Genomic DNA, 72,089 nt, shown 5'->3' on the forward strand with positions numbered 1-72,089 from the left:
GCTGCATAAATTAAAAATAAATGAAATTCTTCCTGGCATGGAACCACTCTCTCCATTCATAACCCCAGTGTCTCCCCCCACTTCCCGCCCTTCTACTCAATCTCATGTACTTTAAGGAAAAAGACAATCATTAGTGAGGTTGGGATCTCTTTGTCCCCAAGAGAGACCAAGATCATATGCAACATATCCTAAGTATCTTAGAAAAATTAAAGAAAGAGCAGAACTGATAATTTATGGTTATTGGGTTCCACCATATCTGCTCTGGTGGGAAGAGGGCTTAGGGTGAGCTGAAGCACCAAAGACTTCAGGGCAGAGGCATGAATTCATCCTGAGTCATTTTAAAGAGTACTTCTGAGTCTGAACATTCACTGAACACCAGGCAGTACACGAGGGAGTGACCTTCAATCTCAAAACTGGAATAAAGGGAGGAAATATGCCTGCCATTCTCCACTCCTCCCTGTCAGACTACCTTCACTTTCTTGCTCAGCCTGTGCTGTCCAGGTTCCAGGCTAGAAAATGATGTCATCTCCTGGCAGTTATGGCTGTGGGACACATGTTAAGCTCCTTGCTCTGTATTTTCACAGGGGAAAAGCACCCAAAATCAACTGATGTTTTTGAAAGGAAAGCTAAAGTGTCCTAGTGGCATCCCTCCCAACATTGCATTGTCCAAATCTCATCATAAGAAAACAGACAAACCCAAATCTAAGGACATTCTGCAATATAACAAATCTGTATTCTCCAAAGCTGTCAAGGACATGAAAGACAAGGCAGACTGAGCAGCTATCAGAGACATTGGGGGACTCAGAATATACAAAATGTAAATGGAGTGCAGGCTCTAGGATTGGATCCTGGAGTAGAAAAAGGAATATTTGTGGGAAAATCTAGTGAAATATAAATCAGTGCTTTACTTCAGTTAATAGTATAACAGCAAGGTTAATTTCTACTTTTGACAAATGTTTTGAAATGATATAGGTTATTAATATAAGGGGAATTTGGGTAGATAACATATGGAGACAGAGTTTGCATCATTTCATGTCTTATAAAAATAATTTTAAAAAGCATAATTTTATAAGTGCAAAATTTAAAAAACTAAAAAAACACACATAAAAATGAGCAAACAAAAATAACAATAATTTAGAACCAAGGAAATGTGTTAAATAGCATATAAGTTTCTACTGTTATGTAAGATAGTTACCAACACAAAAACAAACAAACAAACAAACAGAATGTAGCAGTGAAAGATAAAATGATGCAAAATAGAAAGGAGAAGGTAAGAGACATGGATACAATAATAAAAGTTAAGAGGAAATTATTTGCAACCCTAGAAGAGTGGAAGATAGAATGTGGAATAGACACAATATTTGTGGAATTAATGCACATGAATTTTCAAAGACAATTGAAAATTACCAGTTTACAGATTCAAGAAGACATATAAACACTGATACAGGTTAAATTCCAAAAGAAAAAATTCATGTTGGGAAATATGTAGTAAAACGATAGAGAGAGGGAAGAGGGGAGAAAGAACAAGAATATTAAAGCAGTTGAAGCAAAAGAGGTGATCTTCAAAGAACCAAAATAAGCCATACAGCTAATCACACAACAGAAACAGAAGTCAGAGACAAATGATCAAAAAACATTAATAAATTAACTTCCAACTTATAATTCAATACTTAGCAAGATTTTCTTTTTAAGAAGAAAAGAAAAATTACTTTAGGCAAAGGAGAAATGAGAGAATTTACCCCCAGTAGGTATACATACTAAGAGGGAAAACAGGTGTGTTTTTCTTAGGTAGAAGAAAAATCACTTAAGATTAAATTTTAGAGATGCAGATAAAAGTAGAGTGAACTGAAATTGAAAAATGTGTTTATAAAGCTAATTGAATATGATCTGCTAAAATAATAATAATTCTTTATGAGTTTTTAAATCTTATAAAGAATAAAATACAGAACAATAATAAAACTATCTGGAGACAAGGACAAATATATTTGTTCTGGTAAGATTTTCATAAAATCTGTGAAGATAACAAACTTAAAAATCACATTATCTTCTGATAATATTAGAAACATATTCTTACCTCTACTAATAAAATAGTAAACGTGTGTGTGCTGTGTGCACAAAGAGAAAAAAAATGCTGATGAAACAATAGTCATCAAGTAGAAATCTGTCAGAAATAAATTCATATATACAAGTTTTATACTTAAAATATATGGATGAAATGCTATAGTTTTTAAGGGACTAAATGCAGATTAAATTAAATTTTAAAAATACAGGTTATTTACAAGAAACATCTAAACAAAATGATGTAGAAATATTGCAAATAAAATTATAGAAAAAGTAGTATAGACACACTGATAAAATTGTTGAAGTTATGTTAATATCAAAACAATTAATGTCTAAATAATTGCTATATATAGATAAAGGGAGTCATTTGATACATTAAAAACTAATTTACCAAAGAAATAAAGTTCTCAATTCATATGTATCAGAATATATTAACTAAAATGGTAGCTGTGATTTAAGCAATCATATTGGGTGATTTTAACTCATCTCTAATTGAACATACCAGGATAAGTAGTCAAAAATTTAGTACAGATACAAGAGGACCCCAGTTTAATTTGTTACTTCTAAGCCACACGTGTCTATTACAAATTAAATTTAAATATAATAAATATAAAAAGTCTAAGTTATACTACCATACTTCAAACTCTCATTAACACATTACCATATTAGTTTATAGAAAATTCACATCATTACAGAAATAGTATTAGACAGTGCTGAGAAATAATTTCAAATAAAAGTTTCTAAAAGTCTGATACGGTTATTATCTAATAAACACTATACCCAACAACCTAAGAATATACATTCTTTTCAAGATTACACTTTACATTTTCAAAAATTGGTGATAGGATACCCACAAATCACATCTGAAGAACTCACACCATGTAAACAATTAGGAATATATTTTCTTTTTTTTGTTGTTGATAATGTTTATTTTAAAAACATATTTAGATGAATGCTAGTGGCCTGAAGTGTACTACATACACTTTAATATTCATTTCTTGACCATCAAGTTTGTGCAAATTAAGTCACTAGATTTTATACTACAGTTCATTTCTCTCCTTTCTTATAATCATCTTAATCTCTTTAAACCCTTATTAATATTGGTTCATTTGCAGTTGACAGTGAGATTGCAGGGGGCTGTTATTTTTGTGGATGTGGGTTTGTTTCCTGGGTTCTGTGGTTTCGCTCTGGCAGCACAGGCACAACAACACACAAGGTGGGGTGGGTAAAGTGACCCTCAGCCAACCAACTAGAGGGAAGGACCCACCAAAGAATGAACAAATAGTCAAAGCCCAATTACTTCTAGAGAGCCAACATAGACAGCACAACATATATCCCAAGAGCATCAAGTTCAGGAGATCAAAGAGACTGCATCACTGAATCTCACAGGTGTCCTACTACAGAAGTTCACACCACAAAGTCAGGAAGTTGAAACAGATCAATTTAAGAAACAGAAGCAAAAAAGAAGAGTCTCACAAATAATAGGAATACAACCCTACCTAAAAAAGATAGAAACATTTCAAATAAACAACCTAACTCTACATATACAACAACTGGAGGAACAACAACAAAACAAGCCCAGAGTAAGAAGAAGGAAGGAAACAATCAAGACCAGAACAAAATTTAATTATATAAAGACTAAAAGAGCAGCTCAAAGTATCAATAAATCCAGGAGCTGGTTCTTTGAATATATAAACAAAATCAACAAGCCTTTAACTAGGTTCATCAAGAAAAACAGGGAGAGGAAGGCAAATAAATAAAATCAGAAACAAAGGAGGAGAAATTATAACTGATACCACAAAAATACAAAGGATTGTAAGAAATTACCATGAACAACTATATGGCAATAAATTTGAAAACCTGGGTGAAATGTATTAATTTTTAGAAACATATAATCTTCCAAACCTGAATGAAGAAGCAGAAAGCCTGAACAGAATGATAACAGCTGGTGAAATTGAAGCAGTAATCAAAAAGTTCCCAGCACACAAAGCCCTAGACCAGACTGTTTCACAGGAGAATTTTCCAAAACATTTAAGGAAGAGCTCACTCCTGTTCTTCTCAGACTATTCCAAAAAATCCAAGAAGAGGGAAGACTCCCAAACTCTTTTTATGAGGCCAGCATCATCTCAATCCCAAAACCAGATAAAGATACAACAAAGAAAAAAAAAACCTAGAGACCAATATCACTGATGGACGTAGATCCTAAAATCCTCAACAAAATATTGGCAAACCGCATCCAGCAATACATCAAAAAGATCATCAAACATGATCAAGTGGGATTCATTCCAGGGATGCAAGGATGGTACGATATTTACAAATCAATTAACGTAATACATCACATAAACAAAAGGGAAGACAAAAATCACATTATCATATCAATAGATGTGGAAAAAGCATTTGATAAAATCCAACATCCATTTATGACAAAACATTCAGCAAGGTGGGAATTGAAGGAGCATACCTCAACATAATAAAAGCCATATATACAATAAACCTACAGCCAACAATCCACTGATCAGGCAATAACTAAAAAGTTTCCCACTAAGATTGGGAACAAGATAAGGATATCCACTTTCACCATTCTTATTCAACATAGTACTGGAAGTTCTAGCCACAGTGATCAGACAAGAAAAAGAAATAAAAGGCATCCTAATAGGAATGTCTTTGTGGGATGGACTTCTGTGGTAAGAGTTCTGTTGGGCTCCGTGACACAGTCTCTTTGGTCTCCTGACCTGGATACTCTAAGGTTGCTCTTTATTAAGTTTATGTGGGCTCTCTTTTTGTATATAGGCTTTGATCATTGGTAGCTCATTCACTGACTGGGAGTCACAACTTCCACCACGTCTTGTAAGCTGTCGTATAGGTGCTGGTTAACAAAGTAATGTTACCAGAAAACCAAACCCATGCCAGCAAAAATACTCCCCTACCACATTAGCAATATCAACAGCAATTGAGCAAAGATTAATAAGGGTGGAGAGAGATTAAAAATACTGTAAGATAAGAAAAAGGAATATGAGATGACTAACGGAAAGAAAAATGATTTTGAGTGGGAAGAGAGAGCACAAATGATAACTGTAGGGGATAAAAACAGGCAAAGAAAGTGAAAGAATAAAATTTAAAACATATGTAAATCAGGGAAGGACAATGGCAAAATGGAGTAAGAAAAGGGAAGGGTACACTATGAAATCAGAAATAAAATTAAAATGCTACTGAACCAAAGGTAAAAAAAATGAATAAAAATGACAGCAGGGTCAATATAAATGACAGCTGAGCAAAGATTAATAAAAGTGGAAAAGGAATAAGAACCTTATACAAAAATGCAAGGAGAATATGAGATGCCTACAAATAAAGAAAAATAATTTTGAGAGGATAATGGGAGAAAAAAATGAGTAAGGAAAGAATGCAGGCTAAGGAAGGGAAAAAAATCCTAACTCAAATAAACCAGGGAAGGGGGAAGGCAAAGTGGAGTAAGATGGGAGATTTGAAGTACAAAAAATATTGAACAAGTAAGAATATTGTTGAAGAAGAACAGCAAGAACCATAATATCCATGCACAATAAGCCACAATTTATAAAGGTGGAAAGGAAATAAGACTGGGAAAAGAATGTGAGCTGACTAAAGGAAGGAAGAATGCTTTTGAGAGGACAAAGAGAGGAAAAATATTAAGAGTAAGGAATAGGAACAAGGCATAGGGAGGAAAAAAATAAAATTTACAATGAAAATCAGTAAGGGCAGGAACAAGGCAAATTTGAGTAACTTAGAGAAGGGTGCAATGTGAGATATGAAATAACGATAAAATAAAAAGTAATATAAAATCTGAATAAAATAATAAAAAATAAAAAAGTAGTAAATTAGCTGGAATACAATTAAAGCAAAGGAAGAAATATTAAAAGGTTATATGAAAGGAAGAAAAAATGCAAATTCTGAAGAAGAGTGAGGTGACATTTGTCTTAGCAGTTTGGTGTTTACCTTCTAACTTCTCCTTTTGGATCTGCCACTGTTTTTTTTTTAATCAGCTAACGGTCCCGTGGTAGGTCATCCAGCTTCTGGCAATGGCATCTTCACCTGCCTCTAGAGGGAGCTTCTGTTGCGATCTGGAGGGTGGGACTCAATGTCTCCCCTGGGAGGCACTGTTCGGTCTTCTTGGAAACTTGTGAGTGTATTCCCCCTACCCCTACATCATTTTCAGTAATGGATAGTTCCTTATTAATTAACTCTCCATTTCACGGGAGTGGGGGTAATCTGTGTAAGACGGTCTGCTGTCTCCTGCTTGGTGCTGATAGCATCTCCTTGTGAGTGAGGCTAGGTGGGGCTCTGATTCCCCCTTGCTTCACCACTTTCTGACCTCCCTGCTTTGCTGGCCTCAGTAAAATAAGGCCCTAGGCAACAGTGTATTTTGTCTCCCTGATGGAAGTTCAAAATGGGTCCTTTAGGCATTCCTCTTGTTGTCTTTATCTTATGGAAATACACGCTGCAGGATTCTTGAGCCTGCCCTGCCTGTTTTGTAGGTCTTTCTGCTGCTGCAGGACGTGGGGCCTGGGTGCGACCTTCCTGGAGCTTTCACCAGAGAAGGAGACTTTGTCTGGTTTTAAGTAATCTCAGGTGCACAGTTCCCAGCCCACTGCCCTCACAGAAGCCTTCACTCTCCACTATGTGTATCACCCGCCCTGCCAGCCATGCTAGGCTGGAGCCAAGAAATCCGCTCACTTTGTACCTTTCTGATCAATTTTGCCAGCTGCACTGAGTAGGAACACACCCTCAATCCGTTACCCGTTGTTGGCAGGGCAGATGCATGCAGGATCCCTGCACAGCTGCCTCAGCTCCCCCTTTAAAAAGTCTCTCTGGGCACTCCCACTGCAGGACTGAGTCCCCTCTTCCAAAATTCAAGAGTCTCACAGTCAGGGTTGGCTAGCCAGCCCCCTCCTCCCGACCCAGGTGCAGATAGTGTCCCCTTCCTCTCTCTGGCACTACCCCGCAGCTATGGGGCAAGTATGGGTGTGCTGCTGGAGGGGGGGTGTGTGTGTGTGTGTGTGTGTGTGTGTGTGTGTGTGTGTGTGTGTGTGTGTGTGTGTGTGTGTGAACTATGGGTGTGTTGCTGGGGGGGAAGGGGTGTGTGTGTGTGTCCCTGTGTGTGTCACCTATGGGTGTGCTGCGGGGGAAGGGGGGTGTGTGTATGTGTGTGCTGCTGGAGGGGAAGGGGTGTGTGTGTGTGTGTGTGTGTGTGTGTGAACTATGGGTGTGCTGCTGGGTGTGTGTGTGTGTGTGTGTGTGTGTGTGTGTGTGTATGTCCGTCCCTCCTGGATATCCCCAACTATGTGTGTCCAGTTTGCTCCCAAAGCGGGTCTGGAGATTCCAGTTTGCTCTCAACCAGGGTCTGGAGATTCCCAGGAAGGGGGAGAGCTGCAAAGCTGCACCAGGCTCTGACCAGACTCTCTGCAGCTACAGGTGCTACACATGGGTTATTTCCCCTTCCACCTACAAAAATCTCCTTACTGTCTATTGTAAAGTGTCTTCTGTATTCCTTGGCTTCCAAGCTTCATATCAGCTGAGATTTCATTGATTGTTCAGCTTACTTTTTGTCACGTCAGCCAAGTGTTCAAGTTGAATGCAAGAGCAAGTGGACTTAGCTTCCACCTACTTGGCTGCCATCTTCATTCCTTCGTTATTTCTGACTTCTTGGTGGAATTGTTAAGAAAACAATTAACAAAACAAAATAAGTTAAATTTTAAAATTTTATAAATTAATATAAACACATTTTGTGTGCATATTCATAAATTACATATTAAGAAAAGGTAAAAGTCAAAACTCAAATTAGAAAATATTTTGAACTGAATAGTTATATAAATACCATGATCAAACATTAAGGGTGGAATTAATTCAACTCTAGAGGATAACTATGATGTCATTGCATAGATTTTTTAAAAAAGACTAAAAACTAATGGACTAAACATCCACTTTAAAAAGTTATCAAAAGAAAACCACAAAATCAAAAAGAAATTATTGTGTGAGCATAAATTTATGAATGAGAAAGTAATTACACAGTTGAAAATATCAAGAGACCAAAGTATATTTTTTGAAAAGATAAACGTCATTATTAAATTCCCAGGGAAGGCAATGAAACAAAGAAGGAAAGCCCAAAATAACTTAGGTAACAAATAAAACATGGGCAATCATCACAGAAATTGCCAAAATCACAAGGTTAGTAAGAACATTTAAGAACAACTTCATGGCAATACGTAAATAAATAGGCAAATAATAAAAATAAACTGGAAACATAAAACATAAAATTTTCAAAAGTCAGATAAGTAGGAAACAGATAATCTAACTAGTCACAAAATTATTTGAGAAAATGAAAATATAATTATATTAACCTCATATTTAGAGAGTTTTACTAAAAAACTACCAAATATAGATAAAAAATAACTAGGAAGCATCTGATTTCTTTCAGAAACTGAAAAATGAGGGATCAAACTTAATTTTTAAGAAAGGTCAAAATAACTGTTATTGAAAAACTTGATAAAAATATCAAGATAAAGAAATTTTATTTATGAATAAAATTGAAAAAATAAAGAAAATATCAACAATCTAATTTCTAAAAGATTTAATGAAAGTAACCCATTGTGGCAAAGTACCCCTAACCAAAAATTCAACGGTAGTTTAATTTTCAAAAATCTATCAATTGAATTTTTCATTATTAAAAGTAAAAAAATCATATGGTTTTCTTAGTATATGAAAGTGAAAAATTTAACATATATATCCTAAGGAATATTTTAGCAAATGGGGGTAAAAGAAGCTTCTTAGTTTCATAAAAAAGAAGTTAAAAACAATAATGAAAGTATAATACTTGATAATGAATAGCAAATGTACTCATTTTATATAGTAGATGTAATGAGTATATCCACTATAAATTGGTCCTGGTCAATGTAGAAGGCAAGTAAAAGAAATAGAAAATACGAGGATTTAAAAAGAAATTATAAAACCATAATTATTCTTATGATATAATTTGCTACCTAAAAATCCAAACACAACTACAGAAAATTATTAGAAATAATAAGGGACTTTAATAAGGTTATTAGAAACAAGATTAATATCTGAAATACACATGAATTTCTTTTCATTTTAAAGATTTTATTTATTTATTTATTTATTTATTTATTTAACTTGAGAGAGGAGAAGCGAGGGAGAGAGGAAGAGAAACCTCAATGTGTGGTGGCCTCTTGCATGCCCCCTACTGGGGACCTGGCCTGAAACTCAGGTATGTGCCCTGACTGGGGACCCTTTGATTCACAGGCCAGCGCTCGTTCACTGAGCCACAGCAGCTGAGGCTGAAATGCACATGCGTTTCCCTGTGTCAACACTAAGAGTTAGCAACTGGAAAATTCTCAACAAACTATTCATACTACCAACAAAAATATAAATGGCTAAGAATAAAGCTAATAAGAGTTGTGTAATATTACTAATCAGAAAAAGTGTTTGCCCTGGCTGGTGTGTCTCAGTGGATTGAGTGCTGGCCTGTGAATCGAAAGATCGCCACTCGATTCCAGGTTAGGGCACATTCCTGAGTTGTGGTCCAAGTCCCTAGGTGGGGGCTTGCAAGAGGCAAAGAATGGATGTTTCTCTCTCACATCGATGTTTCTCTCCCTCTTTTCTTTCTAAAAAAAGGAGGATTAATCATTATTAACAGTAATTACTGATAACCAAAATAAATAACATAACATGCCAGGTTCATGGAAAAAAAAGGTGATTTTGTAAAGACATAAATTATGACTAATATGTTATATAAATTAAAATCCCAGCTAGTATTTTAATGAGCCATGATGTTACTCAAAAATGTATATGGAGTTCAATAGATGAAATTAAGTAATTATTGAATATGAATATTTATTATAATATTATAATAGTTAAAAAGAGAGTATGGTATTAATATGAAGATAAACAACTGAACCAGTAGAGCAAACTAAAAATCTATATATATCACTGCATATTGACTTATGACAAATATGCATTGCAAGGAAGTGAGGTAAAGAATGTTCAGTATATGGTATTAAGGAAGAATTCATTACCCATATAGAAAAATAAAACAAAATATCATCTTGTTTTATACCATATTAAAAATATTAAAAAATCTAGTCTGGTATATTGCAGTTCCAAATTTGGGATATTATATTCCTGATGTCAGGGCAAATGAGATTTATTTAAAAGAAGAGGAAAAAAGTAAAGCACCAATCTAAAGGATAACATTGATAAACTTCCTTACTTTAAAATTAAGAACTCCTTTTTATTGTTGTTCAGATACAGTTGTTTCCATTTTCCCACTGACACTCGCCCCTGCCCCACCCACCCCCACCTCCCATCCTCAGTCCTACCCCGCTTTGTCTTTGTCCACAGGTCCTTTAAGACACCATTAGAAAAATAAAAACTAAATTCAGAGTGAAAGAAGATATCACAGAACATAAAGGAAAGAAGCAGCCCATATTCATAATATAAAAAGAACACCTGAAAACAATAAAATAGACAATCCAATGAAAATTGTATAAACAATTTTTTCCAAAGCCATTTTTAATATATTATATATTTTTTGTTTTCTTTTTTATCGTTCAAATACATTTATCTCCATTTTCCTGCCACCACTTTCCCCTGCCCCCACCCATACCCACACCCCGCCCTCAATCCTTCCTCAGTTTGGTTTTGTCCATGGGTCCTTCATACATGCTCTTTGATTGGACCCTTTCCCTTCTTTTTCCCATTACTCGCTCTCTCCTTGCCTCTCCTTACTGTAGGTTTGTTTTTTTCTTTCACTATTGCTGGTAATATTTTTCTTGCTTGTTTGTTTCATTAAGTTCCACTTATAGGTGAGATCATATGGCATTTTTCTTTCACCCCCTGGCTTATTTCGCTTAGTATAATAATGCTCTCCAGTTCCATCCATGCTGTTGCGAAGGGTAGTAGCTCTTTCTTTCTTTCTGCTGCCTAGTGTTCTATTGTGTAAATGTACCACAGTTTTTGACCCACTCATTTCCTGATGGACACTTAGGTTGCTTCTAGCACTTGGCTATTGTAAGTTGTGCTGCTATGAACATTGGGGTGCATAGGTTCTTTTGAATTGGTGTTTTGGGGTTCTTAGTGTATAATCCCAGCAGTGGCATTGCTGGGTCAAAAGGCAGTTCCTTTTTAGCTTTTTGAGGAAATTCCAAACTGCTTTCCACAGTGACAACACCAATCTGCATTCTCACCAATAGTGTAATAGGCTTTCCTTTTCTCCACAACCTCACCAGCACTTGTTTGCTGATTTGTTTATGATGGCCATTCTGACTGGTGTGAAGTGGTATCTCATTGCGGTTTTAATTTGCATTTCTCTAATAAACAATTTAAAACAGCATGTCATAAACAGGAAACCTAATTTGTCAACAGACATAGAAAAAAGCTGTTCATCCACAATTGTTACTAGAACCACTTAATTAAAACCACAATGAAATAATACTACACATCTATCAGTATGTTTAAAACATTATAGTCTGACATTTAGTGAGAATGTTGCAGAAATGGAATTTTAGTTCTGATAAACTGCTGGTGAAAACAAATCAGTACAATCAGTTTAGAGTATTGTATGACATTAACCTCTGAGTTAAAATAAGCTTACCCTGTTATCTAATAATTATATTTACTAGTGTATACCTACAAAGAAATGCATGCATATGTGAAAAAAGTCACAAACAAAATAAACATTATTTGAAATAACAAAAAAAAGATGATAAAAACCTAGCAAAGTAAAATGAATAATTATCGATATAGTCATAAAATAAGAAACTGTATATGGAATGCAGTATAACTAGATGCACAAATATAAACATGGTTCAATCTCACAAAAAATGCTGAACAAAATTAGTCAGATAGAAGGATACATACTGTATATTATTATACTATATTATTTCATTCATATAAAGTACAAAACAGAAACAGAAAACTATAGTGCTTAGAAATATACACTTGAACAGTAGTATCAAATAGACAAGGAACAATGTGTGTTCCCTTCAAGGGGAGTATAATTATCTCTAGGACATCAGGCATTTGGGTTTGGGCATTACTAAGGCAGTGATAATATTCTGATGACAGAGGTGTCACTTAGCAATTCATCACACAGCTCTCTTCTTTCATGGACTTCTAAAGAAAACAGAAGTAATGTGGAACTAATGACAGAAGAAATAATTTTATTCTACGTGGAGTGCTCATAAAATTATACCCCCATTTAAGTATGATTTCAAGGAGATGATTTGGGGGAGGTTATGACTGAGTGCCCAGTTTTCAGTGTTGGAATGAAGAAAAGACAGAGACTGATTCTGGAAGAATGGCCATTCTCTGCTAAAGTAAATTAAGAGGGAATACAGCATTGGATAAGGCTATTAGGCCATCTGGCTCAGCTATTTTAGCTCAATAGCATGATCTGAGAAATAGGGCTACAGATATAACTAACAGCATTCTAATAACTAATTACCAACATCTAGCCTTTATTTGGATGGAGCTAATTAGTTAGCACTGGCCTGGGTGCTCACAGGTGCTGGAGAATTTTGCCAGAGCCCAGTGTGACAAATGCTAAACAAATGCCTCAAGATAAACACTGGAGCACGCCTTGTCCAACACTTGGACTGAGTTAATCTCATGGGTTCATAGGGTGGTGGTATAATTTTTAAATTAATAAGTAGATAAGGATCTCCTGCTCAAAAAGGCACAAACAACTTGAGCAAGTAATTGAGTAAAAAAGCTATGATGACATTTATACTTCATGTTGTGAATCTATGTTCTCAGTTATAGCTAATTTTCTATTATGTGACAATCAAATTTAATTCCCTTTAATTTCTGTCACCTTTAGGTGCTATCCTGATTTGTGACTTATCACTGTTTTCCAAGAGTAGTTTTCTGACCCCCTACATTGTTGAAACTATTGATATTTGCTGTCTCTAATACAAACTTTAGGGCTGACATGCTCAACACTCAGCAATATGGGAAGCATATTTGCATCGCACATCCATATCAGGCTTACACTTTATTCTGCCAATTCCTTGATAATCCAAGCTTTGCCGAGTGATTGCTAACCCAGGCCAAAAGACCACAAGAATAGTTCCTTTCTAATATCTGTATCTATAGATATAAATATAGACATATAATAAACAGTCAGGGTAATAAGTCTGTATGTATTGATTATAAATTAATATACCTAACATACAAGTATCATTTTTAATATTTAAAATGAAATATAATAATTGCTTAATCAAAGATTGCACACAGAAATAGTCAGAGCTTATACCTTTAATTTTAATGTGAACTGATTTCCACAAAGATATGTAAAGGTCATAATTAATTTAATTTGAATGAGAAGAACAATTCAAACTTGCTGTGATCTGTAATTATCAATGTCACTAAATCTGTTCTTGTGCCCTACTGAGCCATATATCCATGAACTCATAAAAACTTATACAGATCAACATAGCTCATATTATATGACTCAAGGTCACACATTGTCTTTACTCAGGAGATGAGAAGATGTGTATACACATGCACATGTTGAGCTCAGTGGAAGCTCTATTATAATTATACTCAATAGTTCCCAGGTGTTCCCAAGAGAAGACTTCCTAAAAATACTCATAGAAATCTACCCTAAAAGTTTATTTTAGCACTTTAGAAAATGAAACACCTTTAAACACTTTTTCCCTTGCCTGTTCACATAAGTTCATTGAAAACATAAAACATGAAGTTTATGCATTGATGAGGAAACATGATGATCGTTTTATCCATGAAAATAATTTATTCAACAATGTAGAATTAAAAAATGTATATACATTTCTTCGAAATGGGGAGAGAGAAAAAACTTGGTCATGTATTTTTTTCTCTTTACATTTTTCTATCAGATTTTAACCTTTTATATATTGCAATTCATCAAAGTAAATAATATAATTATGTCATACAAATTCTATCTCCATTACAACGTAACTCTACTTGGAAAAACATAAGATGCAGATACTTTTTTCAAGCTCTAAAATATTCCAAGCGAATAGAAATTAATATGAAACAATTAAAAATTATGCATTTACTTATATGTCCTGCCATCCTGCCATATTCTAACTTCTTATGCAAATTCATGTGGTTTATGGTTAAAAGTAAATTGAGCAAATTGGGGAAAATAGTTATGAAAATAAGTTAAAGCTAGGGAAAAATTATATATAAATTGCTGGGTATGGACTTGTTAGGTGTGGGCTGAAATCTTGGCTCCCTCCTTCAAAAAGATTAAAGCCAAAAGAAAGACATAAATACATGATTCATAGTATCCAATGGAGGCAAAACAAACAAACAGGTTTCTCTGGAAAAGAAAAGCTATGGCCAATTTTTTTAAATGTAAAAAGTCTGTCTTGTGACCTTTCTTCATAAAAAAGGGAAATCTACATATTGATATGAGTGTAGATGTAGTAATATGTATATATAAACTATAACAAATATTCACAAAAATATTAGTCATAAAAACAGTAGAAGTAAGAATGTAAAATGGTAAAATAGATGTGGAAAACTTTATGGTAATTCCTCAAAAGATTAAACATAGAATTTACTATATGAGCCAGCAGTTCCACATCTGGATATATACCCAAAAGAAGTCAAGTAGGGACTCAAAAAATATTTGCGCACTTATCTTCATAACAGTATTATTCACAATAGAAAAAAGATGAAAACAATCTAAACACCCATCATAGATGAATAGACAAAATCTGTTGCATATATACCATAGAATATTATCAAGCCTTAAAAAAGGAAGGAAATGTGTCACATATTGTAATGTGGATAAACTTTGAAGAAGCCATGATAAGTAAAATAAGCCAGACAAGAAAGATACACTGTGTGATTGTATTTACATGAGGTACCTAAAAGAGTCAAATTTATTAAGACAGAAGGAAGAAAGGTAGTTGTCAGGGACTGGAGAAGGGGGTGAATAAGTTAGGGTGTAATGGTGTAGAGATCCAGTTAGAGAAGATGAAAAATTTCTGGGGATGGGTGGCAGTGATACTTGCACAACAATGTCAATGTACTTAATGCCACTGAATTGTACACTTAAAAATAATTTAAATGATAAATTTTATGTTGGGTATATTTTACCACAATAAAAGTAACAATATGGGTTTTGCAATGTTATTTTTATAACATTTCTAGATTTAAACTACTAGTATAATATAATATTCAAAATACCATTCACTAGAAACATTTCTACAAAGGCAAATATAACATGATCTAGCTGTGTTCTATCGGCTGCTCTGACTTAATAAAATGGTATAATTTAAAGATATCAGAGTAATGGTTTTCAAGAGTGTGCATGAGTATATATGTGCTTATTCATTGCTTGGTGAGAGAGTATAATAGGGAATGAGTCTCAGAATTCTCTTGTGTTCACTTCGTAGCAAATTAGCAGAAATGCCTCTCTTGGAACATCATGCACTAACAGTCATTCAAAATTAATTTTAGAGCTTTGAGTGTTATTTTTTAAGCAGCATTGCAAAGCTAAACACCCTTTACATATTCAGGGAGCTTTTTATGAAGACAAGGGGCTATGCAAGTTACTGAATCATTCATGACCTATATAACCCCTTGCTTGAGGCCAAAGGAGGCCATTTCTCTCTTGAAACCACTAAAACTGTCAATGATTTCAAAGTGATGATGTCATTTATTACTTGGAGATGTCTTCAAAATGGTGGTAACATCTACTAAATAACAATTAAAAAAACTGTTCGTCCTACCATAAAAAAAACAAAACAATATACTTTTTAACATGTAAGCTTTCATGTTCCTAAAATGAAGGAAATCCAATAATATCTTCTCAAGGACTAATTTATAATTTTAGTCTTTATGCATATGTTTCGTTAAATCCTGTTGTGAGAGTTGTCCAGAATGTTAGGTAAATCACTTTCCTTCTCCAACAACATGTAGTTATTCCTCTCAGTGACAACAGAACTTAAGGCTCTGTGGTTTTGGAGCTCTATATTTCTCCTGACCCCTTTCTCTTGGGACTCTGGGGTATCTGCCATATGACCAGCCCAGAAATCCTGATATTAAAACTATATTGCATGACTCTTGTTAATACTTAAGTGAAAATTCTACATTAAAATACTATTTTTTAATAATTTTTCCTTGGATCCTAAAATAGATTTTAAATAACCCCTTATTAGATTGTTCCTAGGAACAGTTCCTGATCCACACCTCCATTACATGTACATGATTCACATAACCAATAGGTCTATATAGTTGAGAGTAGAGCTAAATTTTCCATCCATACCTAGAGCTCAATTTGAGGTACCTGCCATGAGAGGAAAATAACTTTTGTGGTCTAGTAGAAATGACTGACTTATTAGAAGTACCGGTGTCCACTGTCCTGGTTCCAGGCTCATGGAAGCTTATATAGCTGAGATGGAGGATTTCCCTTGAAGGGACAGGAGCCAATGTAGGGTCTCTGAGTTTGGTAATATATTATTATATGTGCTTTAACAATCCTTTGTAAAATAGTGAGCTATTAAGACCCTCAGTATACATATTAAAAAAGTTAAAGAACAAGTAATAGAATAGGAAAGTATTTGCAACACATCTAAAAAAGAGTCATTGTATAGTCTTAAATGTTTAATATAGACAATATGTTAAGGATACAAAATATTGTCAATATTTTACTTTATAGCTTCTGGGTTTGAACATTTTTCTTCAGGGTAAGAAAAATATTAGTTTGTATTTTCTCCTAAAACTCTTTAGATTTTACATATTGAATTTTAACTCACCTGAATATTCTTTTGTATAATTTTTGTATAAAAATTTGTTTTACATTAAAACAAATATAGTTTTGTTTTATTTCAAGCAATATTTGTCCATGCATCTTATTTGTTGAATTAGCCTTATGTCCCCCATTGATTTGAAATATCAATTTAATCATCTATTACATTGTTGGACAGATAGATATATGTTTGTTTCTAGAATGCTCATTTTATTTCATTGATCTACTTGATCATTTCTATGCTGGTGTCATGTTCACCAAAATAAGAAGCTTCTGCATGGCTAAAGAGAGCATCAGCAAAATGAAAAGGGAACCAAAAATATGGGAAAATATATTTGCCAATGAAACCTCGGACAAGGGTTTGATCTCCAAAATATATAAAGAACTCACAGGACTTCACTCCAGGAATGCAAACAATCCGATTAAAAAATGGGCAAGGGACCTGAACAGACACTTCTCCAAGGAGGACATAAACAGGGCTCGGAGACATATGAAAGGATGTTCTGCATCACTAGCCATCAGAGAAATGCATATGTAAACCACAATGAAATACCACTTCACACCTGTTGGAATAGCCATCATAAACAAATCAGCAAACAACAAGTGCTGGTGAGGTTGTGGAGAAAAGGAAAGCCTATTACACTATTGGTGAGAATGTTGACTGGTGCTGCCCATGTGGAAAACAGTTTGGAATTTCCTCACAAAGGTAAAAATGGAAATGCTTTTTGACCCAGCAATGCCACTGCTGGGATTATACACTAAGAACTCCAAAAACACCAATTCAAAAGAACCTATGCACCCCAATGTTCACAGCAGCACAATTTACAATAGCCAAGTGCTAGAAGCAACCTAAGTGTCCATCAGAAAATGAGTGGGTCAAAAACTGTGGTACATTTACACAATGGAACACTAGGCATCAGAAAGAAAGAAAGAAAGAGCTACTACCCTTCGCAACAGCATGGATGGAACTGGAGAGCATTATTATACTAAGTGAAATAAGCCAGGGGGTGAAAGACAAATGCCATATGATCTCACCTATAAGTGGAACCTAATCAATGAAACAAACAAGCAAGGAAAATACAACCAGCCAACACTGAATGAAAAGACAAACTTACAGTAACAAGAGGGAAGGAGGGAGGAAGGTAATGGGGAGAAAGAAGGGAAAGTGTCAAATCAAGGAACATGTATGAAGGACCCATGGACAAAGCCAAGGTAGGGAAGGATTGAGGGTGAGAAGTCGGTGTAGGTGGAGCAGGGGAACATGATGATAGGACAATGGAGACAAATGTATTTGAACAATAAAAAAAGAAAAGACCATTATTGTGTCTGTGTTGTTCTTGGTTAGCACAGGAATTTAATCAGTGGAGTTGAATATATACATATATATATATATATATATATATATGTATGTATATAAAATAACCTCATGAATGCTCTTCTTTAATGTAAAGCTTTCCACTTGTGAATACCTTGCCTATGATACTCATATATAGTGCCACTCCCTTATGTGTTCATCCAGGGTGTGGTGTTCCCTTTGTGAAATTTAGAATAAAACTCTGGAATGAGAAGTATGCCTTTGTACTGAGTAATAGTCTTATTTTACCAAAATAATACTAACATTTATTAGTCTCAGTGGCCAACAGGCAATGTCAATATTTTTAGTGGTGTAAACAAACTTTCTATTAGTGCATCAAATTACCTGAGAGTGCCACACCCCACTTACTAAATATTTGGTTACAATTATTACTCCAAAGTTGGACTAGCTTTTCATATTACAAATGTACTTATTCTCAGATGCAGGCTGATTGTATAAAATATTTCTCCAAATTTTATTACAGCCAAATAATATGTCCATTTGGTCACAGTATAAGCCACTAGATTCTCATATCTTCCACTGATAAAATTTTGGTACTGGAGCCATAAGTTTGCGAAGAGGAGAGAATAGATAAAATCTTCCCTGTTTTTATCTCCAAGCTATCAGGTAAGGTCATCTCCAGATAATTCATTGTCCTTGAAATGCAAGGCCATAACTAGTCAGGGTTCATTACCTTTACAGGATGCAGGGGAGACAATTCTGACTGCATTTTCTGCCTGGGCAGCGAACAACTCTAAGGGTAAGACACACCCAATATCCTAGAATGAATTGGACATGTTTCTTATTGTTTCTTATTTAATATTACTAACATTCTTACCAATTTTACCAGTGTTCTAAGATTTGTTTCTGGAGAGCTGGAACAACATAGTGACTGTGTTGTTGTTCTCGATTAGCACAGGAATTTAATTAGTGGAGAAATAAAGTCAGAAAGAGAAGGAAGCTTCCCTAAGCCAGCTTGATTGCCTCTGGTTCCTTCAGCACTTGAGTAATTCTGAGTAATACATGGTTGGCTAAACTTAAATGTGGCTTGATGTAAACTTATCTCAATGCACAATGACAGACTTATGCTTTTCCATACCTATTCAGTGCCCCAGTATCTCACCAAGACAAGACAGCTCAGATTCTATACATAGCACTGACTCCCTGGGATCTCTGTTAGCATCACACCTGTCACAAGAATGTGGCTGCTGTCTCTCACTGCTTGCTACTATTAGAGGTAGTCCACTACTCTGTTGGTGAACTAGAACTTCTGTTATTCTTTTTAATCCTGGATTGTAAGTGGAGCACTTGTTACCACAGGGGTCTCAAAAGGCCAGGTAACTAACTGTTTATTTGTTGTCAGTTCCTTAATTTGGGTGAGCTAGCATTGATTTCATTCTGGTTATACCACTGAGCACTAGTTATTCCTGAGCTTGTCCAATTTTATTTTAAGCTCTGCTTAGAATACTCTTAAGCACAGCTTGATTTGAAATAGCTCCCAAAGTCAGTGAATTGCTTTACACATCAACCACTAACTCAAAAGTCAAGTGTGATCAATGGATCTTTCCTCTTCCATGAAGACTACCATAGATTCTAGGTTACCATTAGCTGATTATGTTACTGGATTCTGAGGGTTAAATTCCCCAAGGAGAAGATCTGTTGAAATGTCCTTTTAATCTTTGTGTCAGAGTCATATTGTGACTCCTACTAATATTGTATAGTTGTTAGATCATTTTATAAGTAGGACTAGGTCCCTAGCATCTTCTATATGTTTTCAGAATTTGAGCCCCTGGTCATTGGGCTTATATAACCAGGGTGGGGTTAGAACCATACCAGGAATCTTACTCGCCTTGACTTCAAGCTTTTGTCTTTTATTAATGCCTGCATATGTGTCATTGGCATTGCTGCCCCAATCATGACTTAAAAATAAGTCTCACTCTCCTGTGATTGATATATGAACCAGGATTATGGACTAGATTGCAAGAATAAGATTATATCTGTGCTTCAGAATTCAAAGAGTTTCAATTTAGCACAGAGGATTTCTGCTATGGGATTGTCTCCCCAAAATTCACATGTTGAAGTCCTAACCCCCACTACCTCTGAATATGACCTTACTTGGAAATAGGATTGTTGCAGATATAATTAGTTAGGATAACATCATATTGAAGTAGGTTGGGTATTTAAACCAATATGACCAGTGTCCTTACAAAAGAAGGAAATACAGACACAGGTAGATGAGAAGAATGCTAGGCAAAAACAAAGGCACAGATTGAGGTGATGCATCCAAAGGACAATAACACCAAAGATTGCTGGCAAACACCAAAAGCTAAGAAAAGAAGCATAAAATGAATTCTCCCTTACAGACTTCAGAAGAAACCAACTATTCCAATACCTTGATCTTGGACTTAGAGCCTGCAGCAAGTATGAGACAATACAGTTTTAGTGTTTAAACCACTCAGTTTATGGCAGCCCCAATAAGCTAACACAGTCTCCATTACATATAATCCCAGCTATGTGATTTCCAAGTGATACAATTATCTATGGTCTACCACATTCTCATATAGAGATGTAATAGTCAGAACCCAACTCTAATTTATATTATTTATATTATTATTTTATTAGTTATTATATTCTCCAAGAAACTTATCTTTTAATGACCTACTATGGTCCCATAATGTTTGTCTGTGATAGAAAAATGCACATTTCAAAGTAAAATTGAAGAAACAGTATTTGGGCTTCACTGAATAACATTTACCTACTTTTATAAGAAAACAACAACACTGGTTTAGATATTAAATCTTTTTTTGAGAAGAATTATGAAAAGCTGCCCAATTGTGTTTGCTGTTGAAGTAATAAGAACACACGCTACTTTAAAGATTAGATTTTTCCATGCTTTTTACCCATGATGGATTTACATTTTTATGTTCTTGACATTGTATAAACTTCTTTATGAGAAAAATATAAAATTTAAGTTAATTCTGATGCATGTGTTCTCCTTAAATTGTCCAGCTTTTTCTTCTGGCTAGCAACATTATTCAGTTAGCAAAGTATTCTGTAATGTGAGGTTACATAATTGTTCTGCACTCAAAAAGTAGTCAATGTAGAACCATGATACATCTGTTAATTCATTTTTATGGATTATCCCCATGCCTAAATAACATAAGGAAACTATTAAAATGAATCACAATCTCAGAATTTAATTTAATATTTATTATGTAAAGTGCAACAAAGAATTATTGGTTGAAGCCCACACTAACTAAAAGAAATGTATATATGTGTAGATTTACACTCAAGTATACACACAATGACTTATGTTATAATATTTTAAATAATTCATTATCTATATGTTTTATTTTCCTATATTAGTTGTACCTTTGCTTATGTGCATTCATGATATACCAATGCTTGGAATAGAATTTTTTTGAAATACAGAACTTTCTAAATTAGAGTTTGTTAAGGGATTTAGGCCTGGATATTTAGGCAAGGGAGTATTCTCTTATTAAATAGAAAAGTTATTATAATAACCAGAGTGAATATAGTTCTCTAAACAATATCATTTACATATCAAAAATTTCTTTTTAAATTTTTTTTGGCTTTCTTATTAAAAATCTCATTGCCATTACCAATATAAATTTACACACACACACACGTTTAAGTTTTAAATTTGAATGATTATACTGTTGAGTTCTATATGGCTTAATTGCAGATATGACATGCTCTGGATGTACTTCTAATGATTTATTTTACTAAACTATTTTTTTCAGAAAATTATATGCTTATTTTATTTATCAAAACAGTTCAATTATGTTTTCCCACAAGATATTTGTTAAATTTTATTTACATTTTCTAAAACAATTTTTTGTGTGTATGTATGTAAAACAATCATACTCAACATAAAGAATTTAAGCAATGTGAAATGTACTAGAAGATATTGGGAGGAAAATGTTTCTACAATCTCTCCACCAAAATACAGAGATTAATATTACATACACATCATCCCAACAATCTGTATAAATAAAAATTGATGAAAATATAAAGAAATACATATTTGGGATTAAGAAGTATAAGTTGCCAGTTATAAAACCAGTCATAGATATAAAGTAGAATACAGGGAATATAGCCAGTAATATTGTAATAACTATGCATGGGGCCAAATGGGTACTAGACTTACCCCACTGATTACTTTATGTTACAACAGTGTCTAACCACTATGCCATATACCTGAGATTAATATAATATTGTAGGTAAACTGTAATTGAAAAATTTTTAAAAATCTGAAAGTAAAAAACATTTAGAAGTTGACAGTAATGTAAAAAAGATAGTTAAAAGTATATTTTAAATGTAATATATATTATTTTAAAATAAGGCATTATGGTATGTTTTTATATTAAGTTGACTTGAAATTAACATAAGGATGAATACTGAAAGTGGAATTACTAAACATAAGATTTATCATATGAGATATTTTCTAATATTAACAAGGTAATTTGCAAAATACATTAAAGATTTAGGATCATTGTGTTTTTATTTATCATCATATCTCAATATTAGCCTACCAACTAGGAAAAACAATGGCCTTAATACATTTTCACTTTCTTCTCATACCATGTGGAGTGGAGGGTAGCTTTTTACCAAAATTGACAATTAAGTTAGTAAAATCTAGAATTCATTACTAGTTTTATTTTATCATCTAAATAATCAGCTTGGCATCTTCATTGATTAAACTAATTTTATATTGTCCAAGTTATAATTTTTACTATATAAAAATTGATTTTGCTTTACAGTCTGAATGAAACATAAAATTATAGAAAATAGGTGCATAAAAGGAAATTTAATCTGAAATATTTTAAGGAAAAATATGTAATTATCACACAGCTATCTTCAAATTGAATTTTGAATTACAATGGTCTATCATCCCATTCTAGAACCACCCTTTTTCTTTCAACAGGCAATGTACAAAATATTGATATACTAAAGAATCATATCTATTTTATTTGAAAGTTCTTTGGATACATAGTCACTGAAATCAGAAATTTTTAATTTTCCAGGTGACACCATAATGTGTTTAGGAGTCTGGCAATTCATTCAAAGTAATAAGCAATTAGTATGTATTCTATTTGTTCAAGTTTTACACATATTTTCCACAATTGCTCCTAATATAAATGGAATCTTTACATTCAATTAAAATCTTTCCTTTATGATGAACTTTATTTTGTTTTATGTTTAAGAAACAGTGTAAACAGCCTTTTCAAGTTTTTTTATCTTTCCCCTGACTTGTTTTCATTATTGTTAAAGTTCACTAGGCATTGTTTCCTGCAATTTTTAATGATTATTTTAGTCAGTAGTCAACAGTATTATACCACTCTTGTGTACAAAGAACAGTAAAACCGGTATGTTTTTAACTTGCAATAAAATAATGTATGTGGGTTTATTGTGACAAAAATATGATACTAAATATCTACATGTAAATTTAAATAAATATATTCCCTTTTATTTTTAAATATCTTCCCAGCAGCTAGAAAGCTGTTGGGTCATCTTGATCTTCCCAAAGTTAGGTTTTGTTGTCTATTATCACAAATGCATCTAGCATGTTCTGCATGGTGCCAATATATATTTGGTTCTGTATCTAATGGTTTCAAAACTTACATGTTTTTAATCTGATTACATACAACCATTTTTCATTGAACTTTTACATTTTTCTCATGGTGGCTTTTTTATTCCAATTGTGCTTACCCTTTTTGAAACTTTATTGTGGAATTTTTAGTTTTATCAGGACTGGTTAATTTAGGTTTTGCTTTTACTCTAAGACCATAGTTGATCCCTATGTATAGCTCTCCCTCATAGTCCCTGACCCACTGGCACTTCAACTGAAAGCCTAGAGTACTGACCAAAGACACCTTCTCCTTGGCTGACATTTAACTTCAAGAGTGATTAACAACTGAAGTCTTTAGCTTTCTAGCTATTGATTTCTGCTGTATTTCTTGGAGTTCTGGTTTGTACATTTGCAGCTTAGGGGTGAACCAACTATTTGGGAAATATTTACATGCAGGTTTCTAGATTTCTTCTTTTACATTTTCTACTCTTCATTTTAAGACATTTTGTCAGACTTGAAATATTTCTGTCTCTTTGCCTGGTAAGATAGCGTATCTCACTGAGGTTCTATTTATCCATGTCATCATTTGGAAAACTCCTTAGGGAACAAGCCAGCTGAATATGTCACTAGTGAAAACCAAACCTGTGTCCATTGTTTCATCATGAATTAAGAGATAAATCTTCCCTTAGTGTTTGCAAGTTAATGCTTTAAAACACAGCAGTGGTCTTTCCCATACACACCTTAGTGACCAGAAACCATGCACTAAGCTTGACAGACAATAGATATAGTGAGTCCTCTCATTCCTTTTTTTTTTTGAACTTACTGATTTTTACATTTTAATTTTTTAAAATTTTTCTGTGTCTTGCTTATTTCACTTAGCATAATATCATCAAGGTTCATTCCTATTGCCTCATATTGCAGAATTTCTTTCTCTTTAAAGTCTGCATAACATCCTATTATATGTCTATTTCACCTTTTCCTTGGCCTAGTAGTCCCCAAACTTTTTGGCACCAGGGGCCAGTTTCATGGTAGACAATTTTTCCACAGATGGGGAAAAACAGGCTGGTTTCTGGATGATTCAGGTGCATTACACACAAGCTCACCTTGTGCTGTGCAATCCAGTTCCTAATAGGTCATGGACTGGTACCGGTCCTTGGACAGGAGGTTGGAGACCCCTGAACCATTCATGAGTTCATTGAGGTGGTTTCTACATCTTGGCTGTTGTATCTAGTGCTGCAATGAACATGGAGATGTTAATATCTCTTCAGTATTGATTTCAGTTCTTCTGGGTAAATATCTAGATGTCAGATTGTTAGATCATATGGTAATTCTATGTTTACATTTTGAGGAACCACCATACTATATTGGGCAGACTCTACTGGGCATTATTTCATAGCACCTTACTGTGAAAAAATATATCCTTATGCATTTATTTGGGTACAACTCCTTCAGGGGTGTCCAACTTGTGACTTGCAGGCTGCATGCAATTTAGGATGGCTATGAATGTTGCCCAACACAAAATCATAAATTTACTTAAAACATTATGATATTTTTTTGTGATTGCATGTCACAATGTATTTAATGTGTGGCCCAAGGCAACTCCTCTTCTTCCAGGGTGGCCCAGAGATGCCAAAAAGTTGGACACCCCTTTAATATGTTCTTGTAGCTTTGGGTGTCATGACTAGTCTGGTCATTGGTTACAAAAGCAAAGTTTTGTACTTTTGTGAGAGAGTAGGTATTTCTCAGTCCCTTTCTGCTGGCTTCTATAGTCAAATGGCTCAAATTCCATCACCACCTCCAACCATAAGATCATCTTACGAATAAAAATTATGCATAACAGAGTAATAAGTTTAGAGAAAGCAAAGTTCTCTCCCACTGGTAGTGCCTCAGTATCTTTGGTTTATTCTCTCTGAACTCGGCTAATGTGACAAAGAAGAAAACTTCTACCTTGTTTAAACCCAGTGTTGATTTTTATGTCATTTATACATTCATCTAGTCTTAAATTATGCATTTTTTAATTGGGTGATATATATGATTTATTTTAAGCCTTGCATTATATATTTATGTATATATGAGAACATAGATATAGATCAAATATAAAGAAAAAAACAAAATTAATAATAACTGATTCTTTGTCTTAAAGCAATTGGTATTTATACATGTGATCCTAGAAACCAAAGCAGTAAAAAATCTTTAATAATTTCAGTATTTTAAATGAAGGAAAAATCAATGTCAAAATTATTGAGACAATGCTAACATCTAGGTCAAAATAGACATATAACAAATGAACATATAAAAGTTTTCATAACAGACAGTGATGATTTTAAGCGTCTTTGTAAAGACGTTAAAATGTAGCATTGTTGGTACAGACCTCATTAAAAAATAAAACAAGAAATTAAAAAATGTCCTCTTGTTTTAATTTGCTATCTCAGTATATTTGTCTTGCATTTTAAAGCATTTAATCAGATATCTCCTAATCCACTTTAAATGTTCATAAATTAAACGATTTGCAATCCCCAAATGGTGGTAACAATTTAGTGAATTGACAAGACAATGGACTATTTTGTCACGTTGCAAATTGATTAGATTTGAGGATACCTCTTTTGCATAGGTAAAGTAACTTTCTCCTGTTTGTGTAAACAGCAAGCCCTCTAAGAAAGATAAAGACATCAGCCACATGAAATTATCTTTATGGATTATTTGATTTCAAGTGAAATCTCTTCAACCATTTGTGTGTGTGTGTGTCTGTGTGTGTATGTGTGTATACACATATGTGTGTATATATAATTTTCTACAATATTTTTGAAAGGTATTGAGATATTGAGATGCATACTTTTCAGATGTCTCATGTTGCATTGCAGCAAGCATCTGCTCAAACTACCAGGAGGACATTAAACAAAAAGGAACCATGTGCGCGTCTTTAAGATATTAGTCATGACCAGATGTTTTATATTCTCAGAGCCTTTTCAATAATAAAAAGCTCCCATGCAGCTCCCAGGTAAAGGTGTTTAGGGAGGCAGAAGGAAGAGGGAGGTTGGGCTTACAGACAGGGAGATGGAATAGCATTGCTCAGCAGTCTTGCATTTTTATGGCATGCTGGTGATTGCGGCCCCAGCAGGCGGGCATGCCTTAGGCTAAAATCCATGTCTAGGAAGACAAAATAATCTACAGTTCCTGTTCAAATACCTCTTTAGAATATGATATTTTTAGGTGCTCACCTTAATACAATTCTAAATAGAGAAAAAGTGGGCTCCTCTTTCTGTTCAGACTTTATTTTAAATCATCTTGAATAAGCATAAAAAGAATTCCACTGTACCACAAAGAAAAGCTTTTACATTTTTCTCCTTTTGTAGCTGGTAATTAGCACAATTAATTAAACTCTTTTAATATGATGCTCTTCCCAACATTACTTGCTAAATCTTACTTTAAAAAGTTTACTTACTCTTTCAACCCCAAAGTATTCAAGACCAATACTGTCCAGTATTTGTTTAAAAAAAAAAAAAGCTTACACCAAATACCAACTAGTGTGGTAGACTCAGTCAGTGTATTTCTAAATGAAGTGGGTACAAGCAGGTACAAATGGTGCTAGAGACAATGTCCTCTGCTCCCGGGCACTGCTGAGTGGACTGAGTTATCTGATCTGCGGTAGACACTGGTCCTAGGGATGACAATTATGTTCTCCTCCCCAGTTGCCTGAAATTTAGAATGCAGAGACACAAAGCCTGAGTCACTTATGCTAAACCTTACCAAAGCAGAATTCTCAAGGCAAAATCCACAAACTACTTATTAGATTTTCTAGTGCAATACTGATTTCTTCCTGAACTCTGTGGCTTCACTGTTAACCTCTTATTCTAATTGTGAGAGATACTACAATGGCCCACTCAGCATCCCCCTCCATTTAGTAAAAGTCCAATTTTGTTGCTGACAATCAATAAAACATTAATGTATAAACTAGTATATACTCATCATTGTTTGTGCTGCTATCTCTATATCTCTAGTGCCTAGGGTGTTATAGATATCCAATTTTATAAACTTCTTTATAATTTAAATCTATATAATCTATGTTGTTAAAACATATTACCTAGTTAAACTTTTTAATTGTTTAAAATTTTCTCCTTTTAAATGTCAAGAGAATTCCTTCTTTAAATAAAAAGAATAAAGGAAAACTAGAATTGATGGTATATGAATTATAAGAGGAAATTTGGCAGAAAAGTTGCGCATCTCAATGAGTCATATAAAGCATTTAAGCCCTGAGATATTGAAAATGATTTAAAGCATTTAAAGGTAGAGTTAAACATTATCAGGTATATATTTATCCCTGGGGAACTGAGAGGAGGAGAGCAATGGACAAAGTGAAACAAGGTAGAGATTTGTGGCTGTTGCCAAGATGAGAATTGATGGTAGCAGAGAAGACTGGATATTGGTAGTGTGAAGTAATCAGTTTTGAGAGAGATGTTCAGGTAGAATTTAAGGAACTTACTTGATGCTTGATTACATAGTGAGGATGTGAGGTTTACCTTATAGATCTTTTGCTTGTGCAGGTACAAATTACCTCAATGAGAAATGAGGGAAATAGTAATTTGGGGAGGGAGTGGAGAAGTGCAAATATAAGTTCAAATTTCAGTTTGAAGGATTTGCAAGATTCATAGGTGAAGGTAGTTAGTATGTTGCTGGAAAGTTAGGAATTAAAAAATATTGGATCAAGGATATCAATTTACAAGTGATCTGCATAGAGATAGTAATTTAAGGTTTCCGCATGTACGGGACTACCTATGGAGGAAAATTCAGAAACTGAGAAGACATGACCTTAAATGCAACATTGAAAAGTATAATATTTAAGAAATATGAAGAAGATGACAGTGTAATCTGCTAGACTGCCACACAAAATACCACAGACTGGGTGGCTTAAACAAAAAAAAAAATTATTTTCTCACAATATTGGAGGTTGTAAGTCCAAAGTTAAGATATTGTCAGGTTGTCTCTCTCCCCTCCCTCTCCTCCCCTCTCTCCTTTTCTTTTAAAAAAAAATTATTGTTCAAATACATTTGTTTCCATTTTCCCACCACCACTTTCCCCTGCCCCACCCACCCCCACCTCCTACCTCTCTCCTTAAAAGAACACTAGTTCTATTGAATTCCTGACCTCATTTAACTTTAATTCTTTCTATAGGTGGCCTGTCTCCAAATAAAGCAACACTAGGAGTTGGGCTTCCACGTATAAATTTAGAAGAGACACAATTTACTTCATGACAATGATCTTGGGAAGGGTGACTGTGAAGGGATATTTGAATATGAAAATACAAGAAATATCATGAAAACAGAAATAGAAGTCAAGGGAAATTTAGACTGAAGACTAAAGCTTAACAGAATAAAGTTCAGGGTAAGAATAACTATAGCCAGGTCATTATAGATGAGGAAATAGAAACATGAAGTTTAGAAAATTCTTTTTAAAAGTTTGTCTGTGAAAGGAAGAGAAAGCTGCAGTTCACTGTTGAAAAAGAATGCAATATTGAGGAAAGCATAATTAAATGCTGATATAATATAGGAAGAAAAGCAGCCTGTTTACCATGAAAGAGAAGTGAGGGCAGAGGCTTGAATAATGAGGACCATTGTAAACAGCCACTGCAAACACTGTGAGAGAGTAAGTAGGTAGACTGGAGAGGTTTGAGGATTCACATGCAGTTGGTGATCATAATTCTATATTGATCACTCTCTACCTAGTTATATGATTGTTCCCAGGGATGCTCATAGGCCCTGGCTTAGATAGCAAGATAACAATGCAATATACACTTTTTGTCTTTCCAAACTCTAAATTTCTTTCAAGTGTGTGTGATAAAATAAAATGTGGGGAAAAAAGTTTAGGAACTTGGCAAAGGCATTATCAGAGTCCATGGACAGTGAACTCTAAGTTGATGGGGAAGAAGGGAATTTTATTTATTTAATAAAATCTACACAAACTCTCAAAATACCAGGCAATGTTCTAAGCACATTGCAAAAACTGATTAGAACAGAATTGGACATATGAGACTACAGATGGTCAAATGGAAGCCCTATGGCAATTGAACAACTAATTGTTGAAACCAACTGAGAAAATGTATTACACACTGTTTAATGCATAGTCTCATATTTTATTCTTTAATTATGATATTGGAAACAATATTTAAACCCACAGACAAAGGTAAGGTGACCGTAAAGGCCTTTTGTACTCAAGTATTATGTGTTTTTCTAAGAGTTAATGATCTTGCACTCTTCAGTATACCTACCTTTTAACAAAGGTAGCAATTCTCCGTTTTCTTATTTGACAGCTTATTATGTATATGAGCTTCGGTTTGTATCCCTCAATCTATTGGAGAAAACTAAACGGACATTTCATTAGACATATTAAGCCTGCTGAGATTTGCAGTCTTTCCTATAAGCTCTTCAGTCGGTCTTCTGACAATGAACACTAAGGTCTACTCTTGAGTCAGCTCTTCTCTATCACACTTGGTACCCATCCATGGCATTTTTTTTCTTTTTGCCAGAGAGGAAAGAAGACATTAGGCCAGTCTGTATGAATTTGAAAATGTTTCTTCTGATGCTTATTATTTTTTTTGCTTGTTCAATTTATTTATTCTCATTTTTATCCATCCTCACTTAATGCCCTCTCTAAGTCCCATGAATGAAATGTGCAGTATGGTGAGTAAAGTTAATAATGCTGTATTGCATATTTCAAAATTGCTAAGAGAGTAGATATTAAACATTATTATTACAAGAAAAAAGTTATAACTATGGTGACAAATGGTAACTAGATTTATTGTGATAATCATTTAATTATACATAAATATATCAATATGTGTATATTTGAAACAATATAGTTATGTTAATTATATCTCAAAGTATATATAATTAAAAATGCAAAAATATCTCATAATGGACTAGAAAAATATAATTTTTAAATACCTATAATGGAGAAGTTTTATTTCAAAATATTTTGAAATGTTTAAGAATGTTGAAACAACATGCAAAGACTTCTGGTTCCAAACTTTGAGAACCACTCCATAAATCATGAGGGCAGAATTATGGAGAGGATGTTGAAAAACAAATTCAATGTATACACTGCTAATTTACTTATTGCTTATATCTAAATGACAAATAACACTACAAGACTGTGTGTAAAATCCAGAAATGGAAAGCTTCTTTCAAGTGACATTATTTTTGTGTGGTACCTGTCTTGAAGCCATACTCAAAACTGTTGCCTCCACCAAACAGATGATATCTATATGCTTTCTTAAAGATTAAAAAGTAAGCAATTTTTGTGCATTTGTTGGTTGTTTGCTTATTTGTTTTCATATTCCGGAGAAGAATTACGGGCACATTTCTATGATCTCTTCCATCAAAATTTCATTCTTTTGTCTAATTTTTGTCTCTCCTCCTTCTTGGTCAGTACATAGACTTTAAAGCCCCCTGTTACTTGGAATAATTAAACCCTTGTTTTCAATTTTTATTTCCACTTTGCTAAAGAAATTCAGTACCTTAATATGCCAACTGTGGGGCTCATCTTCCCCCACCCCACCTTTATGCAGTGATTTTTAAATTGGCTCTCTTAGAGGTTAGTGGGCTACACTCACAACCTCTACAGATCTCAGTATTTCTTCTGTTTCAGAAATCCTGTGTAAAGTTTCTGTACTTAAAAAAAAAACAATTAAAATGTGTAAGAAAAAAAGATATCTTTACTGAACATGCTAATATTTTACAGAGTTCGAGGAATTATTTTCTGGTGAAATAATTAGAGTATAAATATAAACAGAGGGGGCCAAGTTATTAAAAAGAAAACAAAACTGCCTATGTGTACCTCACATGGAACACCTGAATTGCAGTAGGCAATTTAGAAAAAAAAATACAGATATAAAATCACATGCTCCTGTCAAACTGCCTGTCATTTCTTACATTATGGGATTAGATCCATCAATTGAACATCTAGATTTCAGTCCCTTGGACATTATAGTTCACACTTGGAACATGAATGCTCTTGTGTTAGTTGTTAAGATTACTTGACTTTCCACTGCTCCTTTTTTCTTTACTGTTACCTAACACAATATCCGTAAGTGAACAATAATGTGCAGTCTTAAAATTTCAATTCCAGTACCAAGCTCTGCCCTTGGATAAAACATGGTTTTTATTAGTAATTTAGAGCTAATGTACTTCACAGAAAGTCTCCCTGTTTTGAGGTTGTTCGCATGTGGAATAAAATTCTGAAATATCCAAAGAGGGACATTAATTGTACCCAGCCATAAAACGCCTAGACTTCGATATTTGACTCCTAATGATGTAAAAGCTCTTCCCTTTCTTTCTTTTTTTTTCTTGCTTTCGTTCTCTTCCTTGATTTCTCCTTTTCTCCCTCCCTCCCTCAATCTTTTTCTTTCTTTTCTTTTTCTTCTCTCTTATCTTTGCAGCTGAGGATCTCATTTTGTTTAAGAGCACTGCCCAAACTATTTGTACATTCTTGAATAATATTTTATCCATCAATAAATTCATAATTGGGCTAAGATCTGTTTTTAATGGAGGTATATACATATAAACACACACACACACACACACACACTCTTGGACAAGTTAAACATAGTTAGAATGACTTTCAGAAAATAGATGTGTTGCCAGTGGAAATCAGGCAATCAGGCTCTTCCATGGGATTACAAGGAAAGCATTCTGAGGACCCACACACAGTGGATTGTGATGTGGCAATGTTTATTTGGGTGGAAATACAAGCTTCCTCTTAGGTTTCCAATTTCCCATCTCCCTCCTTCCTGCCATGGAAAAAGTCTAACCATATCTTCAGCAAGGTCAAAACAAAAGCCAGTGTCCAGAACTTCATATTAAATCTTAGTTTTTGGAGCCCATGCTGTCTGCTGCAGGCCCCAGCAGCTGCTAGAGCCACATGGTCACGTGGTTCCAGATGAGAGAATGGGCAAATGTATAGGATAAGTGCATTGCCAATCCATAAGGGGATTGGGGGGAGAGAGAGAGAAGAGAGAGAGATTCTTTGTTCCCCTGCAATTATATTAGCTTCGATTTGGGTTGGGCCACGTGTTTTTTCAAAATTGCCAATCACCTTTTCAAGGTTTCATGGTCTTTTTGATGGGTCTGACCTCTAGTATGACTGATAGGCCTCTATGGTCAAACACCTCCACCTGTGTCCCCCAACAATCTGGCAGTAAAGGGGGGAAAGGGAGGAATGTTGGACTTTTTCATGGATCCTTTATACATGTTCTTTGACTTGACCCTTCTCCTTTTTCTCTCTGTTATCCACCTTCTTCTTTCCCTCTCATTACTATTGGTTTCTTTTTTTTCTTTCAATGATGCTGGTTATATTTTTCTTGCTTGTTTGTTTTGTTGATTAGGTTCCACTTATAGGTGAGACAATTTGGTATTTGTCTTTCACTCCCTGGCTTATTTCACTTAGCATAATGCTCTCCAGTTCCATCCATACTGCTGCAAAGGGTAGTAGCTCTTTCTTTCTGCTGCGTAGTATTCCATTGTGTAAAAGTACCATAGTTTTTTGATCCACTCATTTACTGAGGGACACTTAGGTTGCTTCCAGCACTTGGCTGTTGTAAATTGTGCTGCAATGAACATTGGGGTACATAGTTTCTTCTGAATTGGTGTTTCAGGGTTCTTCTTAGGGTATAATCCCAGCAGTGGAATTGCTGGGTCAAAAGGCAGTTCCATTTTTAGCTTTTTGAGGAAATTCCAAACAGTTTTCCACAATGGCTGCACCAGTCTGCATTCCCACCAACAGTGTACGAGGGTTCCCTTTTCTCCACAATCTTGCCAGCACTTGTTTGTTGATTTGTTAATGATGGCTATTGTGACTGGAGTGAAGTGATATCTCACTGTGGTTTTAATTTTCATCTCTCTGATGGCTAGTGATGATGAACATCCTTTCATATGTCTCTGGGCCCTGTTTCTGTCCTCCTTGGAGAGGTGTCTGTTCAGGTCCTTTTTTATGAGACTATATAAAGCTGATATTTCAGATCTTTGATTGTTGTTTCACTGATTAGGGAGAAGGACAAAAACAAAACAAAACAGCAGCAAGTAGAATCTATATACCAAGAAATACAATAAAAATTCTGACACTTTGTAAGAAACAAGGTCTCCTTAGTTGTGTAATATAAATATTACAGGTAAGGACTGAGACTTTTAATATAAACATTACTTCTGGAGCTTGTAAAACTTTTAGGGAAATTGTAAAACTTTCAGGGGAAAATCTTTGCTATTTTTATTCTTCGAAACCAAAAAACATATTTTACTGATTAATAATTCAGGAAGTGTGTCATAGAATATTTTCTTATTAAAATTTGCTTGTAAGTTTGGAATATGAATCTTGTGGTTTCATAGGCTTGGTTTCAAGGAAGCACTATAATTACTGAGAGGTCTAATATTTTAAAAAACCATGCCCTTTATTAAACTAAGACTTTTACCCATGCACTGAGTCTTCCAAAAAGAGTTTGCAAGTTGTTAAAGAAAAAAAAAAAAACCCTTGGTATGCTTTGGTTGAGAAGCATTACCAGTTAGTGAAAAGAAATGTTATTTAACAAAAACAAATGCGAATTTTGCTCTTTATTTTTTTATTGTTGCTCAAGTAAAGTTGTCTCCATTTTCCTACCTTCAATTTACCTCGCCCCACCCACCACAACCCCCCACCTCCCACCCTCATACCTACCCCCCCCAGCTTTGTCCATGGGTCCTTTATACAACTTCCTCGACGTCCCTTTCCCTTCTTTCCCCTGTTATCCTCTTCCACCCTCCCCTCTGGTTACTGTCAGTTTGTTCTTTATTTCATTGTCTCTGGTTTATATTTTCCTTGCTTTTTTGTTTTGTTGATTAGGTTCCACTTACAGGTAAAATCATATGGTATCTGTCTTTCACCACCTGGCTTATTTCACTTAGCATAACGCTCTCCAGTTCCTTCCATGCTGCCACGAAGGGTAGTAGCTCTTTCTTTCTTTCTGCTGCGTAGTATTCCATTGTGTAAATGGACCATAGTTTTTTGAACCACTCATTTACTGATGACCACATAGGTTGCTTCCAAAACATGGCTATTGTAAATTGTGCTGCGATGAACATTGGGGTGCATAGGTCCTTTTGAACTGGTGTTTCAGGATTCTTCTTAGGGTATAATCCAGCAGTGGATTGTTGGGTCAAAAGGCAGTTCCATTTTTAGTTTTGGGGGGAAATTCCATACTGTGTTCCACAGTGGCTGCACCAGTCTGCATTCCCACCAACAGTGCACTAGGGTTTCCTTTTCTCCACAATCTCGCCAGCACATGTTGTTTATTGATTTGTTTATGACAGCCGTTGTGACTGGTGTGAAGTGGTATCTCACTGCAGTTTTAACTTGCATCTCTCTGATGGCTAGTGATGATGAACACCCTTTCATATGACTCTGGGCCCTATTTATGTCCTCCTTGGAGAAGTGTCTGTTCAGTTCCCTTGCCCATTTTTTAACTGGGTTGTTTGTCTTCCTGGAGTGGAATTGTGTGAGTTCTTTATATATTTTGGAGGTTAAACCCTTGTCCGAGGTATTATTAGCAAATCTATTTGCCCATATAGTTGGTTCTCTTTTAATTTTGCTGACATTTTCTTTAACCATGTATAAGCTTTTTATGTTGATGAAGTCCCATTTGTTTATTCTTTCCTTTATACCCCTTGCTCTAGAAGACATATCGGTGAAAATATTGCTACATGGAAAATCTGAAGTTTTCCTGCCTATGTTCTCCTCCAGGACTTTCATAGTGTCATGACTTATATGTAAGTCTATTATCCATCTTGAGTTTATTTTTGTGTATGGTGTAAGATGGTAGTTGAGTTTCATTTTTTTGCATGTAGCTGTCCAGATCTCCCAGCACCATTTATTGAAGAGGCTATTTTTACTGCATTTTATGATTCTGCCCCTTTTTTTAATATTAATTGACCACAGAGATAGCAGTTTATTTCTGGGCTTTCTTAAATTTTGCTCTTTAACACACCAAAATTTTGGGGAAACAATAGAAGAGTATATTGCAATATTCAGATATTAAACATGAGATCCATCTGCAACAATGTGATTTATATGAATTGGGTACAGCATCCTGAAATTTATGAAGAAAATCATTATTTACTTTTACTGAAATGCTTACCTTTTAAAAACATGCCTTGTAGGGGAATCATTACAAGTTATGATTCAAAATTATCAATTATTTTCCAATTTTATCTCATAACACTAAATATGTTTCCTTCTGCTTACTTGTTCCCTATGACCAATCTTATATCACTCTAACTTTGAAAGAGTTTTGCTCTTGTGTACAACCTCTGGTAATTTGCTTTATTTCACATTTTGCTCTAGCTTCACTTTTTTAGCTTAGTATTTGTTTTTAGCCCACACCTCTATGCCATCTGGAAATATTATTAGATGAGTAACAATTACATTTCTGCTGAAAGACTAAGGACATCTGAAATATTATTTGATGATGTATCATCCTACAGGATGTAATACAAAAACTGTCACATACTATATCACACTCACACCAACTATCATCTAACACCTGCATGGGCCCCTCCATCAAGTTCTGATTACTGTCAACAAGAGGGTAGCAACTGAAAAACAGTAAAATTTGCAGAATAATGACATCTGACATATCTTCCCAGCTGGAAAAGACATGCAACAGATGAAAAGGTAGCACATAATATAACTTTCATTTTTCAGCAAAGGCATATACTCTACTTTGTGGGACATTTCAACAACCACTTATGACTTCTGTGTTATTCTCCTTTTTCTCCTATAATGTAATTAAATGCAGAATATCTATACTGTATTTTAAATAAATATTTATTTCAATTTAATGAATACTGTTTAACTATTCACACTAGACTGAAATGTTCAGTCTTTGACAAAAAGCCATTATTTGCAAATTGTCTGAGATTCCATATTTGGTGTTTGAAATGTCCTTACCAAAACATTTCATTTTAATATTTCATCTTGCTCTGTCTCATCTTTACCCTTCTAGCAAGAGTTGTTTCTGCTTAAGTGGGAGCTATACAAAACAATTTAAAACAAAGTCCTTTGTTTTAGCCCCAAACTGGAGAAGTTCTGCTTACTGGATGCCTTTCCAATCATGTGTTTTTCAATATTCACAGACACTTCCTTTCACTGTGTACCTAAATTGCTCCCGGGTGGGAGGTCTTGGGGGTGGGTAAAGAAGCCTAAGTTTTATATAAGACCTTTCATTCCTTTTTTTAAAGACAGCAAGGTGAATCAAAATTAATTGATGTAAAATATAAGAAATACCCTTAACCCCATTCTACAGAATGTCTTGTGACTATATACATTTATTTTTCACATAGGCCTTTAATACAAGCTCTTCATATCTGCAATGAGTTTATGGTTGGCCAACTATTGTTTCAAGGATAGATCCTTGACTCCCAAAAGTATAGACTTTGTGCACATGTGTTCTTTTTTTGTTCTACACTTTGGAAACATCGACAGATTCAAAGCTTTGGGGAAAAAGTCAGTTGGATTATATTGGCTAAAATAAATTATTAAGACTTTCGATTCTCTCTGTTGCATGGGGACTAATACCCTAAATGTTAAACATTTGGCAGTGGGGCTTTCAGTCAACAATGACTTGGAAGTTTATTCTTTACAACACAGAGTCATCAAACAAAAATGTGTAGAATATTGAGCTTAAACTTTCAGCTCAGTCAAGTTTGAGACTTAGTATGTATATATATACTATATACATACATATATATTAGTATAATATATACTAATCATAGTGTGAAATCTTGGAAGAAAAATGAAGATTTTGCTGACGCATTCTGGAAAATTAGTTGCAAATTTAATATTCTGGCAGGCTTTATGCCTACTGCAATAGTCTGCATGGTGTAGGTTTGCAAGAAATGCTGGCAGACTGCATCCATAAAGTAAGACAAAAATTTCAATATTTTAAACATGGTTTATATCAAAGCCTTAAATGTAAAATTTAATGTTAAGAAGCACTGGTTAAGTTTCTAAATATGCTATTAACATAGGTCAATCTTTTTGCAAGTGGTTTTATGCTCTTAAAAAGAAAAAAAAGAAGAAAAAACAGACTTCTACCTCAAAGAAGTGCTTCAAACACTGGGGGTGTTACTAAGAACATTTATGACAAAGACTTTGATCTCTCTGTACATCCAATAAATGCAAAACATTGCTATATTTTAAGGATGTGTATGCCTACATAAATTATGACTTTAACAAATGTTTCAACCTGCATTTTGAAAGTTATTGATTTGGTAGAGCTCCAAACACATTTCTCCTAGTAAGTTTCCAATATGAACCTTAAGAGCTTCAGAGTTGGATGATTTTCAATATTGTAAGGGGCTGTGTATGCAAAATTTGACTCTGTCTCACCAACATCTTGTTTTGTGTTACAGATGATGAAAGTAGACTGCAAATAGCTATAAAAATGAATGAAAGTACCTGGCAACTTTGATATAAGCACCTGGTTATAGGCTAGCTTTGCTTATGAAAGCTGAAATTAGATTTTATATACCATGAGAAATGTATTATAATATTTAAAATATTTTACTTTTTTTTCCTGAGCTCCAATATGGCTAAATATTTTTCACCAGTATGGGATGAGGTTTTGAAGACAGATCCCAGAATATCATTTTAGTTCTTTCAGAAATGTTGCCTATTGCTCAGAGCTGCTACTGAGTAATTTTTTGTACAACGTTAGAACTGTCAACCAACAAATAAACTAAGAAAATTGGCTTTAAAATTTATACACTTACCAATAATATTTTAATAACAACATACCCTGAAGTATATATAATAGAAAATAAACTTTGGGTATATAGATGGGTAGTACAATTTATCAACAATTGAAAATTTGCCTATGACAAAATTCAGTTTTATTGATTCAAAGCTGTTAAGAATGAGAGAGGACCTTAGAGACTGTAGGTAGTTATTTCCAAATTGTGTTGGATGGTTTCCCTATGAGTCTCAAGGGCCTCTATGAGGCTTGGCACTGAAAGAATATATGTGTAGGGTGCCAGACAAGTTCATGACTATTCTATTGCATAATGAGATCTGTGCAAAATTTTGCTATTTTTTTTTTAATAAAAAGAGGTCTCGGTGCTTAAAATGATGTAAAAAAGATTTAAGTCAAAAATTTATTTTAGAAATGAAAAATACCAGTGTTTTACCAGTGAAACATGATTGTTTGATTTTTGTTTAATTGCATTTGTTTATTAACATTTTATTTCAGTTGCATCACATATCTTTTATGGTTTTGAATTTATATGGAATTATACATTAGTTTTCAGATAAATATATTATGACACATCGATCTGTTAGGCTATGCCATACTCACTTATTTTTTGTTTCGAACCAGAATAAAATAATTATTACACTGTATTTTTGGTGGACTGGTTTATTTTATTCACTTCTTCCATCAGCAAATTTTTACAGAGTGCCTCCTCTTTGACAGATGCTTAGAGATTAGCTATAAATTGGATAATCTGATAGGTCACTATATAATAATAATAAAATCATAAAGTATTCAAAGTATGAAGATAGAGGTGGCCACAAAAACTATAAAGGGGAATGAAAGAAGGAGTATACCTTGGAGCCAGTTGGGGTGGGAGGAGATATATGAAAAATTTTTATAGGTTTTATAGCTGGGTCCTGAATGAGAAATTATCCCAAGGGAAATATTGGTTAGAAATGTGGATGGGGATGGGGAGGGCTCAAGAATTTGAGGTCAAGGACGTAGTATTTATAAACTTCCTTTAGGAAGACAGTCCATGTTGGAGTCAAAGGAGGTATGAGATAGGGCATGCTAGCTGAAGTCCACCTCCCTGTGAAACAAAATGCATTCCACAGCATTTATTGCATACTGTTCTTGTCTTCTCTCCCTCTATTTCCTTTTGACCTTACATGCATGTCAGAGGCTAGGGAATCTAGAATGAAGTAGCTGCAGTTTTTGCCACAGAATTTTTCAGGGACTTATGAGCATGCTTTAGAGTACATGTTCACTTAGTATTGCACTGTGTGTAATATTTAATACCATCATATCAGTGTATACTATATTTTGCATAATAAAAACTTTCATAATTTTTAAAAGTTTTAAAAATGTGTCTGTTCATAAGAAAAATGCTAGGTTCGATGTGAAGGAAACATTGATAAACAATGAATATCAACTTTATCTGTGCTAAAGTCTGTCACTTATGTGTACAGAAGGGTTCAGGTGACCAACACAGGCTGGCCCGCTGGACAAATCAGACAGGGACACTGCTGCCTTGCCAAGCAGGATAAAAGAAAATAGAGTAGCCATGAATGATAAAGAGCCACCTCATTTTTAAGACAATTTACAAACCAAGAAAACAGTAAAGACTCCTATAACAGGGTCAGGTGTCCTTCATGTGACATAGCACTCTTAAGCTAACATTATTATGAGTTGTACGTGAACCACAATGGAGAAATCCCTAATCCAGAGACATGGTACCTCACAGAATTAAGTTGAATTATGGAGCATTTCCTTCTATTGCCTTGCTTTGTCCTTTTCATCTACCTCCCCCTTATATCATTCTGCTTACATATATTTGTCTTCTAGTTCATGGCTTATTTCTACTCAACTTGTTACAGCTCCCACTTGAGGTTCTGGTATTTTCCCTTGGCTTATTTTGCACTTTTGTCTTTTGCATTACTTGCCAGTTTAAATATCTTCTGCTAATTTTTATAACCACTTGTCTTCATCCCCATTCTTCGCCTCAGAAGCTACACACTTGATATGTCTTGGAATCACTGGTGACAAGGAACTGTAAAAGTTAAAGAAGTTACAGAAGGGACCTGCTTGGGAAATAGCTGGCTGATCTTCCCCTGGATCCAGAAAGTGCCTATAGAGTGGATGTGTGAACCTACTCAGGTTTTTCTTTGTATTGGGCAATGCTTCCAAATAGATGAATTTGCAAAAGCCTCAGTGCTATCTTTCATACCATAAATATGTGTTATATGTGGTATGATTACATTCAGCTTTAGTTATCATTCAGTACTTATTGTATTGACCCTTTTTCAAATGCCAAATTATTTTGCAACAAATCTAATTGTAAGTTAAAGGATGTTACCATATGCCATACTTAGGTGAGTTTCCCATAAAAGCAACTTAAAGGCATTTTTCTTACTAAGCTTGGACTTGCTTGGGACCCATCAACTCTTCCTTATTTCCTATTTCTACCTTTTGGAATGAAAAATGCCTATCCTATGCCTGTTTTGTCATCATATTTTGGCAACACATAGCTTGCCTGGTTTCACAGGCTCATAGTTAAAGACAACTTTTGCCTCAGAACTTACTGTAACTTGAGCCTAACCCATATCTGATTTAGATGACATTTTGATGAGACTTTAAGCTTAAAATTGATGTTGGAATGAGTCAAGGCTTTTAGGATGTTGGGGTAGAATGACTATATTTTGCATACTAAAAAGACATGAAGTTTGAAGGTTCTGGGTAGGGTACTGTAGACTGAACTGTATCCTTCAAATTCATGTTGAAGCTTTAACCCCCAATGTGACCGTATTTGAGATATGGCCTGTGAGGTGACAAAGGTTTATGAGATCCTAAGGGTTAGGCCCAGTATGACAGGGCTGGTACTCTTGTTACAAAAGGAAGGGACACCAGAGTTTCCTTTCTTTGTCATATGAGGACAGAGAGAAAATGTTTCACAGGAACCAAAATGGCAGCCTGAGCAGTTTTATTTAACAAGGAGAACTTTTATGAAAGTTATAACTTTTCATAATTTCTTAATAACCATGCACTATTTCCTGCAGTGAAATTATCACTATGTATGATGTATTTTTTCTTGAAAATCTCCCATGCATCATTCAATGTTGATTCAAATATCATCTTAATGATAAATATGCTATTAACTGAGAAGGTATGTCTTAGTTAGTGAATAAACTCATTATTGACTCATTTATTTATTGGGCATATTTTATCCATCCTTTACATGTCCTCCGCTGAGACAGATATTTTATCTTCAGACCTCACAACAACCTATCAATGAGTTTGTAGTAGTAGGAAAAAAACATTAGCTATTCAAACAAAAAATATGATTGTTTATTATAATTTAAAAATGAGATTTCATTACCCATTTTTCGACTTATGAAGACAGGTGAAGGAAGAAGAAATGTAAGGCCAATATTTCTAAGTTGTAGCCAAGACTTCTGACTGCTCATTTTAAAACATATGGATCTATCTTAATGCAAAGCCAGCCCTGAGTGGAATGTCAAATTATTCTGCATAATAAAGTGCAGGGAATGCAGTTTCTTGGAATGATTTAAAGGAAAATAAACTAGGAGAATAAAGAGCTGAGAGATTCCGGCGGTGGGGAGTGGTTGGGAAAGGAAGGATGGGATTAGAATAAAACAATAAGTAAGGGTCTGGAATGTGCAAAGAAAGGTGGCAGATGAGAAATTTCCAGAGCTATTAAATGAAAGACTAACAATAAAAGAATAGATAATATATAATTTTGCGTTATTTTTTATATTGTCGTGTTAACCCAGAAATCACAACAAATACGTCTGAATAGTTTTTATAGAAACCAAGGAATATAGACTGTTTTCTTTTGTAGATTAACTTAAAGCAGAAAATTGGGGACAAGCCTGTCCATTGCCTAGGTCCCACACAACATTTAAACAGAGACATAAATGATAGAATTTAATGGTAGGTGGACATTGGCCAAAGTGATCCTTGTATGTTGAATACATTTATTGTATGAGTTTTTGAGGGCTATCATAACAAAGTACCCAGTTTGGATGTCTTAAAGAACATTACTTTCTCACAGTTTTGAAGGCTAGAAGTCCAAGATGAAGATGTTTGCAGGGTTGTTGCTTCTGAGGGTGAGGAGAAAGGATATGCTCTGGGCTTCTTTCCTTGGATTGTCGATGGCTGTCTTATCCCATGTCTTCAACTTGCCTTCCCTCTGCTTGTGTCTGTGTCTAATTTTTTTCTTCTATAAGGACAGTGATCATATTTGATTAAAGACCACCTCCAATGACTTTATTTTAACTTACTTACTATATCTTTAATGAGTCTATCTCTATTTATGCTCACATTTTTAGGTACTGGAGATTAGGAACAACTTATGAATTTTGGGGGAGGTGAGGGGCAGACACAATTCATATCATAACACAGATTAATGGAAATCCTGAAATAGGTACTATATTTTCTGTAGAAGGTAAGATAAGAATATTAGCAAATGTTTCTGATATTAAAAGATAAAGTAGCTTCAATATATATATAGGTTTCAGAGCCACTTTAAAGATTTACAAAGTGAGATTCAGTGATATGAAATAACTAAAAGTCTCACATAAGATTTTTATGTGGAAAATCTAAGATTTAAACTCAGGGATTGCAAAAATTATATGTACCCTTTCAATTCACTTTTCTGCCTCTCAGTCATATTAAGAAAGGGAAACACCTAATATACACTTTTCTAGTGTGTTAAATTAACATTTAAAAACATTATTAAAACTATTATACCTTAAGTTTTTACCTAACTTTTTGAGCCAAGAACAAATTAAAATAAGAAACAATTTTATCATAAGTAATTTATAGCAAGTATTAGTTTTGATTTCATATAAAAAGAACAAGGAGTTTATAAAAAAAGTAAAAGAAGCATTATATGAGTAGATATACATCTTCAATTCTTATCTATTGCAAAAGGTATTATATTTTGAATCTATGCCTTAAGGAAAATTTCAAAAATGACAATGAAGAAATTTTCATAATTTTCATTTTCATTTTAAGAACTGTTATTTATTATTGAAGATTCCATAATGAAAGTTAGTGATGATAATATTACAGAAACTGAAACATTCTAATCGCATTTATAGTCCTCTTTATTAATACTGTAAAGTTCTGTTAGCTAAACTGCAAATACAAATAACAGAAACCCCAATATAAGCTATGAATAAAATGTTATTGCTTCAAGGAAATGACATCTTGAACAATTCTCCCACTGAGTTACTGGGAAAGCTAGCTACCAGTTCTGGTAGACTTTAAGATTAGGAAAAACAGTTACTTTGGTCAATTATGCTTGAAAGATAAATTGATAAGTTTAAAGAGATTTCTTTACTGTAAAACTTATGAGAGGTCAATTAAACTAACATTGTAAAAGTTTCCAGGGTTTTACAATACAGATGTGTTAGCAATGTATGTGATTATGGGAGTCATACTTTAAAGTGCTCCCATAGGAAAAGGAATTTCCAGAATGTGTTGTTTCAAATATATGAGAATATTTTCAGACTCAATTCATTTCTACAAGCATTTATTAATAGCCTCTTATATTAAAAATATTGGGCTTAATATTTGAAGGTTTAGCTTGAGGGTAGGGTAGAAATATCATGCTTACTAATTTAAATAAAGTAGACTATGTTTATAATTTATTTACTAAGTTATTCATTTATCTTTTAATGTAATATTTTTCAAACAGAAATTATGTGTAGTCAAATACCTTATATATCCTATATTCATAGTATAATACATTGAAATATATTTTCCCAATAATCACCCCTAACCCAGGAACAGTAATGATAAAGAGAAAATTCTTTTTGTATTGTTTAACATTAAGTTGACATTATTCCCTTATATTTATATTTGTTATGATTACAGTGATAGAAGAATCTACTGGTAGTATTTATTATTTTCTAATTTATTAGTGCATGTATTCATAAAAGTATAATTATTTGATATACAAAATATCTATACAATTGTTAAATGAAAATAATTTATATATAAGAATTATCTCTATCAATTAATTTAAATATTTAACAACATAGGTTACTAAATTTTCTAAGTATTCTAGAGAAATCATAGCTTACTCTAACAGATTCAGGTTGAGTCATAAAATAAAATTCTGGCAGGTAATTTGCTCTGAAAAGTTCTCAGTACAAGAATTATTCTAATAACAAATTTTGCATAGTATTTAGCTAATGAACCATCAACTATATTCATTGGTTTGCATCATTTGAAAGTCAGAAGTATTTATGCAGATTCATAAAGATTCCATTTACATTTTGAAATTGATGGAGTCTTTATTACAATTACAGCTGCGTTCTAACTTGGTAAATGAAGAGGAAACTCATACATGGGAATAAACACCTAGGATGGACAAAGAAATCAAGCAGAGGAAACAAACAAACAAACAAAAACTCTAAACCACTCAAAGAAGAGCATTTACTCAACCAATAAAAGAAACAAATAGATTGTACCATGACCAAAGCTGCCCTTAGTAGGCAGAGTGAGGTTATGAGAAAAGATAGCGTTTGGGATCCCAGCAGCAAGAGCTCTTGTTCTGTGCTTCATAACTACAATTTTTATAGATCTGATCAAGTCATTTAATTTGTATAAACATAAATATCCTCATCTGAAAACTGAGGAAAATAAAGTTTATTCTGTAGAGTTATAAAGACAAGCCAAAATTTACATATATTCAGTGCTTGGCACAGGTAAGCACTTAGTAAGCACTAAGGAGATGGCTACATTTATTATAAATAAAAGATTTAAGAGCATCCTAAAGGAAAATTTGGGGACAAGTCATTTTAAAATGGTTAGATTTAATTGTCACATTTTAGACTAGGGAGAAAATAAAATTTATATGGTGGAAAATTTCTATATACCCCTTGCTTGAAATTGTACTACATATAAATTATTCACTATATATAAGCAATTGGACATTGACTCCCCACTTTTTGATTCTTAGAGTTATGTGGCTGTGGTGTACTGTTTCTAGTTAACAGAACAAATATATTGTAAAAAAAAGCTGTTCTCTACACAAGTCAATCTAAACACTAAACCTTGTGTGCATATGTGTCTCATATACATATATATGTAAAGTTTATTGGTTATTGGCAGTAACAGATGAAAACTAAGATTCTTGTCAAATAACTTTATCAATTTAGTTGCTTCTTTGAAAACAAGAAAGAGCAACAAGAATCTACTCAAGCCATCCTAAATGATCTGCCAGTCTGGGATTACCTCTTCATTACTGCACATTTCTTAAGCCATTAAAATGGCTAGTGAAAATCTTTTCTGACTGATAGCTATAAAATGTCAAAAGTGTTAATGAGTATACTATCATTCAGCTGCCAACGGACCCCAAGTAAAAGAGTAAATGAAAACAAAGTCTTGTGTTGAAAAATTATATGTCCCATTTTGTTTAAAAAAGTTTTTTAGCTAAAAGGATCTAAAATAGTCTTAAATGAATACAATATGAGGAGGTGAATCTATTCTTTTTCATCTTGCTCATACAATTTTATTACTAAGCTTTATTGGAAAATTTTGCTTTTCTAAACATACCAAAATTTAGAGTTCATATGTACACATCAGTTTGAAAGTATATTTATTATTGAAAAACTTTAAGTAAAATACAGTTTGTCAATATCTATGCAGGCATAATTACAGAGGGGTGTTTCAGAAATATATATATGCATACATATGGTGTTGTCTTCATCAGTTTTCAATAACCTTATTTAGAAAAAATGCTGGCCTTGAGCCACTCAAACATGTATTTGGATGAAGCTCACAAGAAATAAGAATTTTGGTCATATTCCCGTGGGAGATCTAAAGTGAACAGTAGAATATCAGCATACTTGTATGTGGCAGAGTAGATGAAAATGTGCATACATTTAAAACAAAACTATTTTCAATTTTCACTGTAGTATTTTCTCAATTTTTTTACTTTTATTGCAGTATTTATTAGATTTACAATAGGGTTCTGTGACCATGATGAAGTAATGGACAATGTCTGAGGAAATGGATAATGAGGCTAAAGGTAATACACCGGTACAGTTATGCAACTGAACTATTTATGAAGTTTATTAGCTTTTTTATTGCACGTGTTCATACAAAAGCTACATTGAAACAAGGAACAATTCTGGTACAAGCTAAAACCAATAGAATTTAATGTTAAGGATGCTCTTTTATTTTTAAATTGTCCCATAAGAGAGTATATAGAGACATAAAAGACAATATTTTATTTCTCCAAATGAAACTGGAAATTGAATAAAATTATAGCTTCATAAGATGAAGTATATTCCTGAAATATATTCAGGTGAATTAGAGCAAATTTCATTTTAAAATAAATAATTTAATATATTTACATTTGATATTTGGGATATATGATAAAAATACATTATTTGTTTACTAAGTTAAAACAAAATATCAGGAGAAATATTCTAAACTAACCTGCCAGCCTACATCAGGGTTCTGCAGTATACCACAAATGCCAAAATGACAGAAAGGATGATATTGAATAGCAGGACCAGAATGACCTTAGGCAAAATATTGAGAAAAGGAAGATATCTTTGTCCCCTCTAAGCAACCCCGTTAGCATCACCTTTCTCCCTTCAAGCCACTCTCTGACCTCAACACCAGGTTTTTATTCTGGATTCCAGACAATATGTAAAACTTTAGAAGTTTCTTGACTAGTAAAAGTTTTACTTGAACCTTTTTTTTTAAACAAGAAGGTGCCCAAATGTTAAGTCTTCCTCTCCTAAAAGCACGTCTCTGACTGCCCATTGAAATCCTGACCCAAATATTGAAACATTTGCTCCAGTCTGAATAAATAAAGACTCTATGACATATTTTGAAATGGACCAAGTCTTTGTCCAGAATCAAAATAGTATTCATTTTCATAAGATACTACCTCAAATAATGTGGTCCTAACATACATAATAGACCAATTCACAACTCAGTTCTCCCCTCTTGAGGGAACTACAGGATTGACCTCTAGTTGACCTATGGTTGTCAAGAAAATGGGGACCTCTGTTCTATGGTCATCACAACTTTTCTAAGCAATTTAATCTCCTCATATTTTGGGATGTTCTCTTAGAGAATTTACATTGAGCTTCTCCACAAGTCAATTTACCATAATTGACCTCTTACAGTAAAAGTACTTAATAGTTGTATGATATTATTCACAACTCTTTTTAAGGTCTTGATATATTTTGTTTACATGTGATACTTTTTAGTTTGTTTCTGGTCTACTTATTTTCTACAACAATATTGTGCATATCAACATTGTTTAGTATGTATGCAATACACACAAAATCATCCTGACATAATAAATTGTGTGTTAGTAAAGAAGCTATTTCTTGTCCTGTAGCTTATTCTGTTTCCTGGAAAGCTAACTACCACATGTCTGCAATTTAACCAATGAGCTGTGTTCATTATTCATCTTCAGGATAGACATATCACACAATTTCCACTTACATATCTCAAAGCATCTGCCACTCATTTTCATAAATATGGTAAAATAGTTCTCTTTCATGATATTACTTTTCTTACTTCTGTAATTCTTTGAGAATAGTATTTTTATTTTTTTTTGTTTTCTTAATTGTAAGTAAACAAAGGGTGGAAAATAAAAATTTGATTACTGCAGAACTAAGGTGGATAGCTGGCTACGAAAGGATCCCCTGGCTTTAGGAGTGGAGTACTTATTTTCTATTCAATGCAAAGGGACATGCTTCCATTTACATTTTCATGCATTTAAAAAAAATCATGTTTCATAGTAAACAAAAAATTCTACAATACACAGATTTTGGTTCTTGTAAATTGGTTTTATAGTGGTTTGGTAATTGAAATGTAAAAACTAGCACATGGCCATCCATCCAAGATTGTTAAAACAAGATTTAATTGTTTTTTAATCAGGTAAGTGCTGTTGGTTAGGTTTAATATTGGTCTGTTCTTTATATATTTAAATAGTTACTATGAAAAATGGCATTCTGTTTTGATATCTCCTATCTTACACAGGTAAGGTGATTAAGAGTAAAACAATAAATGAAAAATATACCATATTGTTGAATCTAAACTATTTTATAGCATTTAATTTGTTTCCTTATTTCTGAAAAAAAAAAACAACACTGCAAGTGCTTATCAAATACAGAAAAGGATAAAGAAAATGCATTAACTTAACCTGCCATTCTATATCCAGAGATGGCTATTTTTATCAGTGCCTTATATATTTTTCAGTTTAAATAACTATAAAGATAATTTATCAATATATACTTCAAGTATTTTGTGAGTAAAACTAGAAAAATGATGCATGCTATTTATTACTTTATCTATAAACTATATACATTTCATATGATTAAACTCTCATCAACAGGACTTTCAGTGCCTACACAATATTCCAGACTACGGGTCTATAAATTATTGCCCATTCCTATTTTTGTAAGTTCTGTTAAGTTAACATGATAGGGTAGATAAGATACATTTTTAAGCATAAGAGGGACTTAATTTGATGTTTATGGGATGGATTAAAAGATGAAAGAGGTAGCCCCTGAACCAAAGATTGACACCACGGTCTCTAGGAGCTGAGAATTGACCACCAACTGCCTAATGTTGGCAAAAAAATGGGGACTTTTATTCAACAATCACAGGAAATTGAATTCTATCAACAACCTGAATGGCCTGGAAAATTTCTCCACTCGAGGTTTCATAAAGAAACATAGACTTGCCAATGTCTCAATATCTTACTATTGGCCTTTAAAACTCAGGGCAAAGAAGTAGCTGAGTCATGTGGTGAGAAAATAAACAGATGTTTTAAGATAAGTTGTGATAATATGCTATGACATTAATAGAAAACTAATGAGAAGCATTATTGTATTTTGAATTTTGTCAATTAAATATTAGTAAAAATTGTTTTATCTTTTGTTATAAAAGCACCTATGTAAAGGTACTTATATTTGCTCCTTGACAAACAAAACTTAAAATATTCCCCATCTGGTTCTGTATAGAAAAAAGTATTCTGACTACTGCTCTAAGTTATATTTCTCAACAATATATGTATTGATGCTCTTAATGTTAAAATTTTTAATGTTTTATGTCCCATTCTAGTTTACTACACTTGGATTTTTCCTACAACATACACATTTGTAGTCCCATGAAACCAAACTCTGGTAATATTTCAAGGACACGCTGACATAAAAAGAAACTACTATTTTGGGAACTTGTTGCTATTTGTGTGAAATTTATAGGCTTAGTATGCTTACTAAGGTATAGCATGATATCAAGCTGACTAGTTTTAGCCTCATGGATGACATGGATCTACAAAAAACTAGTTGGATTAACACCAATGACAAGATTTCTAATTACTTAATGGTCTCAAATCAGCTCATCAATTATTCATTGTAGACTCTTTTACATGGCAAAGAAAGAAGAATATCATATAAATTGGAATGTATAAATGTATATCTTAGAAGAACACTTATTATGCCTGAGAAAATATAAGACAGGACAACTCACATGACATATAACTGAATATTTCTTAATAAAAATTAAAGGTAACTGAAAGCATAAAAAACAGAAGGAAAAGGAAAACTTCCAAAAAAATTAAAATTTTAATGTTTAGCCAATCAGAAAAATGTCAACTATTTTAAGCATCTTTTTTCTTAGAATTATATATTAGTAAGTTTTTCAAAAATTATGTCATATAATGATTGAAAATATTTTTTGCTAACAAAGAAACATTGAAAATATTTTAATGAATTTACAAAATTAACAAATAGTTAAGCACATAAATGGATAAGTGGAAATACTGAATGTTGGCAATGTAGTAATGCAGCTACTGGATCATGCACTTAATGTAGCATGTAATATGCACCATTTGGAAAACAATATTGCACTGTATATCAAGAGCCACAAAAAATGTACATCATAAAAATAACTCAGTTATTTTATATTTAAGATATTTTTATGCAGTATTTTATAGAGAAATCAAAAACAAAAGTTAAAAATATTTCTTAAGTGTTGATATTAACATTATTATGATTGTGGATATTTAGACAGGTATTTAAGCTTAAGGTTGAAGTATCCCTAGCACATATTTGGGCTAATTAACAAACTGCTGTGTAATGAAATTAATATTTGTCCATATATGAAAATTATCCTTTGAAATCACCTTTGGATCAAATAAAAAATCTGAAATCTTGTGGAAAAAATTTAATTGTAACATCATTTCATTATTACAATTCTACTCCTCAGGTTTTTAGAAACTTAGTTCAGCAGCAATCAACAATTGTTAGCAATTAAGTGCTTACCAAATTCAATACATTGAAATTTTGTAATTCAACTTTGATGTTGGTGTTACCATAGGTATTTAGCTAATTATTAATAAGAAAGCAGAAGCAAAGGATATTGAGCTTAATAAACTGGGGAGCATGGCCCTGCTTGCTTGGCCAGGGATCTCTAGTTGTACAGATTCATTCACACAATCTATGGGATTGCTACTGAGGAGAATTAATCCCAAGAAAAATTTCCCCAGTAGCACCGTCTGCCTTCTGACACCAGATTGTTGGAGGAGGTGCATGGGGAGGTGTTTGACCATAGAGGTTTTTCAGTCTAACTAGGGTATGTGAACTCATCATAAGCCCATGAAAGCTTGAATACTTAATCATTTTGAAAAAGCACCTGGTTCACCCCAAACCTAAATTAATATAACCCCAGGGAAAAAAGAAGTGCATTCTCTTGCTTTCGCTCTCGCTCTCGCTCTCCTTCTCGCTCTCCCTCTCTCACTAATGCAGTCATCTTATGAATTTTCTCTCTCTGTGAGCACACGACCATGTGGGTCCAGCAGTCATCGGGGTCACAGCAGATAGGGTGGTTCCCAAAGGCCTAAGCTTTAATATGAAACAGAAACTCTGGAAACTCGTTTTTATTTTGGCCTTGCTGAAGACATGGTTGGACTTTTTCCATGGTGGAACAAAGAAAATGGGATATCGGAAACCCAGGGGTAGATTTCTGCCCGAATAAACATTGCCATGCCACAACCTTCCAGTTTTGGTCCTTGCAATGCTTTCCTTGTGATCCCATAGAACAACCTGAATTCCACTTACAACATCTGTACTCAGTTGAAGTCAATAATTAAAAAAAAAAAAAAAAATTGGAAGAAGGAAAAATAAGTTATTTTTCTACTACCTACATTTTACATCTTATATTTTTATTTTTTTCAATTTTTATTATGTCTTACTGACTATGCTATTGCAATTGTCCTGATTTTCCCCCTTTGCGCCCCTCCACCCATTCCCTCAGGCAACCCCCCCCACAATTGTTCATGTCCAGGGTCATGCATATAAGTTCTTTGGCTACTCCATTTCCTGTACTTTACATCCACATAGTGATTCTGTCACTATCTATTTGTACTTCTTAATCCCCTCGCCTCTTCATGCATGCCCCCACACATCTTATATTTTTAAATATCTTTATTAAAATGATTTATTATGAATATTAATTTTTAATTTTGTTGTTTTTATATAACTTTGTTTTTAATTGTTGTTCTTATAAAGTTAAGAAAATTTTATTTCTTAACTCAACTTGAAAATTATACAAAAGACATTTTTTGCTGTAACTTAGCATAAATGAAATTCAATATATTATTCAATAGTTTTTTAAAATTTTTGCATATAGTTTTATAAATGTTACTATTCCAAATAATTTTTTTAATTATAATATCATTATGTCTACTATACTACCTTGTACTGTCACTTTAATTTTGCAAACATCTTTTGCCTTAAACATCTTAAATTTACCTAATACAGTTTCACAATTTTTTTATCTGTCAATTTTTACCTTTTTATATATCAAAATCCTTAAAAGTTGTTTTTGTGTTTAAAATTAATAGCTTTCACAATAAGCACTAATTGATGCAACATTTTAAACTTGCAAAAATCATCATACATCTAAATTGTTGCTAATGGAAAAACTTTTAATACATAAAGTCTATTAGAAAGCATTCACTCCAAGTTACTGGGGCCCTTAACTACATTAGTAACTATTCAGCTATTAACATTAAATCTAAAAGGCACACCTTAGTTTCACATCACTTCCCTTATTAGATATGATGGAGCTTAAAAAGATGAAGCTTCCTAAAACGGAAGCCAATGGAGAAGTTGACAAGCAGGTTAAGGGGGACTGCTGAGACTGAGGATAATATTCCTGTGCTTTTACAGCACCAAGAACTATACTTGCCTATTTTAAGAAAAATTGAGGTTAAGTGAAATATCCTGTAGTCTCACAGAAGAGATGTGACAAACCTTTCAAAGTGATCAGGAATCAGGTGAGCTCCAAAAGGCCAGCAGGCAGTAATCCCAATGACTGTATTGTAACAGAGACTGACTGTCTTTTCACATGCTGTACCAAAGGCTGAGTGAACTACAAACATCTCAATGCTACTCCAACTTTGCGTAACTAGATCAAGATCCAAAGTCCACAGGCACAGAGTTTTCTAAAGTATCAGGCGTAGTAAGGGTGAAGATCTCAAATCTCACTCAACTTCTACAGCATTCTACAAGCCTTCCTAGAAGACAACATAGAGTGGGGGAAAGGGAATTCCTCACAGGCATAATGGCATAAGGATTGAATTCATCCATTTATGATCCATCTTTTGCTCATTGTTTATAAAATTTATGTGAAGCCTGCTGAGGTTAGTTCAATTAATGAAAAGACAAAATCCTTGCCAGAATGGAATGAATATTATGCTGAAGGAGAAAGTAAATTATAAAATATACATTATGATGTCTCATGTAGGTAAATGATAAGTGAAGGATAAGAAGATAAAAAAAATGAGACACAAATGTGTCTCATTAGAAAATGTGACAATGAAGCCACCACTGAATTGATAGAAATGGCACAGAGACTTCTGTGAGTAAAGGGATTGAGGCATAAGACGCCTGGAAGGAGAGCATTATGGACAGAGGACACAGCAAGTGCAGAGGTCCTGAAGCTGGAGGGCATTTGATGGGATTGAAAAACAAGGAAGTAGCCAGTGGTACTGAAGAGGATGAATGAAGAAACTGGCTGAAGATGATGTATCACATCACTAAAGGGCCGAAAGCCATGGAATGAACTTTAGCTTTGATTTTTAAGCAGGTGAAATATGATCTCCTATTTTTAAGAGTTATGTGTCATAAGTTGCTATATATTCCTGTATAGCACCCCTCAGTACAGCTTCAAAAAAAACCATGAATGGCAAAAATAAAAGAATAATCATAAAAAGTATGGCACAAGAACATAAAGTATGCAGCAAATATAAGAAAATATAAGAAACAAAGTTAAAACAGAAAAATATGTAATATTAAGTGAACTATTAAATGGTAAGTAAAATATACATGTATTTGGATAACAAGCAAAATTATGTATATGTGTCACAACTGTATATTTATGTGGGATTAAGAAATTTTAACATTTTATTCCTTTTTTCAATAAATAAGAGCTAATTAACTTTCTTTTCTAACTAAAAATCACCTGACCATTTTATTTAGTGCACATACATGCTTTAAGATGGCCTAAGGGCAGGCCACCATATTTGCATGACTTCAATTTCTTTTCTCTCTAAAGGTCCCTATTCCCTGCCAAACTCACCTTCCATGTTTCACTACTCCTTTCCAAATACATTCCAAACTATTCCCTACTGAACTGAAATTTTCCTTATACTTCCTATTTTCATTTCATGATCAAGTTTGTCATCTTTCTGCACTATGTTTTTTTCAAAATTTTGTGATAACTCTTGAGCTAACAAATATTGACCTATCCTACCTTGTGTTAAACTAGTTCAGAAGTGTGGAGCAGAAATGAAAAATTAACATTTTTTTGTCAATAAAGACGTCCACTTTTTAAATCTCATCTGGTTATATATGAATGTAGTGACTATGCCATTTAAAATAAAAATTTTAAAAATTTTAATTCAACAAGTAACCTATTTTAATCTGTATGGCTATTTCAGTGTAAATCAGAAATGGATATAGACTTTAGCTAGCATAACACTTTAATGACATGGTAATCCTCAGAGCATGATCTATGTTTGTGTGCATGGACCAGTATTATATTGATGTAATCATATACTTCCTGAAAGTAAAGCTCAGTAAAGAATTGAGTACAAAAATAAATAATTGGCATTAGATTTGGATCTCCTGAGGGGAGGCCCTGGCTCTGTAATGCATTAGCTTTGTTACTACGGGTAATTTACATAATTTCTCTCAGCATCAGTTTTCTCACATAAAAATTAAGGGCAGTAATATTTTTAAATTATAGGATATTTAAAATAATTATTTGGTATTTTACATACATCATAATTACCTTATCCCTTGATGCAGAATGGAGGCTATTTTTCTCTTAATATCAATATCACCACAACTATAACCACAATCAAAGATTCAAGCACCATGACACAACCAGTTTTTCAATCTGATCCCCTTTTCAGAACATTTTGCTATAGAGTGTTATAGTGCATGTCAAAGTCGCGACTGTCTCCAAATCCCAGCTCTGCCCCTTACCATCTACCACCTTGTTCAACTTTTCCTCTGTTTGTCTGTACAATTAAAAAATACCTACTTTGTAGGGTCATTGGTAGGATTCAAAGGGTTAATATAAAGAACAGTGCCTTAAACAAATAAGTAAATGTTAGCTTTTACTCATTCAAATGCTTTCTTTGAACAAGTCAAATTTCAGTCTACGACCATACCACCCTGAATGCGCCCTACCTTGTCTGCACAAGTCAAATTTCATATTTGCAAATTCACATACATCTGTCTATATAAACCTTATAAATACCATTATCATTAAATATATACCCCTACCTAATGTGATTATTAATAATCTAAAACTTTCTAAAGAACACATTAAGGTGAACAACAATGTTATCATTTTCCTCAGATTCAAAGAGAAATGGCATTTCCTAAAGTCAGTGTTCAGATCTTTGACTTAAAAACAAACAAGATGAGCAAAATAGAACTGGAGACTTGGAAATAAAGAACAAACTGACAGTGACCAGAGGGGTGGGGGAGGGGATAACAGCGGAAAGAAGGGGAAGAGGCAAGCAAGCTAAGGGACATGAATAGAGGTCTCATGGGCATGGATAATACAGTGGATTGACTGTGGGAATGGGAGGGGACAGGGTAGCTGAGAGCAATGGGGGAAAAGGCAGGCGGGACAACTGAACCTGAACAACCACAACAACAAAACAGAAACTGATAACATGAAAATATTGGGAAAATTTCTTAAAAGTTGACCTAGAAGGTATCAGTCTAAGTGATATAAGTCAGGTAGTGAAAGACAAACCTTGTATAGTTTCATTTATACATGGAATCAAATAAGTAAATAAACAAATTAAAGAAAACAAAACCAGGGTCATAGAAATAGAAACCAAAAGATGGGGAGATGAGATAAGAATATGAAGGGTTATATAGTGAATATTATTGTGGTAAGTTTTGTAGTTATATGTGATTACTAGAATTAGTGGAGTGATTACATCATAAAGTATAAAAATGTCAATTTACTATACTGTACTCCTGAACCAATATAACTAATATAATATTATATACTAATTATACCTAAATTAAAAATAAAAAACGAATAAATAAATTAAATGTCATGCACATTGCTCTAAAAATAAAACATTGTCAAAATGTGATTAACATTTTTCTACTTGTATAAAACTATGTTGGTTATGTGGGAAGAAATTAAGTTCCAACTATTATGGATTTTTGACATCTATGCTATAAATAATATTTTACACACCTAACTTTCTCTGGACACTGTCTAGATAATTATCTGTTCTGCTATGATTTATCCATAGAGCTTTCCCATCCATCTTGATTTTCCAAGTGTCAACACTACCTTAGAAATGTCTATCCACAACAGCTTTTGGGAAAAGTGTAGACCTGTGAATTTACTGGTGGAAGTGAGGGAACAGTTGTCTGCATGCCTGGAACCAGACCAGCAGACTGTTGACTTAATTATGACACACAACTGAGCCAACATTTTAAAACTGTGAAAGATGGAGATTTTTCATGCTGTTATTTCTTTTTTTTCCCCCTCCTACCTTAATCTGCCTGTGTAAATCATTTAAACTACTAATGTCACACCTAGTATTACCATTATTATTATGGTGTTCTCTATGGTTAATTCGTTAACTAGTATAAACATGGATTTAACAAAATAGTTAATTATCCTAACTCACTTTGGAAATTTTTGTAACCTCACCCTTTGCATTTGTACATAATTCCTGAACACAGAGCTATGAAGGATAGATGTATTTGGGGAAAGGATAAAAAAATCAAGGTAAACCTTCATTGCCAAATATTTAAACTCCAATTTGCATCAATTGTTGCCTATGATTTTCAGGGAAATTTGATAAACCTCATTTTTGACACCATTAGTAAATTCATTTGAAATAGAAAGCAAAGTTCGTACTAAATTTTGTCAGCTTTTAAACTGTTTGACCACTTGTGAATTTAAGAGAGATAATAAAACCATGTTTTGTTTTTTTAACGCTTATTTATTTATGTTTACTTTTTTAAATTTTTATTGTTGACACTATTACAGATGTATTCCATTCCTCCAATTTGCCCACCTCCAACCAAGCCCTATACCCTCCTTTGACTTTCCGCTGTAGTCTTTGCTCATGTGCTAAGAATATGTGCATATAAGTTCTTTGGCTAATATCTTCCAGCCCTCTCCATCCTTTGCCCTCTGAGATATGTCAGTTCCATGAATCCTTACTCTGGTCCTATTTTGTTCACTAATTTATTTTGCTCATGAGATTCCATACGATCTCATCCATGAGATTTGCTCATAAAAGTGAGATCATATGGTATTTGTCTTTCTCAGGCAGGCTTATTTAAATATCTTGATGTGAATGCACTAGATAAGGCATAAAAAGGCAAAATTTATATTTTTCTCACATCAACATTCAACCTCTACCAGAGGTCCTTTCCCCCTTCTGAAAAATTTCAAATAGATTCCATAACATTTCTGATCACCCCCTGCTATTTATAACCATCCTAAATTCTAGGCATTAAAAATCCTGTTAAATCTAATGTAGAGAATCATCTATTGTTCATCCACTTGAAAATGTTATTCCTCCCCAACCTTGTTCTGATTCATGAGAATCCCTAGAGAGGAGAAGGAGAATTAGGAGCTTTCTCTACTTCCTGGTCCTAGTCCTCCCCCACTGCCTCTGTTGCCATTGGTTCCCCTCAGATCTGAGCAGGACTGAATGTAGAGCTAAAATGGTGATGAGAAACAGCTAGAGTTACTGCAGGCAGATGTCTCAGTTATGGTCTTCTTATTTCTGTTTAAAACTGTTGCATAATCTGCTTCTGGTGGGCCACCACACATGTAGTCTGTCACAGTCATCGTACCTAGGCAGACATTACTCTTGCTTAGGGTCCTTACAAGAGACTCGAGCTTAGCTACTTTCTACATCAACACTGAAATCATGAGAAAAACCTCACTTCTTTCTCTTGTCAAGAACTTGGAGGTCAGGCCATTCAAAAAGAATCTCTGTTTTTTCTTAAGAGCAGATTTAGCTGGTTTATACCAGCTTGCTTGCTTTGGATGAGAATCAGAGGCAAGTCCATAGCCCTGAATATCCAGGGCAACTGTATCAAGCGTCCAAGTAGTTCTATGAAAGCCTTTTTCACTTGTCTTGAAACAAAAGTAGAAGTCTGTGGCAAATGTAGAAAATGCTTCAGAGAAGATCATAAGACTCTGACACCTTGTCACACAAATTTGTCTCTCCAGAAATTCTCTGAGATCACTGTTGTGGTTTCCTTCAAACACAGGCTGGAGCTGGAAGAGAGGCTCTCGGCAAAAAAAATCACCAGGTTAATAGATGGTTTTGTCACTTCACATGATATCTGAGCACTCTTTAGGATATGCAAGCACTAAAATGCATGCTCTTGTACAGATTTGGAAGTAAAAGATTTAACATTTTGTTAAATTGTATTATCTTCTAAAGTGTTTGTTCTTACTATGATTTCTAAAGATTTCACATAAGATCTTTTTGTACATCATTTGATACATAAGCATGGTAACATATCATAAATATAGCATAAATCTTTTTTTTTAAATATACATGAAAAATAAGGAACACAGTAAAGGCAATAGACAGGAGAAGTCTACTCACATAGCGTGACTGAGGAAATTACCATATACTTATCCAAACCTCAACTAAGAATACTGATAATTTCAGAATCTGGTTTCTTGGGTATTATCTGCCCCCCTACTGTATCATAAGATCCACAAGGGCAGTTTCTTTTGGAGGGCAGATTGTTATCACTATGATCTAAAGCAGCATTTAGAAACGAATGTTCAATGATTGACCATTTGAAGGAACCAATGAACAAAATGTCTACCTGTAAGGGAAAAGCCATCTTTTGGACTAAATCCTATTATTTTCTTTAACACATTTTATCAACTCTTTATTTTTAAAAAATAATTTTTGTTAAGAACTTAGAATATAAAGAAAATGATAGAAACACATTTCAAAAGTTTTGGTCCTATCATTGTTTGGTTCAATGAAAAAAATTTTGATTTAATTTTTATGTTATAATATTTAATATGTAGATTGAAAATTTCCATTATAATCACTTAAAGAATAAAAAGCATATATCTATCCAACTAATAGAGAAAAGAAAAGGTTAGAAAATTAAATTTAAAAAATAAAGAAAAAGAAAGTCTAGAACAAGAGGAACAGATAATATAGGGAATAAAGTGACAAATTCAAATAGGTCAGTAATCTAGTCAATTTTTTTTACATTAAAAAAACTGATAATATACTGGAATTTAATCAGTTAACTATATTAGGTTTTCATGAAACATGTCTAACACAAAATGACATAGAAAGATTAAAAGTTATACAAAGAAAACATTACCAAAAGAAAATTAGTATAAAATACACATAAAGATTATCTTCATGCTTAGAATGCAATGCTAGAATTAAGTGGGGTGTAATTTGACATATCTAAAAATGGATGTACATAAATAATCTTCAAAATGTAAATAGTTAAATTGATAAGACCATATATATGAGATCTGTTCAGAAAAAGTCGAGCCATTGTTAATATAATGAGAATGGTTTGGAGGACATCAATATGGCAGTCAAGGAGAGTGGACTGGGGGGCACATATGTGAACAATGATGACTTCACTGTACTAGCCAGTGGGAGCAGTAGATGCTGTAGAATGAGCATGCATGCTGTGTGGCCATCACATTCCAAATGCCTGAGCAAGAAGAACAACAAATCTGCATCAAATTTTGCATTAAGCTTGAACATTTCTCCATGGAAACTATTCTGATGATTCAGAAGACTACAGCTATGGACAACTGGTGATTGGCAGCTTCATCAGACAATGCATCCACTCATGCATGTTGTGCATGAGTTTTTTTGTGAAATATCAAATCACCCAGGTGACTCACACCCACTACAGCCCAGGTTCGGTGCTTTGTGACTTCTGGCTTTTCCCAAAACTAAAATCACCCTAAAGAAGGGAAGGGATTTCAGACCATCGATGAGATTCAGGGAAATGTGACAGGACAGCTAATGTCATTTTGGGAGAACTGTGTGAGGTCCCAAGGTGCCTAATTGGAAGGGGCTAGGGACATCATTGTCCTATATACAATGTTTCTTGTATCTTATATCATTTTCAATAAACATCTCTACTTTTGATATTACATGACTGGATACCTTCTGGACAAACCTTGGATACTGGCAAATCTAATATATGTAATGAAATTGACACTCCATTTTTAAGTAAAAGAAAATAATAAGATGATTAGAGGACTAGAGTAACACAATTAATTATCTGTAATATTTAGTGGTGTTTTATTTCTTAAACAAGGTAGTGATAAGTAAGATTCATTACTTATGCCTTTAAACTGCACACATATTATGCTAAATCATACAAAATGCCATTTATTCAGTTAGGTATGGTGAACTTTTGGCCATTTTATATGGCTTAATCTGGGTTTCTTTGATTAAGTGATAATGATCACATATCAGAATATAAAGAAAAAATAGTTTCTATATGAAAATAGGATTTTAACATTTTCTGCAGTAGCGTGATGATCTCAAATACAAGGGCATGGATCAAACTGTAATTAATTTTTATAGAAAAAATGATATTTTATTGATTCTACTGTGTTTTATTTACTTTTTGTATTTCCTTGTATGTTTAAAATGTAAATTTAGAAAATACATTTTATCCAAACAGAAAATAATATTTGGAAAATGTGCGAAAAGTTACAAGGTCACTTTCAGCCATGTAATGGAAATGACTTCAAGTCATTATCATATGATAGTGATAGCAGGCAACTCTGATTTTAGCACAGACAGATTCAAATGCTTTTAAATATTATGTTTGTCCTGTAGAGGCCTCAGTCCACATGTTCATTTTAAATCCAATGACATAAAATTTGTCTGCTAAGATGTTAACAAAATGACCATTTGGTTTTAAAGTATCCAAATTGTACCAGGTTTAATTTAAAAGGATTGCTAGATATAAAAACATTCTGGTTACGAAAATCATGGGTGTTGAACTAAATCTATATCATCTACTTGCAATAATGAAATATGTTCATAACTTCCTAATGTCATTTGCAATCTAATAATATCTCTGTATGTGGTTTGAGAAATATTCATAGGGAACTCAAGTTGTATTTTAGTATTGTTGGAAGAATTGTTTTGTTTTTCTTTCCCTTGGGTACAAGTAATGCACATTAATTTCACATAAATAGCTTATGTCATTTCTTTTTCTTGGTTTAAGACACTGGCCCTTACATGAACACTACTTTTGTTTATATTCCCACAAAAACACATGACTAATAGCCCGTGTTTTGTTCCTCTTGTCCTTCTGCCAAATTCTTGACATAATTTGGCCAAACCTACTTTTCCTGACACCTGTTCTGGTCTCTTTCCCATTCCTTCTATTTATGTCTCATTTTTGTCACCCTCTCTCTTTCCTGTTCACTCACCCCTCAATAGATTCAACATCCTAGGGCCAGGCCAGAATGTATTTTACTTGCCTAAACATCTCCTAAAATTCATTTATGGATTTTTACATTCTTTTCAGAGGGCTGAATGCCAGGTTAGATCCATATAATTCAAATGAATAAACAGCTCTACAAAAAATATCAAAAAGTTAGTTCCTGATCTATATTTTAGCCTTGAGAGTATACTTGTTAAGAAATAACCTGATTTGTTAAAAGTCAAAATTATGGAAAGAGAACTGAGCCTAGGCAAATCATTAGTGAGAGTGTATCAAATATGAAGAGACATAGAAACCAAAGAGCTGAATTAGGATTCTGACTACCAATCAGAGAATCTACTCAAAATGCAGAGCAGCAGGAGAGCATATCCACTGGTTTGTTAATGCACTGGACTATAGTGGCTTCTACAATTCCATCTGGACCCATTCATCAACCACACACCACATAATCATTAAAACATGATTGTAGAAATTGCCCAATTATGCCTTTTCCACAGTATAGACAATTTATTTAATGCTACCATCATTCATGAGGCATATCTATATAGATATATTGATATATCAATATATCTATCTATATCTATATCTATATATCTATATCTATATCTATATATATTCTATACAACCTCCAAACACAGAAACACAGGTTCACATAATTGTTGGTTGGAATTAAGACATAAATATGCAGGGGAAATCAAGCAAATATATACTACAACAAACACATAACATCAACAAAAAGAAATATCAAACTTTAGATATGGTACAGTGAAGTCTGTACATGTTACCTTTCTACAACATGATATTCTTTAGCAAAAATCTGGATCCTGCATTTCAGATGGTTTGGGCATAGAAGCATAAATTTTATAATACTACATTAAGCCCTAGGTGCTCTGTATCCCTGATTGAAGAAAGTGTTACAGGCATATATTTTTTAACTTTGTCCAGTTGAATGTGTTTGCTGCTTCTCAACCATTAGTTTGTTAAGTATTCAAATGAAAACAGGAGTTTTATTAATGTGTGCCCACTAACACCTCTGGCAACTTCATAAGTAACAATTATTAGTTGAAGAAAATCAACCTTAGACTATAAGAAATGACTAGCTATTAGAAATGGAAAATAAGTATCACAGGTTCTAACAAACAGAAGCTTTTCTGTACACAGTAATAGCAAGTGTCAAATCTAAGGCAAAATTTGAAATGAGTATATTTTTATTTGCATTCTATTTTCTGTAAGTGTCATTCTTCATTGGCTCAAATAGAAGTGCCTCATTCCTTCAGTTACTTATTTATAGCCAGAATTCCACATTTTTGATACTGTAGAATTAACTTAGTTCTCAGTATTGAACATTTAGAACCACAGTGGCAGTAGTGTTCGGTAAACCCTCAAAAGCTCTTTTTCCTGATGGTCTAGGCCATCAGAAATGTTTAATTATAGTTTGAAAAACAGTTAAAATATTATTGAGATATTTTATATTGGCTTTATTTTATAACTTTATCTGTTTCTTACTTTAATAACTGTCTCCATTTCTTTCTTTTTCTTTTTTATATTTTACTGTACTTTTTCCAATACCATTTATCCCCTTTTTACCCCTCTCCTCTCCACAATCACTACATTATTGTCCATGTCCATGAGTTATTTTTTCCTTTTTTGCTACATTTTAAAAATATGGCCTATCTCTGAAAACATAGAAAAATCATAATTATGATAAGAAATAAAGTCCATGCGGACAAGTGTCTGCTTTCCTCTCACAGCAGGGGTCTGGATACAAATTATCTTACAACAACTTGGCTGGGGACCAACAGAAAGGTCATAAGCCAGTGGAAGAATGAGAGTACCAGGTCTCTTTAGAAAGCCTGTTATCCTTATTATTTCTCTCCACAAAACATCTCTGCTGAGCTGTAGCACATGCATGTTGGTAATAGGTATTCTCATACACAGAAAAAAAAATGATCCTCATAGTTTAAGGTTGAGAAATGAGAGACATTTTGCTTCTTATCCCTCAGGAGAATATAATGAACAATTTATCTCTCTATTCTGAAATTTATTCATTTTACCTCCTCAAAAAATTATCAGAGGACACTATATCCCTTGCAAACCTTTTCAATTCAAATCATTCTTTGTTCCCTATTTTCCATCATTGAAAAGAACAGGAGCAATATTAGCATACTCATTAATAGACGTGTGCATTCTTGATATTTATTCAATCATTTATTCACAAGCATTTATTTTTGACTACTGTGTTTACAGCAGAGTGACTGACCTTAAAAATAGTGATAAGAATTCTCTGATGTTCAGTTGCTGAAGGTACAAATAGAATTATATGGTTTACTAGATGGTAATGGAAGTAAAAGTCAAACATCTTAGAAGCTTAGAAATAGAAACATTATGACAATTAGTTTTGCTGGAGAGGGTGACTCTTGTAACTTATTGTTGCCTCCAGACTGTTAGAACAGTGTCTTCTCTTACAATTTATCCTGTTTTGGAATCCCTGGCATTGATTTATACTGATACTATTATGCCCTCTTCTTCAAAATCTGATCTGAACACTCTTGACATTTACCTATTTTCATTAATGACATTAGTGACTTATTACTGTCTCAGTCTGCCACTTCTTCCTGTTACTTTCCAAAAGACTCCAGTTTCAAAAATGATATTGAGACTTATTTTTCCTATCTAAGCTATGCCTACTCTTAGTAATTTAAAATCCAGTGAACTAGATATTAATTCTTTTTTGTGTGTTTTCTTAAGATTTCTTTTTTGAGTGTGCTTTTTTTAAAAGAGGTGCCATAGAGCACATAAAAAAGAAAAAATAAAAGAGCAAAATACAATCATACACAATGTTACAGGAGACATGATGCAAGTAAAGAGTACTAGACTAACTATAAAGGGTTAAAAAAGAAAAATAACAACACTTATTATAAGAAAGATGGTGACAGACAGTTTTAGAAGAAGACAAACATATGGCAGGGAGGGGGAAGTTCAATTTTAACTTAGAGGCCCCTTCTTCTCAGAAAAAGTAGAGACTATAAGTATGAAAAAAAGAGAACTGGTGACATAATCTCTCATCTTTTTTACCTCTTCATGTCTATTTGATTTCATTGGCCTCTCTCTGGCCTGGAAACCATGTTCAGTAATTTAATGTTCCTTCCTGAGTGGCTGTCATTCACAGTTTCTGCTCCAGTTAGAAAGCATGGAACATTGCTTATTTTGTTCCCTCCAAATATTGCTTAACTTAGAGTGGTTAAGGACTCATGCAGGTGTGCAAACGTGGACCATCCACTGCTACATGCCATTTTAGCTGTTTGCTTACTTTCCTGCAGTATTCATTAAGCAAGAAATTCAATGGTTTCAAAATGGTCTCCAAAAATTAAGCCACCATAATTGCTTTATAAATGAGAATAAATTGCTTAGCTTGGCATTCAAACTCTACTACTCCTGTTTTTTATTTAATCTATCAATCACAGCTCCTTCTAAAGGAAATTATTGTTCATAAAGCTCTTGTATAGATTAATTCTGGGCCATCATAATTTATACCATGCTACCTCACCCAACCTGGCTAACACTAATCATCTCAGAGTACATAGTTTGGTAATGTAATAAAATGCATAAGCTTATGTTTGGAGAGCCTGAAGTTCTATCTCTTATTTTTTATTTATTTTTTGAGCTTGGACTAAAATGAATAACTCATCCAAGCTTGATATCATTATATCAAATGATATAATAAGAATAAAAATTTCCCCACTAAATAATGTACCCTGGATCATAGTACATACCCTACTAATATAAGCTAAGATTATTCTTTGCTAATCTAATCACTTTTTTTAGACATATGAACAAAAAATACTAATCAAGACAAAGAGTTCGCAAGAAAATGAAACTTGAAAGATATATATATTGATTCCAGAGGAAAGTGAGAAGAAACAAACACTATGAGTAAGAAAAATTTAGGTATTCAATATATAAGAAAGGTGAAAAAAATGAAGAAGTGACATAGTAAGAAGCAGAACCAAGAAAAAACTGAATATTCCAAGATACCCAGGGTTAATTTTCATTCTGTTCTAGTTCTCCTCGGGTTTATCTAAATAATTTGTTTGTAGAGACCTGTAATCCTATGAAATCCATCTCCCCATTCTTAAAACATTCCATGAACTAGGGTTACTGAGTGAGTTCCTTATTAACAAAAGAACTCAGATAAATATTGGTCATCTGCAAATATTTCTCTCCTTATACTTCACACTGTGTTGTTTATTGTACCCCCAAGTAAATATCAAGAACTGTAAATGTAACTGAAAATACTGAGCGTATAAAACAGTAATGCTTGTAAACCTCACTATTTATTCTAGGAGTACTCATAGATATGATGATACCTAGTGAATAAGGATAGATGCAGAGGAGAGAAAGATGATCAGTAATAACTGGCCAGAAATGTTAGTGCAGGTCAACTCTCCTGGAGTAGTAAGATCTAATTTGGGAAATTTGTAAGAAACTAAATTATACAAATAAATTATAGCATGCCATGACAGATAGGTCATTCACTCTATAATTTGACTAATAAAATATTTCCATTGAGAACCTAGTGATAAATCCCAAATGAGAATTTAACTGGTACATTTCATCTTATCAAGTCCCTATCCTGTAAGACTTGATACAGATGTCTAACTTTGATCTATTAAGGTACTCAAGGTGAAGATTAGGGGCACTCGTCCAAAACAAATATATTTAGAGCATTTGGGACCACAATTGGGTAGGAATTATTCCCACTCTTAGAATATGGCATGGACAGTAAGACAAGGAGAAATACAAATAATTCAGTATATGTATGGTAAGTACAATCTTAGAAGTAGATAAAAAAATGAAATAGAACAAAAAGGAGATTGGTTGGGAAAAAACAACTCTATAGAGATCCAGAGTATAGAGGGTATATTTCTAAGAGTCATTGAATTTAGAGGGAACAAATAAAAACACATGACTTTAAAATCATCAAAAAGACTAAATGGAGAAGAAAAATAAATGATATCATTAGGATATGGGGGAAAAAAGGACATATGAGGTCTTTCCAGAAGGTCTCCAACCATGTAATATGAAAAATAGAGATGTTTATTGAAGAAAATACAAGATACAAGAAACATTGTACATAGGACAATGATGCCTCAATTCCCTTCAGAGTAGATATGTCGGGATCTCACACAGTTCTCCCAATCACCATCAGCTACCCCATAGTATTTTCCTGAATCTCATTGACAGTTTTAAATTTCTTCCCTTTCAAAGGCAATTTTAGATTTTGGAAAAGCCATAAGTTGCAGGGTGCCAAATCTGGGCAGTAGTAGGGCTGAGTCCCCTGGGTGATTTGATGTTTCACCAAAACACTGCAAGAGATGTGATACATGAGCAGGTGTGTTGTCCTGATGAAGCTGCCAATCACTAGTTGCTCATAGCTATGGCTTTCCAAATCATTTGAATAGTTTCTTTGGAAGAATATTAAGCTTAAAGCAGATTCATTGCTCTACTCAGTCATTTTGAATGCGATGGATGCACAGTACACAGACTCACTCAATGGCATCTACTACCCCCACTGACTAATACAATGAAGTCATCATTGTTCACACACGTGTATTCCAGTTCACTCTCCTTGGCTGCCAGGCTACATCGATGTTGTGCAAATCATTCTTGTTATATTAACAGTGGCTGGACTTTTTATCTGGGCAGACCTCATATAAACAAGGAACCAATGGTAAATAAAATAATTAGGAGAGTACTGGAAAAAAAATCAAGAAGGAAGATGAAGTCGAAAGTATCAAAAGAGAAATCAAGTGTGATTATTAGCCAAAACTGTTGAAAGTAGTGTCAAGGACATTTTGTAAAGCTCAAAATAAGTGAATTTAATGGGAATGGTAAAGCTAGAATACTAAATATGCAGTAGACTGAGTAATACTTAGAGGTATGGAAAACTTTATTTTTAGTATAGATGGTACTTTAAAGATATTTGGCTCTTAAGAGAAAGAAAGATGCTAGATGCAGGAGGGTCATTTAGAGTCATAAAATGGGATTTGTTTTTATTTTTAAGAAGATAAACATAATTTTAAAATATGGTTGAGATGATAATGTTAGAAAGAACAACTTCAAAGATATGGGATAGATACATAAAGAACTAAATTACAGAGAAAAAACTACCAAAGTAAGAAGGAATAAAATTTGGAACACAGAAGGGAACTTATATGGTCATTTTCTGCTTCTTTCTTGTAACAAGAAGGGTAGAAAATGAACATTTCTTCTTTTCTAAAGGAAGAAACTAAATCATGTGGTTTTAATCCTTCATTTTGTTTATGCGGTAAATCGCATTTATTGACTTGTGGATATTGTACCAACCATGCATTCCTGGAATAAATCCCACGACCATGGTGTATGATCTTTTTGATATATTGCTGTATTTGATTTGCCAATATTTTTTTGAGGATTTTAGCATCCATGTTTATCAGTGATATTGACCTAAATTTTTCTTTCTCTGTAGTGTCTTTATCTGGTTTTGGAATTAGGATGATGCTGGTCTTGTAAAATGAGATTGCAAACCTTCTCTCCTCTTGAATTTTATGAAATAGTTTGAGAAGGCCAGAGATAGGCCTTCTTTGAATATTTGGTAAAATTCATCTGTGAAGCCATCTGGTCCAGGGTTTTTGTTTGTTGGGAGATTTTTTTAATTACGGCTTCAATTTCATTAGGTGTAATCTGTCTATTCAGATTCTCTGATTCTTCCTGATTTACTTTTGGAAGATTGTATGTTTCTGGGATAGATATATAGATATATATATATATGAAATATATATATATTTAATCCAGGTTGTCTAGTTTGTTGGCATATAATTATTCATAATATTTTCTTAAAATCCTTTGGGTTTTTTTGGTGTCGATTGTTATTTCTCCCCTTTGATTTCCTGATTTTATTTATTTTTGTCCTTTCTCTTTTTTATTTGATGAATTTGGTTAAAGATTTGTTAATTTTGTTTGTTTTCAAAGAACTAGGTTTTAGATTCATTGATCTTTTGTATCATTTTTTAGACTCTATTTTATTTATTTCTGCTCTGATCTTAATTATTATTATTCACATTGGGCTTTGTTTGTTGTTCCTTTTCAAGTTCTTTTAAATGTGAAGTTAGATTGTTTATTTGAGTTTTTACTTGTTTTCCTGATATAGGCCTGTGATGTTAACCCTCTTTGGATTGCTCTCCTCATGTCCCACAGATTTTGGATTGTTGTGTCTTCATTTTTATTTGTTTAAAGGTATGTTTTGATTTCTTTTCTGATCTCATTGTTGAACCATTAATTGTTTAATAACATGTTATTTAACTTCCATGTCTTTGCATGTTTTTCAATATTCTTCTTGTGATTTATTTCCATTTCCTGTTCAATCTTATATCTTCATTCACACTGTACTAACTTGTTTTTATCCCTTATCTTTCAGTCATTTACCTTGCTAGCTCTTGATCAGCTAGAGAGACTGCTTCTCAGTTCTCATGAATCAATATATATATGCTAAATTTAGATCTCTTTTCATTCTACACAAAGAGGAGACTCAGGTATACTGTCTAAAATTCTGCTCATTGGGATTATATTTTTTTCTTGCTATTTTCCTTCTAGTTCATTCATACATGAAGCTCAAATAAATCTGTAATCTAGTTTTTGTATTTTCTACCCCATACCAAATGTACCTACACATAATGTAAGGCTGAGGTTTTTGTTCCTTCTGTAACTGATGAGAGGAGATATCCCATATGACCACATATAGGTATAAGTTGAAGATGATGTGCTGATGTAAACATGGTGAGTAAAGTGGAGGTCAAGGCTATCATCTCATTCATGCAGCTTATCTGTGCTTCAGTTTCTGATTAATCCTGGATATACAATTTCTGTATTGTAATCGATTGCTGTTGTGCCTACCCACTATTGTTTCCTGTAGAGCCAAATAGTACCTAGTTCAGGGTAAGTAAGTCTGGATGCATGATAATCTTCAGAAGGCATGAGGTTGTCTGATGTAGGTAATATGGACTTAAAACTAGTGTCTACATTATATTTCTGACCTCTCAGACTTGCCACAAACTGCACTCTGCTATTATGTTTATCATTGAAACATTCATCACCATGGAGTAAGCAGCTGTATGGCCTAAACAGGGGGACTTAGAGAACCGTTGCTCTTTTTCCTTCTGGGCCTTATTCAAAGAAACAAGTTTCCATTTTATCTGACATATCATCTAGAACAGCATTCCTAGGTGTTTACTGAATTACCCCAAGGACCCTTGGAGGAATAATCGGCATTGTTCTTTCTTCTTTTTTAAAGGAAATTAAAAATGCAAGAATTTTTCTTTACCTTTGGAAACAATATTCTAGTGGGCCCCTTACCATGAGATCTATAAAATCTTTACTTTCTATCCTCTATAGGACATCTCTTTTAGCGAGTCCTCCTTCCATCATGCAGACCAGCTCATGTATCCTGCCTGATCAGAATGATATCATTGCTGCTTGATATCTCCAAGGATGCTCAGATGGTCCAGGTATTTCCACAATACACAGTGATAGAGGACAAAAGAGGCAACATAGTGTTGAAGCATTACAGTAAAAGTGTGTTGTTTTCCATTTCATGTGAGAGAGTACTATTGCAGATCCTCTTTGTTGATTGCAACAGAAAAGAACCCATTTGCCAAATCAATGTCCACTTGGATGAACTGGAGTTATTTCATAGTCATTATCCAGGATCCATCCAATTTTGTAGGAACCAGACTAAGAAATTAAATAAAGATATCATAGGCATCACCACTCATAACTCCTTTATATCTTTAATAAGAATGCTAATATTAATCATTTTCAGAGCAAGTAATACTGTTTTACACTTACTATCCAGTCAGAAAGAGAGGAAGGTACTATTCTGGTGGCTTATTGAAGCCTTAATTAGAATTAGAAATGAATGATATATTAATATATGTTTTCAAAGGTAAAAGATAAATAGTAGCCAAGGGGTAAGAAAGAAAAAAAATGAACAATTGGGTTGATTTAGGGATTTTTTACAATGTAGTATAAATATTATTCTTTCTAATGAGTTATGGATACAAGCCAAAGGCTGGATAAAGTGAAGAATTATTAGATATTTTATATATGAGAAGTAATGAAGACAGGAAGGGGTTAGATATTTGAGATAAATATAGAGACTCATGACACTTAAGTTGAGACAATGTTGAAAAGGTGGTATGTCTTAGAAAGACTTGAAATAAAAATAGATTTTGGCCAGACACTGGAAAAATTTGTTTTAATATGGTGCATTGTTAATCTATAAAAAAATTACGTGAACCCATCAAGAATGGAAAATCAACCTGCTACTGAAGAATTGAGTCACAAAAAAAACTTTTATAGATAATTGGCTTGGTGTTTGCGTGTGTGCATGAAGGGGGGCCAGAGAGAGAGAGGAGGGAGCTTCAGCTGGTAATGCAGTATGAAATGTGCATCTGCATGTTGGTGTTTTGGGGGCATAAGGGACATGTGTATTCTACACATGTGGGGAAAACCAAATACAAAGCCACTGAGCTGTAGCAGCATTTGTATCTTTCAAGATCAGGAAGAGTTTTTGTGTGGCTATAGTTCAGGGAGATGGTGGTTGATGAGACTAAGAATATAGAGTGAACCCAACTACATGGTGCTTCATATGTCAAACTAAGAAAGATGGCTTTGTAATAATAATGTCTCTCCCATTTCAAATTAGTAACAACTCTAGGATTTTTTTTATAAAGTTTTGCATGACATAACAGCTAACAATTAGTAACAGTAATTATTGCATTAATAAATGTATTAGTGACTATTTTTATACTCAGTAAAAATACACTTCACTGGTAAATATCATGATATGCCCCAGTGAAAGGGGATAGAGACCTGTTTATTATATAAAGAGCATGTTATTTTTACTTTGTCATGATAATGAAGATTTGTAAAAGTGAATATGAGACTATAGCTAAAATTTAAGGACATCTCTATTAAGTAAAATTGTTTGTTGTTAACAATGTATATGTTATATTATCATTCACCATGGACATTTCCATCATTAAGGATATAGCAAATAAGTATTCCTAGGCGAGCATCAAATAGTTGATTTCTTTTTTTATTATTATTGTTGTTCAGTTACAGTTGTCCCACCTTTTTCCCTGTTGACCTCTCCTGCCTCTCTCCATTCCTACAGTCAACCCTCACTCCATTGTTCATGCCCATGAGTCCTCCATTCATGTTCCTTGATTTGACTCTTCCATCTTTTCTCCCCATTATTCCCCTCTTCTCCCCTCTTATTACTGTCAGTTTGTTCTTTATTAGGAATAAATAGTTGATTTCATATTGACTTTACTTTTTTCTTTTTGACAAATTTTATTTAAAGTACAAATATGAAACATAAAAAGATCATATTCTATGAATTACAGTACTTATTTTTGCATAAAAAGTTA

The sequence above is a fragment of the Pteronotus mesoamericanus genome, unplaced genomic scaffold, assembly GCF_021234165.1.
Source record: "Pteronotus mesoamericanus isolate MK-2021 breed Mesoamerican mustached bat unplaced genomic scaffold, CSHL_Meso_final contig_26, whole genome shotgun sequence".
NCBI lineage: Eukaryota > Metazoa > Chordata > Mammalia > Chiroptera > Mormoopidae > Pteronotus > Pteronotus mesoamericanus.